The 71478-nt window shown below is 45.9% G+C and overlaps 2 protein-coding genes across 4 annotated transcripts; both read right to left on the bottom strand.

Moving 5' to 3' along the window:
- Positions 1–410: 410 nt before the first annotated feature.
- On the bottom strand, positions 411–24791 carry LOC131510604 (zinc finger protein 709-like). Its single transcript, XM_058727934.1, has 4 exons — positions 24613–24791; positions 6346–6472; positions 6066–6123; positions 411–5361 (listed from the first exon to the last, which is right to left on the bottom strand). Exons 1-4 carry the CDS (start codon positions 24613–24615, stop codon positions 3627–3629), a joined length of 1923 nt encoding a protein of 640 aa, XP_058583917.1. The 5' UTR covers positions 24616–24791; the 3' UTR covers positions 411–3626.
- A 31428-nt stretch (positions 24792–56219) lies between these two features.
- LOC131510602 (zinc finger protein 709-like) lies at positions 56220–69905 on the bottom strand. Of its 3 annotated transcripts, XM_058727933.1 has the most exons (5): positions 69737–69905; positions 65082–65657; positions 59006–59132; positions 58742–58814; positions 56220–58225 (listed from the first exon to the last, which is right to left on the bottom strand). In XM_058727933.1, the coding sequence occupies exons 3-5, from the start codon at positions 59091–59093 to the stop codon at positions 56662–56664; spliced, it is 1725 nt and encodes a 574-aa protein (XP_058583916.1). In that variant the 5' UTR covers positions 59094–59132; positions 65082–65657; positions 69737–69905; the 3' UTR covers positions 56220–56661. The 3 variants fall into 3 exon arrangements, with proteins under 3 accessions (XP_058583916.1, XP_058583915.1, XP_058583914.1); XM_058727932.1 differs by lacking the exon at positions 65082–65657 and having other exon boundaries at positions 56220–58222; XM_058727931.1 differs by lacking the exon at positions 65082–65657 and having other exon boundaries at positions 69737–69904.
- Positions 69906–71478: the final 1573 nt, after the last annotated feature.

Genomic DNA, 71478 nt, shown 5'->3' with positions numbered 1-71478 from the left:
CCCCTAGGGACAGGCCAATGCTTTCACTGTCACTGAAATTCTGTGACAGATGATCCTACCCGAGGAAGCCCTCTTGAACTTCACAGCAATCAGGGAACCAATTTTAACAGTCAGGTGCTCCCACAAGCGACAACTGTTGCGACGTTTACCATCCGCCATCTGGAGGGTTAGTGGAACGCGCTAAGGACACTATTAAGGCTCAACAGGCAGATCTGCAGACACCCTTCCAAATACCAGGGCTGAAAACACTGCCAACAATAGTTGACAGGCTGATAGTCCTGCCACAAGTCAGATCCACTCTCTCTGGAACTCACAGACTCTCACCCTTTGAATCGGTCACAGGACGTCCAATGCACTTGGCCCCTGCCTCCTCGGGCCCACAGCTGATAAAAAGAGATATACTTCCATGGTGAGAAGGCCTAATCGCTTTTATTAAAAAATAACCACGCCTTGGTAAGTACAACCTTTTTACGCCGCACTTCTGAGAGATGACAACCTTAAGCATTAAACCTTGCAACGCGGAGGTTCCGTGTGTTGGAGAAGATTAACTCCAGGCTCTTCAACCTCGTTGGAAAGGTCCTTTTCAGGAACTGCTAACCAACCCTTGGGTTGCCCAACTTCAGGAACAGACTCTCGGATTCGCAGGATACCTGTCGAGAAAGCACCACACCCTGGCTGGACCTGCTCGCTCCGTGGCGAACGGAAGGTAAGGATTTCCCAGAATTGAAGGGGCCAACATCTGACCACACAGGCTTTCCCAAGAGATCCAGACTAGGCCAACACACCTTTTTCTCATTGTTGCTTCTTCTCCCCCTCTTGCGGAAACACAAAGCCCTTGCCTGCATTTCCCAAACCCTTGCACAAAGGGGGCAATCGCTTCTTTTGATTATGACCTTTCAGAAATAGCCTGACCGTGACCCTGTGAGAAATTAATTTTTCAGTCCCTTTTTGTGAAGCGTTAGAAGGTTCAAAATTCAGGGGTGCCTGGGTGGCTCAGCCGGTTGAGCGTCTGGCTTCAGCTCAGGTCATGGCCTCACAGTTCCCAAGTTTGAGCCCCATGTCGGGCATGCTGCTGTCAGCACAGAGCCCGCTTTGGATCCTCTGTCTCCCTCTCCCTCTCCCTCTCTGCCCTTCCCCTGCTTGCGCTTTCTCTCTCAAAAATAAACATTAAAAGAATTAAAAAAAAAAAAAAAAAAAGAAGAAGATTCGAAATTCACAAGTCTTTCTTTCATCGGAAAGGGTAACTGACTGGATTCTCCTCCAAATTCACCATCTCTGAATTAGCGACCTTACAGGATGTAATCCATTTGGTCACCAACAGCTCTTTTGAGAGAACACTCTTTAAAAAGCCTTTGAGGGGCGCCTGGGTGGCTCGGTCGGTTGAGCGACCGACTTCAGCTCAGGTCATGATCTCGCAGTTTGTGAGTTCGAGCCCCGCGTCGGGCTCTGTGCTGACAGCTCAGAGCCTGGAGCCTGTTTCGGATTTTGTGTCTCCCCCTCTCTCTGCCCCTCCCCCGCTCACGCTCTGTCTCTCTGTCTCTCCTTCAAAAATAAACATTAAGAAAAATTAAAAAAAAAAAAAAATGTACCCAATAAGGTGATGCTGCCTCAACACTCCCGAGATGATCTCCAACACCTCTGACCTTGAGAAGACACAGACCTTGGTTGGGAAATGCCTAGGAGTTCTCCCTCTAACCCAGATTAGTTACTCAGATGTGGCTAACGGGGGGTCCAACGGCTCTGCGCTTTCTTTCTAATGGAGGCCCTGAAAGAGAAAACCACTCAACGTGGAAAGCCTGACTCTTCAGCAGCAACGCGTTCAAAGAAAGATCTCGACCAAAGGAAGAAATGTAAAAGTTGACAAAAGGAAACCTGTTGAAAATGGAGTCAGGAGCTCAGCAGAAGTTCCCAGCCCTATGGCTCCTCAGGTGCCCACTCAACAGGACGGGACGTACCCTGAACTACCACTTTGGCGACTACTTATTATCTCTGCAGGAGAAGAAAGGGTTCCCCCTCACCCCACAACAGGCCAGCCAATGACACAGTCACGACTCGGCCAATGAAAAGCCGCTGTATTTTGAAGCCCCGGTGTGCTCTGATCAAACTTGTGTTCATAACAGCCCCTCCCAAGTCCCCCGCTTTCTTCTGTAGGAGGAGCACTCCTCTCCTTTGTCCTCCGGTTGCCGATGGCCATGGCCATGCATGGCTTCCTTGTCCGGAACTGCACTTCTCTATTGCTGCAAAACTCATTTTTGCTGAAGCATTGGCAGTTTGTTTTTAAGGATGACACGTCATTACTCAATAGCCCTATCCTTACAGAAAAATGAAAAAATTATGTAAAAATTAAACCTACTTGCGTGTTGGAAACAGACTTCAGTTCGTCCACGGATAAAAGTCGTCCAAATAGAAACACTAGCCTTTTACCAAGTGGAAAATTTTACCTGTTAAACTCAGAATCTGCTGCTTCGTGAGTACCTGTAATATTTTCCCACCTCAATGTTTACTTGCAAAACTAAAGTAGAAATCCAAACTACAGAGAATTACTTTAAGAATGAGCCACTGTAGGGGCGCCTGGGTGGCTCAGTCGGTTAAGCATCTGACTTCGGCTCAGGTCACGGTCTCATGGTTTGTGAGTTCGAGCCCACTGTCAGTGCAGAGCTTGCTTGAGATCTTCTCTCTCTCCCTTCACCTCACCCACTCACGCAAAATAAATAAATTTAAAAATAAAAAACAAAAGGGGGGCCCCCTGGGTGGCTCAGTTGGTTGGGCGTCCGACTTTGGCTCAGGTCATGATCTCACAGTTTGAGTTCAAGCCCCGCATCAGGCTCTGTGCAGACAGCTCGGAGCCTGGAGCCTGCTTCGGATTCTGCAGCTCCCTCTCTCTCTCTCTGAAAAATAAATAAACGTTAAACAAAACAAAAACGAGCCATTGTACCTTTTCCACAAAATATGTGAATCACACCATCAGGCTACATGCCTTAAACTTATGCAGTAATATGTTAATTTTTCCCAATAAAACTGGAGAAAAAAAAGCCGCTGATGAAGACAGTATTATGTATACTGTTAATAACGTTTCTTTCGTGTTGTGAATTTGGGGGAGTGTCATACGCTCATTAATTTGCACCAGGCTTACCCATATTACTTACAAAAATAGGATTTCCTTCCAGTGCAGTTTTCAAAGGACTTTGAAAACATTTGTTAAAATCAGAAGGTGTTCCTTTATAAAGTATCTATCCATTATACATTCTCTTGTGGTTTTGTAAGAAGGTGGGGCAAGTGAATTTTCCTACAATGTTTACATTCAAGACTACCCTCTGCAGTGTGGGTTCTTCTGTGGCTTCTCACGGAAACGCACGGATGGCCTTCCCCCGTCCCTTACATTCATACGGTTTCTCCCCCGCGTGCACCCATGCGTCCTCGAAAGACTGTGATAAAGGAAGGCTTTCGCCACTTTCCTTTCCATTCGGTTTCTCTCCAGTAGGAGTTCCGTGTATGTGAAGGTAACAGCGAGTAGGACTGGACCGTATTGTTTGTGCACATAGCGTTTCTCGCCCGTGTGAGTGATCTCGTGTATTCAGAAAGAACTGGAACGGAAGGCTTTTCCCACATTCCTTACATTCATACGGCTACGCTCCGCTATGAGTTCTCTCGTGGTTTCGTAGGGAACTGGAACGAGTAAAGGCTTTACCACAATGTTTACACTGATAGGGTTTCTCCCCGGTGTGAGTCCGTTCGTGTGTTCGCAACGAACTAGGACAATCGAAGGCCTTCCCACATTCCTTACATTTACAAGGCCCGTCTCCAGTGTGCTTTATCATGTGCCTTTGAACGTTTGAGAGAGTAATGAAGGCTTTCCCACACTGCTTACATTCATACGGCTTCTCTCCACTATGGGTCCTTTCGTGCTTTTGCATAGAACTGAGATAAATGAAGGCTTTCCCACACTGCTTACATTCATACGGCTTCTCTCCACTGTGAGTTCTTTCGTGTTTTTGCATAGAACTGAGGTAAGTGAAGGCTTTCCCACACTGTTTACATTCATAGGGTTTCTCCCCGGTGTGACTTCTTTCGTGTTTCTGGAGGGAACAAGGAAAACTGAAGGCTTTGCCACATTCCTTACATTCGTGAGGTTTTTTCCTACTATGACTTCTTTCGTGGTTTTGAAGGGACATGGAGGAACTGAAGGCTTTGCCACATTCCTTACATCCGTATGGCTTTTCTCCGCTGTGGATCTTTTCGTGACATCGAAAGTAATTGGGGCAGTCGAAGACCTTCCCGCACTCCTTACACTTGTAAGGTCCATCTCCGGTGGCCTTCATCACGTGTCTTTGAAATATCGCGAGAGGACTCACGGGGTTCTCACAGTCGTTACATTCACAGGGCTCCTCGCCCGTGTGACTTCTCTCGTGTTTTCGGAAATACTTGGGACAACTGAAGGACTTCCCACAGATCTTGCATTCATAGGACTTCTCCCCGCTGTGTCTCCTTTCGTGGTTTCGAAAGTATACGGGACAGCTGTAGGTTTTACCACATACCTTACATTCGTACGGCTTCTCGCCCCGGTGTCTCTTTTCGTGACTGCGGAAGGATCTAGGGCAGCTGAAGCCTTTACCGCACTGCTTACACTCGTAGGGTTTCTCCCCGGTGTGCGTTTTCTCATGTTTTCGAAAGTAATTTGGGCAACTGAAGGCTTTCCCGCACTTCTTGCACTCATAGGGCTTCTCTCCAGTGTGAGTTCTCTCGTGTATTCGGATGTAACTGGCGTAACTGAAGGCTTTCCCACATTGCTTACACTCGTACGGCTTCTCGCCGGTGTGAGTTCGCTCGTGAATCCGGCAGTAGCTGAGACAACTGAGGGCTTTCCCACAGTGCTTACACCTGTAGGGCTGCTCTCCGGTGTGCGTCCGCTCGTGTTTCTGGAAGTTGTGTCGATACCGGAATGTTTCTCCGCACTGTTTGCACGCGTAGGGCTTTTCGCCGGTGTGGATCCTTTCGTGCTTGCGAATGGACTGGCAGTGCTTGAAGGCTTTCCCACAGTGCTGGCACTTGTAAGGTTTCTCGCCGGTGTGAGTCCTGACGTGTACGCGGATGGACTGGCGATGTTTGAAGGCCTTCCCACACTCCTTACACTTATAAGGCTTCTCTTCGTATTCCTGGTACTCGTACAGTTTGTGGCCAGTGTGGGAGAGCATGTGCCTGCTGAAGGATGAATGATGCCTGAACACCTGTCCACAGAAACTGCATTTACGGAGTTTGATTCCAGTAGAAATCTTCTTTATCTGCTTTGGACTTGGATTCTGGTGGCGGGGGTCTCCGCGCGGACTACCTTCTTTACTTTGACAGGGACCCTCTATCACGCGCCTGCCGGAGAAAGGAGAAGCAGGTGATTAACGGTTTATTAGGAATTTCGTACTCACTGTATTATTGGAATCAGATTTTTTTTTTTCTGCCATTTTCCCAAAAACACCATGTATGGGTTTCGTGCTGGTCGTCTGGAAGTGAACGTGTGCTAGGCATTCTGCAAGAGGACTCGATCGCAGCTCTTATCAAGAGAGATGGTCATCAACGGGGTTTCTGAAGACATTTTTCCACGTGTACTATTTTTCACACGTTGAACATCTAGGTCACATTACAGCAAAAATTCTTGATGAAAATATCCGAAAAATGAACAGACTTGAAAACTGGTCTGATTTGTTTTATTTGCTTGTTTTAATTTCGTGACAAAGATGCTCTCATGGGACACTCTTTTTTTATTTTAATTTATTTATTTGCTTTTAAGTAAACATTAAAAAGGTGGGGGGGTGGGCACCTGGGTGGTTCAGTCAGTTGGGCGTCTGACTTCGGCTCAGGTCAAGGTCTCCCAGTTCATGAGCCTGCAGCTTGCTTCGGACTCTGTGTCTCCCTCTTTTTCTCTGCCCCTCCCTGCACCTCCCTCTCTCTCTCTCTCTCAAAAATAAACATTAAACAGTTTTTTTAAAAAATAACATAAAAGAGTTCCATGCTCTCTACTAACTGAGTTGGCCAGGCACCCCCAGGGACACTGCTCTTATATGAGTGGGACTCACCTTCGATTTGTCTCATGTTCATACAGACTTTTACTGTTACGATCCTCCCATTTGTCTCCTACAACGCAGACCAGGAAAAATCAATTATAAAAAAATACTAAAATTATTTTAGTTGCTACATCCCTGATGAACCATCACCATGGCTGCTTCATTTACCAACGTATTTGCTTTCCGCACATAACCTCTCGAAACAGCACCGATAAACAAGCAACACTGGCTCCCTAGTTGATTAAGTGAATAAGAATAGTGACCGAGCAAATAAGAATATCGTCATCCCTACCTACTGAGGCCAGGTTCCTGAAGGTTTCCTGCATCACATCTCTGTAGAGTTTCTTCTGGGAAGGATTCAGAAGAGCCCACTCCTCCAGGGTGAAGTTCACAGTCACATCCTCAAAGGCCACTGAGTCCTAAAACATCCCATACATGTGTACAGGGGGATGGGTAAGACGGGCAGAACTGGCGATCTATACTCAATTTGTAAGAAATTCACATACGACCCTGACTTCTCAACATTTATTCTACGACTTGGTTCTCAGACTCCTCCTCTCTGGCCACACTCACGTCCTCATGAATTTAACAGCATCACGAACACACGGAATTTACTGCCACATTTTTACGGTGATCACTTCAAATCTTCATTGCTCTCTACTGTCAGGGAACAGAACACCTTGGAGAAACGCTACAGAAACGGAAGAAATATTTCCATCTTAAGACCATCAATTCTTTGCGAGAAAAACTTTCATCTCCTTAAATAACCGCATCAGGCACTACTCCATGAAGCCTGGGGTCATAAGTGCATGATGTTTTATGAACAAAAACAGGAAAAAAAAAATGGAAGCTTTTTCTCCTATTCCCATCCCCAAACATGAGGAGCCAGGAGGATCCAAACTATCATTAAGATCCAGCTGGCCATAATGTCCTAACGTCCTGCAGGCCATTGCAGTCATATCCAGCTAGATGAACAATACTCTCATAGAAGAGTACAATTCTCATTTGTATAATATTTATCACAGAAATCAGTTTTGCCTTCCGTGCTCTGTCTCATTTCACGGACCAGGATGATATTCGGAGGACTCAACTCAGATGGCAGGAAAAGACGTGACAACTTAGACATCCCCAAAATCCATATACTAACGAGTCTCAGAGTTGCCTCCCATTAATTTTTAGGACACAAAGGCACGCAGACCAGAAGAGATTTTCTGACAGCATCATAACTAACCAGGGCCTTGTGACCTTGAGGAACATGTTAAGGCCTGGAGTTTGCAAGGGACTTCGCTGAATTCCACACCGGTACTGAAGATGTATGTGTACGGGATATGAAACAGAGTCCAAAAATCTCATCAAAGCCCCTTTTTCTGATTCCTGGTGCAACGGATACCCAACCAGCCATTTGAGAGGCTTTCCTCGCAACTTCTCTCATTTCCGAGTTCCTCTGTTGGGAAGGCAGGACAACAGTCTATCCAAGCACAGGAATCCCTCAACGGATTAATTCCCCTAAATGCTGGTCCGTGAAAGAGATCAGTAATTCAATCATGTCCATGTCTAGGGAACAGCGAAAACTTCCCACCCAGCAATTCTAATGCTAGAATGGACGGATTCAGTAGAGTGACAGCAAATGAGGAACATTTCTCAGGGAGTAATGAGGTGCCTCACGACCAGTAATGAACTGGTCAGTCGTAAGTATTCTTTCCACCATGGAACTGCAGAGCACGTTCATAAAAAGTCCTATTATCTAGTGTGCAGAAGAGAATGAACATTAGGAAGCCAGAGACTGCTTAGGAAGCCTTAGAGTGGCGCCTGTGTGGCTCAGTCAGTTAAGCACCTGACTTCAGCTCAGGTCATGATCTCCTGGTTTGTGAGTTCGAGCCCCGTGTCGGGCTCTGTGCTGACAGCTCAGAGCCCGGAGTCTGGAGCCTGCTTCGGATTCTGTGTTTTCCTCTCTCTCGAATTACAGAGATAAAAAGTAGTCATTTAAAGATATGTCCAGGGGCACCTGGGTGGCTCAGTCAGTTAACTGTCTGACTCTTGATCTCAGCTAAGGTCTTGATCTCAGGGTGGGAGTTTAAGCCCCAAGTGGGTGTAAAGCCTACTTTAAAAAAAAAAAAAAAAAAGGGAAAAAAGGTCCATAATATTCTATGCTTCTCAACAAGGCCCATCCTCAAGACAATCTATTTCACAAGAGTATAAGTGGCCGGGACTGTCCCAAGGCCTATTTGACCCAAGAGGAGGGAAACAGCCAACTTAAGTCCCTTCTAGCCTTATCACCTCCAGAAGGTGGAATGCTTCTTCTGAGGATGACAAGGTTTTTTTTTCCCCCTCATGACACCAAATATGTGATGTCTGTCCCAACACCACTTCTCCAATTCTATGTCACCAAACGGGTGTCTAACAGTTCAATTCACTTACAACACTAACACCCAGAGTCCACATCAGACTCCATAGGTGAAGAGTTCAGTCCCACACACTGCCCCTAGTTCGGACGCTGGCTGTGACACTTCTGCTCGGCCGCCCACACATTTGGATCCCCTCCATGTGCCATCATGTACGGTAACTTACATGACACAGACAAGAGGTAGTGATGCCAAGTCAGGTCTTAGTCATACGCCTAAGGGGAGTGGCGGGGGGGAGGGGGATTTTGCAGAGCTGCCCCCTCCTCTCTGGACACGCCAACCTTCCTGGACCTGGATGTAGGTGTTCACCCACCTGGACACCCCCCGAATTGGGTCTGCAAGGGTTTTCGTGGAGATTTCATTCAATGGACACAATTTATGAAATCTCTGGCCACTGGTGATTAACTCACTCTCCATAGCCTGTCTTCTCTCTCCAGATGCTGGGAACTGGGGCTCAAAGTCCCAAGCCCTTAATCAAGGCTTGGTGTTCATGGTGTGTTCAACCCTCACCCTGCTATGTAGTAGCAGTATATATTTATATTTACTGTGATATATATATATATAGATAGATAGATAGATAGATATAGATATAGATAGATATAGATATAGATAGATATAGATATATACACACACATATATATGTAATATATATAATATATAATATTATATATTAATATAATATATATGTGTGCGTATGTGTATATATATACAATATATACACGCGTATATATATACGCGTGTATATATTGTATATATATACACACATATATATATAAAGGGGCGGCGCCTGAGTGGCTCAGTCTGTTGAGCATCTGACTTCAGCTCCGGTCATGATATCACAGTTCATGAGTTCGAGGCCCGCAGGGGGCTCTCTGCTGTCAGCACGGAGCCCACTGCAGATCCTCAGTCTCCCTCTCTCTCTCTGCTCCTCCCCCGCTCGTACTCTTCTCTTTCAAAAATAAACACTAAAAAAAAATGTTTTTAAAAGACACGATCAGGGGGCACCTGGGTGGCTCAGTCGGTTGAGCGTCTGGCTTCAGCTCAGGTCATGATCTCGCAGTCCGTGAGTTCAAGCCCCGCGTCGGGCTCTGTGCTGACCGCTCAGAGCCTGGAGCCTGTTTCCGATTCTGTGTCTCCCTCTCTCTGACCCTCCCCTGTTCATGCTCTGTCTCTCTCTGTCTCAAAAATAAATAAACGTTAAAAGACACGATCGGGGACGCCTGGGTGGCTCAGCCAGTTAAGCGTCCGACTTCAGCTCGGGTCATGATCTCGCGGTCCGTGAGTTCAAGCCCCGCATCGGGCTCTGTGCTGACCGCTCAGAGCCTGGAGCCTGTTTCCGATTCTGTGTCTCCCTCTCTCTCTGACCCTCCCCCGTTCATGCTCTCTCTCTCTGTCTCAAAAATAAATAAATGTTAAAAAAAAAATTTTTTTTTAATTAAAAAAAAAAAAAACACAATCACCCCCTTATCAGTTAGGTAATTCCAAGGGCTTCAAGAGGTTTTTGCTAGGAACTAAGAGACATACCTTTCCCACTGTAGCACAGGTCAAACCCAAGTATGTAGAAAAATAAGCTCCCTAAAGACGGAGACCAAATCATTGGAGAGGAGGATGCTTCCTTCCCTGTGCCCACACCTACCTCTCTACACATCAACTGGGCTTTTATTTAATATACATGCACTACCCTGAAAGAACTAAATGCTTTCTGGTAACATTAGGAAGAAGGCCAGGATGTCCCCTCTCCCCAGTCCTGGTCAACCTTGTACTAGAATTCTTAACGAATGCAGTAAGACCAAAAAAGGAAAAAAACAAAAACAAAAACAAAAACAAAAACAAAAACAAACCAGTATGCAGGTTGGGAAGCTAGAAATAAAATGGTCTTTGCGGCAAAAGACAAGACTGTCTGTGGAGCAAATCACATAGTCCCAGATGACAAGAAAATCCCTTCCAACTCCAGCTGACCCTTGAACAACTTGGGAGTTAGGGGCACCAAACCCCTGGGCAGTCAAATATCTGGGTACATCTTTTGGCCGCCCATAACTATGGACAGCCTACTGTTGACCGGGATCCTTAAGGACAACATAAAAGTCGATTAACACGTATTTTGTATGTTACGTGCCCTAGATCCTTCCAGTAAAGTAAGCTAAAGAAAACATTAATGAAATTATAAGGAAACGTTGATTGAAAAAAATCTACCCATAGGTAGGCCCAGCCAGGCTGGATCAGGCCCGGGGCGCGGTGGATAATGGCTGCGGGCCTGGCCCCAGGATGGCCACGGTCCATCCCCTGGTAGCTTCAGCCGGGCCAGGCCTCAGGGTGGCGACAGCAGCCTGGAGGCTGGTGGAGCTGCCTCGCCCGCTGGGAGCTGCACCCCAGGCCCACGCCCCTCAGCAGCTGTGGCCACAGCTAAGCGCTCCCACCTCCAGGAGGACTGGGGTGCCGTCCCCGCTGGCCTGGGAGGGACCCGACGACCGTAGCTGTCCCAAATGCAGCGCCAGAGGCCAACCTGCTTGCATAGGACTCAGTGGGTGTGGCCTCCTTGTGCATCGCTGACGAGTTTCCCCACTTCAGCCCAGCCTCCTGAAGACCAGCGCGAGATACGCCACCCGACCACCCCGTCAGTACACGGGCGACCTGCAGCCCTGCCCCGTGCCAGCACCTCCACGGGTACTCAGGAGGCAGCAAGCACTACCTCTGGGCCCGTCACTTTTGATTCAGTCCAGGGAAGGTGGGGCCGGGGAGTGGGGGCGGGGGTAGCTGTAAATAAATGCCTTGTCGGGGCGCCTGCGTGGCTCAGTCTGTTAAGCGTCTGACTTTGGCTCAGGTCGTGATGTCATGGTCCAGGAGTTCGAACCCCGTATCAGGCTCTGTGCTGACAGCTTGGGAGCCAGGAGCCTCCTTTGGATTCTGTGTCTCTCTCTCTGTCTCTCTCTCTCTCTCTCTCTGCCCCGCCCCAGCTCACATCCTGTCTCTCTCAAAAATAAACAAACATCTTGGGGCGCCTGGGTGGCGCAGTCGGTTGAGCGTCCGACTTCAGCCAGGTCACGATCTCGCGGTCCGTGAGTTCGAGCCCCGCGTCAGGCTCTGGGCTGATGGCTCAGAGCCTGGAGCCTGTTTCCAATTCTGTGTCTCCCTCTCTCTCTGCCCCTCCCCCGTTCATGCTCTGTCTCTCTCTGTCCCAAAAATAAAAAACGTTGAAAAAAAAAAAAATTTTAAAAAAAAAATAAACAAACATCAAAAAAAAATTTTAAATAAAAAATACCTTGTGGCTTTTGCTATCATCTCCTTAAAAATTTTTTTACACTCGCGTACCCACAGAGTTCAAACCTGTGTTAAAAGGTCAACTATACCAAGAGAGTAAGGAAAGCTGAAGGACAAAATGTTAATTTACAAAAGTCAATTACTATTTTTTTTTAATTTTTTTTAACGTTTATTTATTTTTGAGACAGAGAGAGACAGAGCATGAATGGGGGAGGGTCAGAGAGAGAGAGACACAGAATCTGAAACAGGCTCCAGGCTCTGAGCTGTCAGCACAGAGCCCGACGCGGGGCTCGAACTCACGAACCGCGAGATCATGACCTGAGCCGAAGTCGGCCGCTCAACCGACTGAGCCACCCAGGCGCCCCGAATTACTATTTTTTTTTTAAGTTTATTTACTTATTTTGAGAGAGGGAGAGAGAGAGAGAGAGAGAGTGAGCGCAAGCACACGGGAGAGGCAGAGAGAGGGGATCGTAAGCAGGCTCCGCACTGTCAGCAAGGAGGTCGATGCAGGGCTTGAACCCACGAGCGGTGAGATCATGACCTGAGCTGAAATCAAGCGTCAGACACTGAATCGACTGAGCCAACCAGGCACCCTTCACTTTCTAAAGATCCACACAAGAATACAGAACCCATCTTTGAGAAAGGACTAAACACAATTCAATAGAAAATGTAGCCTTTAGAGTAAATAGGGCAGGAAGAACTAGACATCCATAAACATACACACAAAGAATCCGTGCACAGATTTTACACCTCACACAAAAATTAAACAATGGATCGTAGCCCTGCCCCCGGCTACGGAGCGTGACAGGGGGCATGGGCTTGGACTATCCCAGGGACTTGGTGAGGGGGCGGGGGGTCCAAGCACCACGACGCTGTGACCAAAGCGCAGCAAAGTGAGCACACAGGGTCAGTGGTGATGTCGACCACCCACCCGACCAGTCTGGAAACAGGGACCAAGGAGTCTAATACGTGTGAGTGGGGGGCTGGCAGGAAGGTGGGTGGGGGTGGGGGTGAAGGATCATAGATTTAGTGTAAAATGTTAAACTACAAAACTCCTAAAAGAGAACACAGGAGAAAATCTAGGCGGCCCTGGGTTTGGTGATTGCTTTGGGGACACAATGACGAAAGCGAGATCCAAGAAAGAAAAAATAAATATGTTTTCATCCAGATGAAGAACTCCTGCCCAGAGAAAGACAGTGTTAATTAAGGAGATGAAAACACAAGCCACAGACTGGCAGAAAATCTTTATAAATCACTTACCTGATAAAGGACTGGTATCTCAAATATCCAAAGAACTCTTAAAACTCGTAGAAGACGAACAACCCAATTAAAAATGGGAAATAGATCTGAACACGCAGGTCAAGGAACGGTATAAAGAAGCATACAAAAGCAATTTGAAAATGCTGGGTCTTTGGAAAATTGCAAATAAAAGAGTTATCACCAGCCTCTAGGTGTAAACCCTGACAATTGTTTTTGGGTTGGTTGGTTTGTTGTAATGCGAGGGCCTGAATTAAGCTTTGATTGCTAAGGCATTCACTTCAAAGATGGCCATTTCAAATAAACACACAGCCAGCCTGCAGGAAGAATAAGGCCCCAGCCCCTCACTGAGCCATCTTTTTTGTTAAACATCTTGATTGATTTCAATAACTATCTGGGCCGCTGGTTTTTTCTCCTCCTCCACTTGAAATGCCCGCTCTTGTGTTTTAAATTCACCAAAGAGGGGTGCCCGGCTGGCTCAGTCGCTTGGGTGGCCGACTTTGGCTCAGGTCATGATCTCACGGTCCGTGGGTTCGAGCCCCGCGTCGGGCTCTGTGCTGACAGTGCGGAGCCTGCTTGGAATTCTGTCTCCCTCTCTGCCCCTCTCCCGCTCAAGCTCTGTTTCTCTCAAAATAAATAAGCTTAATAAAAAAATTTTTTTAATTTAAATTCACCAACAAATAGAAACCCTAGACGCCCATCCACACCCCAAGAAAAGCAGATCCCAAGCCCCCTGCCTGCCCCCCGCCACCTCCCCAGCTGGAACCTCCTGTGTGAGCCCAGCTGTGCTGTGTAATTTCCAGGTCCTCTAATAAACCTTTTTTTTCCCCCCAAAGTTTCCAGATGATCATTGCTGAACAGTGTCTCTTAATTCTAAGAACCAAAAGGGCCAGTCCAACCACAACACTGGTACCGGAAGGCTGAGGTCGGCACAAAACAACCGGCGTAGCAGGAGGACCGCATGACCGGCCTTGCGGGGAACTGGGAGAAATGCCCTTTACCTGCAACTTGCTTACCAAACCACCTAACTCAGGTAGCTCCCACCATCTGGAAAGGAGTACTGTTTGTTGGGGGGATCTGTCACACTGTGGGGGGGGGTGGGGGGAGTCTGTCACACTGCGACGTGCTTGCGACGTGGGCTACCCGCGGTGTCCACCCCAAAAGGTCACAGTTGTCAGAGTAATCAAATGATCTCCCCAGAGCAGCAGGAGTCCGTCCTGGGGTTCTAATGAGACAATTCGACTGCTAATTAATTCTAAAGGCCTTAATTGACTATTAACATGCATAAGGGTCCTCCATACCTCAAGGCAAGGAGAGCTAAGGAGGGTGAAATTGCAATCACAAGGCTACTGTCATATCCCAAGGACAGGCCCTAGGCTAAAGGCATGAGGAAAACAGTCCCACATTTGAGCAGTCTGGGAGAGCTCCGCCTGTGAGCAGAGTCAGTGACCCATGTCCGGACTATAAGCCCGAACCCAGAAGAGTGAAGCAGCCTTGCAACCAGAAACCAATGGCACCACCAGAGGAAAAAAAAAATGTAACAAAGCCCAATGGTCTCTGTGTCACTCTTCACACCTGACTCGATGGGATATGGGTCCGATTCCCGGCATGATGGTGCTTAAAAAAAAAAAAAAAAAAAAAAAAAAAAAAAAAGGGGCGCCTGGGTGGCGCAGTCGGTTAAGCGGCCGACTTCAGCCAGGTCACGATCTCGCGTCTGTGAGTTCGAGCCCCGCGTCGGGCTCTGTGCTGACAGCTCGGAGCCTGGAGCCTGTTTCCAATTCTGTGTCTCCCTCTCTCTCTGCCCCTCCCCCGTTCATGCTCTGTGTCTCTCTGTCCCAAAAATAAATAAAAAACATTGAAAAAAAAAATTTAAAAAAAAAAAAATGAAAGGACAGATATAAATGTCATCAACATCCGGGGTGCCTGGGTGGCTCGGTCAATTAAGCGTCCCACTTCGGCTCAGGTCGTGATCTCACGGTGCGAAAGTTCGAGCCCCACGTCGGGCTCTGTGCTGACCGCTCAGAGCCTGGAGCCGGCTTTGGATTCTGTCTCCCTCTCTCTTTCTGCCCCTCCCCTGCTCATGCTCTGTCTCTCTCTCAAAAAATAAATGTTAAAAATTTTTTTCAATAAATAAATGTCACCGACATCCGGTGTAAGCACCCAAGATCCCAGAGGACAAACACCTGCTCCTTGATAAATGCAAAAGCCCAAGGCACGTCCTGGGTGTTCCCCAATGGTCCTGGGTGTTCCTCAATGCTATGCATACCAGCATGCCGAGACTCCAGAGTCTCCGGCTCTAGAGGGTTCGCCTAAGGGGTTCTAGAGGGTTCGCCTAAGGGGTTCTAGAGGGTTCGCCTAAGGGGTTTTGTCAAAGACCCTGTGCATATCACACTAGTGGAGGCAGACCTCAAGCCAGAAGTCTCTTGGGACTCCCTGGAAAGGAAAATTGCTAACTATGAGGGCTCACGGTGCCATCATCCAAAAGTGTCTGGTAACAGGGACACCTGGGTGGTTCAGTCGGTTAAGCGTCCGACTTCGGCTCAGGTCACGATCTCGCGGTCCGTGAGTTCGAGCCCCGCGTTGGGCTCTGTGCTGACAGCTCAGAGCCTGGAGCCTGCTTCCGATTCTGTGTCTCCCACTCTCCTTGCCCCTCCCCCACTCAGATTGTGTGTGTGTGTGTGTGTGTGTGTGTGTGTGTGTGTGTGCACGTGTCTCTCTCAAAAATAAATCAAAGTTTTTTTAATTACACACACACACACACACACACACACTATACCTTAACTAAAAAATCAAACCTTCCTTGAAGATTTTATGCAGGAAGGAGAGAGGGGAATCAATTGGCTAATTGCGGGGTTTTGGTGGTTTGGAACAGGCTCCGAATTGTCACTCACAGCTGCCAAATACATCAACCGGCTGGTATCTCTCAAGACCCTACAATCCATTAAGTTTCTTAAAGATCCATCCAGGCCTCTATGCTTGTTTCCGCCGAGATACCACAGACCCTAAGCTCCCTCAACTTCCCCCTGAACAGGGCAGAACCAAGAAATACAGCCCCTGCCACCAGTGGAATCCCCTGAGAGGATTACCAGGGCCTCTAACGAGGAGGAAGAGGGAACTGGGAAGGCAAAGGCTCCCAGAGCTACCAACTTATACTAGGACCTCCTTCCAGACTTGGAGATTTGCTGCCTGGCTCTATGCCCATCGTGACATCACAGTGATCACAGCTAAGGCTCCCGGGGAATGGAAAACATTAAGAAGAGCCCATCTCCTGCTAGGCGAAACTGGGAAGGTCCAATGGGTTTTCTAATTCCTCGACCCCAACCCTTCTTTTCCTACCCTGAAGAGGCCCCCATTTGACCCACGCCCAGAGAAGGAGTCACTACCACATCTAGATTGGAACGGTCAAAACCACCCAAAAGGCAAGAAACTCCTAGCAAAAAGCTTGTGTTTTCTTTCTCGGTCCCCGGAAGATGTAAATCTTACCAGCCTTTGAAATGTAAACACCCCAGCAGGTAACTAAAACTCCCCGCAACAGCTGGCCGACAGAAGGAACAAAGAGAGGCTACACGAATTAGGCTTTTCATGGGGTGTGTTAAATTACGTGGGAGGCACCGTCGAATCAGTGATGGTAAACTCTCAGGTCATAAGTTATGGGTGGATGCTATTAAAAGAAGCGTTCTAGAAATTGCACGAAATTCCCGAGACTCCCCTATGTCCTGGTATAACGTTATCACTTGTAATTCTAGTTATTATCTTGGAATGTTACGTGTGCCGCAGAAATAAACAAATTGTCCTGGCAACGGCATCACGATGAACTCTCATCGGATCTTTAACCATGGCCATTTTTAAGTCCTTTGTCACTCAATAGACAGGTGTTTTACTCTGATGCTCTTGCGAGTGATATTCAGAGATATTCGTGGAGATATTCTCAAAGATATCCGTGGAGAGGGCTATGACAAGCCCTCTCGAATTCAGGTTTCTGATAACTTTCAGATCATTCCACTGAACTGGGTAAGAATTTACAGTGCTCTCAGGAAAAACCGCATCCATAAAACTGCTAACCAAAGATCAAGAGCAAGGATTAATTACATAGGACTGAGTGAACTGATAAGGATAATTTTTATGACTTTTTGCTTAAAATTTTCGGACTCTTTAATCTTTTGCTTCCTAGATCTAAGAAAACCCTTTCTCTTAAGCTATGACTTACACCAATTTAGGATAAAGTATACCTTTGTGAACAAAGGTGAAACTATCACTTTTCCTCCCTACCTGATCTCTCCAGAATTCAGAAACTTTTAATGAGTATTCGCAGTCGCATAATAATACAGTTACATAAAGTCAGTAAGAATCTAGTCTCCTTGCAAAAGGACACAATTGAAAACATTAGTTGTGTTACCAAGGCTTTGACTGAAATGTTACCTTTAACAGAGACACACGTAGATTCAAGTATGAACAGACAGCTTTTTAAGGAACTAAGGCTGACTTTACGGAGCCAATAAAGCCCCGTGGGAAAGTCAAGCCTGACACCTAGTTAATAGGGCTCCCAGCAGCCTTACCAGGTGACTAGGGAAGGTCACTTTCTGTAGGTGCAGGAACCTCAGGATATTTTGAGGACCCGAGAACAGAGGAATTAAACCCAAGCCAATAGGTGTTGCAAGCAAAGTCTGATGGTTAAGTCCTTGGCTAGGCTTCCTAGCCACAAGAAATTTTTAAAAGTCCAACCTGGGGCGCCTGAGTGGCTCAGTCGGTTAGGCGTCAGCTCAGGTCATGATCTCACAGTCTGTGAGTTCAAGCCCCGTGTCAGGCTCTGTGCCGATAGCTCAGAGCTTAGAGCCTGGAGCCTGCTTCAGATTCTGTGTCTTCCCCTCTCTCTGCCCCTCTGAGCTCATGCTCTGTCTCTCTCTGTCTCAAAAATAAATTGGGGCACCTGGGTGGCTCAGTCGGTTAAGCGGCCGACTTCGGCTCAGGTCACGATCTTACGGTCCGTGAGTTCGAGCCCCGCGTCGGGCTCTGTGCTGACAGCTCAGAGCCTGGAGCCTGTTTCAGATTCTGTGTCTCCCTCTCTCTGACCCTCCCCCATTCATGCTCTGTCTCCCTCTGTCTCAAAAATAAATAAACGTTAAAAAAAAGAAATAAAATAAATAAATAAATAAATAAATAAAAACATTAAAAAAAAAAAGTCCAACCTGAGATTCCTTATGCAAAGTTCCAACAAAGCAGACTATGCGGTCAATCACTATTCTTACTGCACTTATGTAAATTACCAGGCCAAATTTATTAAAACTAGACTCAATTTGCAAACCAATTCGTTTTACTATGGTTATCTTAGATAGAAATGGGGGTGGTTATACAGAGAAAAATTAAGTCATTAATACACCTTTATAAATATTAGATTCTAGGGGCACCATGAGATCAGGACCTGAGCCCAAGTAGGATGTTTACAACCCACTGAGCCACCCAGGCGCCCCTCACGGATTTAGTTTTATTGTGGGACTCTTCAAATTGGGGACAATGGTTATGGACTGGACTTCAGACTACTGCCCGTTCAACTATCACAGAATTTGCTACCATAATCCGACCTACTTTCTGGGTTTGGACAAACCCTACTCCTGGACTTTCAGCAGATTAACTAACCAGGCAGTTAATGTCCTCACCATCGATTCTGATTCCTCCGCATCACAAGGGTGGATTGTAGTGTAAACCCTGACAGTTTCGGGTTTTTTTTTTCTTTTTTGCGATGCATGGGGCCTGACTTAAGCTTTGCTTGCTGAGGCATTCACTTCAAAGAGGCATATGCTTCAAAGACAGTATCTAGAATAAACACATTGCCGGCCACGTGACTATATAAAGAGCCAAACCACCTCCTTTGTTTTGGAGATCTTGGTTGATTCTAACTGACCACTCAGACCATTTGTTGTGTCTCTTGTGATTTAAATTTCTGCTCTTAAGTTTTAAATTCACCCATAATGAGCGTAAGCCAGTAAAATCACAGACCCCCACCCTTACCTCAATAAAATAAGAACCCAAGCCTGGGTGTTGTCTCTCTCTACCGAGGATGTGCGTGACACACGAGGACGTGTGACCCCCAGTGCGCTGTATAATTTCCAGCTCTTTTGGTTATAAACCCCCCCCCCAAGTTTCCTGGTGGTTACTGCTGAAAGGGAGTCTTACAGTCATAATAACAGCATCCACAAGGGCCAGTCCAACCATAACTGGTACTAAGACCCAGCACAAAACATAGGCGAATGGGGAGCCTGGCTGGCTCAGTGGGTAAAGCACTTAACTCGATCTTGAGATCAACTTGTGAGTTCCAGACCAACTAGTTTACTTGAACAAACACACCAAATACAGGCAAATGGAGAAGCAATCACTGGTAAATCCACAGGATGACAGAGTCTTCAGTTACAAAGAAAGAAATGAGATTCCAAAGCCCAAAACCACATGGAGAAAACTTAAAATCCTATTCCTAAGTGAAAGAAGCCATTACGACAACACTCTCTGGCTCCAAGCATATGACATTCTGGAAAAGATAAACGTAAAAGACAGTAGACGATCCTCGGTTGCTAGGGAATGAACAAGGGGAGCACGAGCACGCGAGATGTTCAGGACAATGACAATATTCTGTACGACACAGAAATGATGAAGACATGTGTTTTCATATTAGCTGAAGACCTGACATTGTGTAAGAGTCAACCCTACTGTAAACTACTCCAAAGTTGGCTCATCAAAATAACAAATGCACCAGAGTAATAGGAGATAAAAAAAATATAGGACAGGGGCGCCCGGCTGGCTCGGCTGGAGAAGTGTGCAACTCTTGATCTCAGGGTCGTGAGTTCGAGCCCCTCGTTGGGTGTAGAGATTCCTAAAAAAAAGAAACAAATCCTTAAAAAAAAAAACCTACCTCTGCTAAAAACTATATGTATATATTTATATATCATGATATATAAATATATGACAGTGTCCAGACAGAGGGGTTATGTGGGAAATCTCTGCACTTTGCGATCAAGTTTTCTGTACAATGTAAATGCTCTTTAAAAAGACAAGTCTTGGGGGGCGCCTGGGTGGCGCAGTCGGTTAAGCGTCCGACTTCAGCCAGGTCACGATCTCGCGGTCTGTGAGTTCGAGCCCCGCGTCAGGCTCTGAGCTGATGGCTCGGAGCCTGGAGCCTGTTTCCGATTCTGTGTCTCCCTCTCTCTCTGCCCCTCCCCCGTTCATGCTCTGTCTCTCTCTGTCCCAAAAATAAATAAAAAACGTTGAAAAAAAAAAATTTAAAAAAAATAATAAATAAAAAAAATAAAAAGACAAGTCTTGGGGCGCCTGGGTGGCTCAGTCGGTTAAGCGGCCGACTTCAGCTCAGGTCACGATCTCGCGGTCCGTGAGTTCGAGCCCCGCGTCGGGCTCTGGGCTGATGGCTCGGAGCCTGGAGCCTGCTTCCGATTCTGTGTCTCCCTCTCTCTCTGCCCCTCCCCCGTTCATGCTCTGTCTCTCTCTGTCTCAAAAATAAATAAAACGTTAAAAAAAAAATTAAAAAAAATAAATAAATAAAAATGAAAAGACAAGTCTAGGGGCACCTGCGTAGCTCAGTCAGCTAAGCATCTTGGTTTCCGCTTGGGTCATTATGTCATGGTTCATGAGTTCAAGTCCTGATGCTAGAAAACAGAACATCTTTAATTAATCCGAACTTATTTCAATAACCCACTATGCTGCTCCTGGAGGCCCGCAGCCTGAGACTTAGACGAGAAACTTCCACTCCATGCCTTGTTCCACAGCCCGGCTTTACAAATTCTGAGAAGGGGGGCACCTGGGTGGCTCAGTCCACTGAGCGTGGGTCTTCGGCCCAGGTCATGATCTCCCCCGGTTTGGGAGTTCAAGCCCCGCCTTGGACTCTGGGCTGACAGCTCAGAGCCTGGAGCCTGCTTTAGAGTCTGTATGTGTGTCTCACTCTCTCTCTCAAAAATAAACACTAAAAAAAAATTTTTTTCAATTCTGGGAAGGTATGAAAAGCAACGTGAGTTCCACCATGAATGGAAGTGATGTCGATCACAAATGAAGTGATGTCGTCCCTCAACTCTAGGAACTGCCAGATTTTCGCTCGGGTGCACCTCAGCAGCTCCCCAGGAAGCCTCTGGGTCTGGGGAATGTGGGGGGACTCCGCCAGCATCATGGCATCTCATCTCTTTTTACACTGTGGCCTAGCGACCCGCACGTACAAAAGCTAATCCAAACACGAAAAACGACCCGAGAAACTTAAACACGTTCATCTCACACCGTGAGGTTGCCTTGAGTAAAACGGAACACAAATCCTACTTGGGTTTCCTGCATTTTCCACCTTGCCTCACACCGTCTCTCTCCACCAGCTTACAGTTCAGGGGCCCATGTGCCGGGGGAAACCGGGGCCCAAGGGCTGCGCTGTTCCATCAATAAAGGAATCCAGGAAAGAAACTGGACTCAGCAGGGACGAGCAGCCCGCGTCCCACAGGACACGAGGAAAGCCACCTTCAGAAGGCTCCCCGGTCTAGAGGGTCCCGGTGGAGACAGAAGCCCTGGAGTGGGTCAGTCCCCGCGGAGGGAAGGGAGGGACACCCGGGCAGCCACAGGAATGTGCTCAGGGAGCCCTGCACACCCTCCCCTCCCCTCCCCTCCCCTCTCTGGGGCAAAGGGAACCTCTCCCTGCCTCAGGGTTCCAGGCTCCCAAGTGAGGACACTCAGCAGGGTTCAGTTTAAGGTTCTGACCCAGATGACCCCCCCATTCACTGACACGGTTCCAGGACACAGAACTGGACTTTCACAGACTTCTTGACAGACGTGATTTATACTGAGCGCACCTCCGCCGGGCGTGCAAGACCAGGCCTACCAACAGGCCCAAGGCAATGAAAGCTACAACTCCAGAAAGGCCTCGACTGCCTCGTCACCCCACCCACCCCGAGTGCCATCCCAGATTTCCACCAGCCTGCAGCTTCTCTCAGAATAAAGGGCTCCTGGGGCGCCTGGGTGGCTAAGTCAGTTAAGTGTCGGACTTCAGCTCAGGTCATGATCTTGTGGTTCAAGAGTTCGAGCCCCTCGTCGGGCTCTGTGCTGACAGCTTGGAGCCTGCCTGGAGCCTGCTTCCGATTCTGTGTCTCCCTCTCTCTCTGACCCTCCCCCCCATTCATGGTCTGTCTCTGTCTCAAAAATAAACGTTAAAAAAAAAAAAAAAAGAATAAAGGGCTCCTTCTACAATGGCAGTGAGCAAACAGGACACCTGCAGAGAGAGGGACCCCAAGGACAACTGGGGGCCTTCAAGTACTTGCTTTTGCAGGTTTAAGGGGGTCTTAGCTTAAGGTGCTCGTGGCTGGCTCAGTCTGGCTCAGTTGATAATCTGTGACCTTTGATCTTGGGGTCATAAGTTCGAGCCCCACGTTGGTTACAGTTTACTTACAAAAAAAAAGAAAAAAAGATTAAGAAAGGAAGGAAGGGGGGCGCCTGGGTGGCGCAGTCGGTTGAGCGTCCGACTTCAGCCGGGTCACGATCTCGCGGTCCGTGAGTTCGAGCCCCGCGTCAGGCTCTGGGCTGATGGCTCGGAGCCTGGAGCCTGTTTCCGATTCTGCGTCTCCCTCTCTCTCTGCCCCTCCCCCGTTCATGCTCTGTCTCTCTCTGTCCCAAAAATAAAAAAAAAAAAAAAAAAAAAAAACGTTGAAAAAAAAAAAAAAAAAAAGAAAGGAAGGAAGGAAGGATCTAACAAGGGGGTCTTAGCTTAGAGACCCTGACCTCAGGCTTCTGCTTCCCCTTGGAGTTGGGTTGGACACTACTGACATTTTATTTATTTTTTTAAATGTTTATTAACTTTTGAGAGACAGAGAGACAGAGCGTGAGTGGGGGAGAGGAAGAGAGAGAGAGGGAGACACAGAATCCGAAGCAGGCGCCAGGCTCTGAACTGTCCCCACAGAGCCCGACTCAGGGCTCGAACTCCCGGACTGTGAGATCATGACCTGAGCCGAAGTCGCATGCTCAACAGACTGAGCCACCCAGGCGCCCCTGACACCACCGACATTTTAAATCACACAAAAGCACGGCTCGAAGAGGCCAGCAAAAATCACTCAAACCCAGTGTTTACGCGGAAAAGAGAGAAGAAAATTGGAAGGCACTCTGCTAGGTCAGCAAGAACCCCCACAAGTAATTATTGCATTCCTGGAGGGGGGAAAAGGTGTTAATTATTATTTCCACGGCAAGTAATTGTTTTTATAAACTCTTAATCATACCTGATTAAGAATCAGGGGCGCCTGGGTGGGGCAGACCGTTAAGCATTCAGCTTCGGCTCAGGTCATGATCCTGCATTTGGGGGGTTCCAGCCCGGTGTCGGACTCTGTGCCCACAACTCAGAGCCTGGAGCCTGCTTTGGATTCTTGTGGCTCCCTCTCTCTCTGCCCCTCCCCCACTCACGCTCATTCTCTCTCTCTCTCTCTCTCTCTCTCTCTCTCTCTAAAAAACAAATAAACATTTAAAAAAGGAAAAGAATCACACTTCTGGTCTGCATATCCAAGCCCTGGAAATCCATGTGAACTCACCCCAAATAAAAGAACAAACCTCAGACTCTTACTAGCTAGCTGCGCTGGGAGGAAAAAAAGGGAAACAACAATTTTTAAGCCGTGCAACTGTAGTACTGGACTATTTTTTCTGAAATTACCTCTTTCGCGCCTCTTTGGAAATACTTCACACCGAGTTTCAAGCTCTGCTGATTACATGAATTTTCAGACACTGAAAAACTAAGACTAAAATAAAGTGAAAAAAAATCTTCTAAAAGCAACTTACTCAGAGAGGGGCAGCGCTGACCTGGAACTGTGCTCACAGCACAGAACGCTCGGGAAAGTTTCAAAGAGGAACCGCCACCCAAAGGACTTCCCATAGGATGTCTGTGCCCAGGAAAGATCCTGGGGGGAGAGGCACAAGGATTTCATACAAAGTAGTTCCAGGTGATTATTCTCGGCGTTTCTCTCAAGTCAAATATCCACACAGAAGACTAGCCTTTTAAAAAACAGCTATGCACGGACTGTGGCTAAATAATGAGCTAAAATGCTGGGTGTTTGAAATGCACCCATAGAACCAATGATTGATAATGAAGCTGTGAACTGGCAAAGGGAAGCTGGCGTTAGGGAAGGCGGGAAGGAACTAGAAATGTAGGTGTTCACTGCCTGCCCCAGGGAGAGCTAGGCTGGGGGCGTGTAGCGGGGACAGAGTCACAGACTTCAGACCGTGCTTCCCAAACATCTGGAACGCTCGGGAGAAAATGAGCCCGCCCTGGGCAAAAGGAGGGACTGGGGACCCCACAGATCACAGCTCCTCCCACGCACAAACGCGAAGGAGTCACGATTGTCCCCCTGACGACCCTCCCCGTGGTTACCACACAATCGGAGGAGACGCGGCTGCGGGTGCAAAGCTGCCCAGGGTCTCCGGGGCCGAAGTCGCCGTGCACAGGACGGGGCAGCCCGGACGCCAGGGTCCCCCGCTCCCGGCCCAGCACCCACGCCGAAGGGGACCCAGGCGCCGCCGGCCAACTCGGGTCCGCAGACTCGGGAGATGACCGCGGGGGTCCCGCCACAGCCGGTTCCGGCCGGTTCCAACCGGCCCCTCGGCGCCCGGCTCTGGACCCCAGGAGGCACGCTCACCATTTCTAGGTTTCCTGGGTCCCCCGGCGGCCGTCCTTAGAGCACTGCCCACGGTGTAGCTCACAGCGCGAAATAACGGCGGCTTGAGCAACGTGGCACCTTTAAATACAGGCGACCCGCGATCCCCCAGGGAGGCTGAAAAGCGCAGGGACGTCCGGGGTGGTTGCGGAGCGGCGCCCCACCCACCGCGCCGCCGCCGCCCCTGATTGGACAGTTCTCAAGGCCTCGCCCCCTCACGCCTGAGTGACAGCGGGCGCCGGAGGTTAGGTGTCGGCGCTTAACACCGGCCAGGAGGCGCCCTATCCTGGAACATGTGCGTGAAAGCGTAGTACTGCCTGTCCGCTCCCAGAACTCTGACACTTCTTTGCAAACACAGACACTTAAAAAAATCATGTCTCCAAGGGCGCCAGGGCGGCTCAGTTGGTTAAGCGCGCGACTTCAGCTTCGGTGGTGATCTCACGATTGGTGGGTTCCAACCCCACCTAGGACTTTGCGCCCACAGCGTGGAACCTGCTTTGAATTCTCCGTCTCCCTCTCTCTGCCCCTCTGCTGCTCGTGCTCGCTCCTTCTCTCTCAAAAATAAGTGAACAAATTAAAAAAAAAAAATTTATTTAAAGTCACCTCTCCAGACACAATAATGAATCTAGCTACATTTCGGTCTTCGGCTGTTGCAAAATGGGAGTCTGACACGGTACTTTTGCCAAAAAGGTGCACAGGCAGATAGCAGGGGTGCATTAGGCGGGCATCCTTCCAGAACTTAGGTCAGATTCAGAAAAACGTCACTGGAACCAAAAACAAACCATCGCTTCAGATGGAAACTGGCTTCTGGGTTTAGAATGGTTAAATTTAGAAAACGTTTCTGACATGAAAAATTGGGATCGCATGGAAATCGTAAGCAGGGACTCTTTCTTACTGGTGATTCAGTCACACCCGCCCACCCCCCACCCCCACACCCTCCCCCCGCCGTCATGATCCGTGCCTTTCTAGTGATCACATGATTTAATCCGTCTATAATGCATCTATAATGAAATTTATCAGAAAACTGGGTTTCTCAGAGTAGCAATCCCACTGATTGATGAATCTAGGATACCAGAGAGTAACCATCATTCTGACAATGATGGAATCACTCTGTGACAGGCATCCTCTCCAATACAGCATGCAAAACTACCATTTCTTTTCTTTATTCTTTTTTATTTTTCTTTATTTATTTTTTAATTTTACATCCAAGTTAGTTAGCATGTAGCGCAACAATGATTTCAGGGATAGATTCCTTAATGCCCCTGACCCATTCAGCCCATCCCCACTCTCACAACCCCTCCAGTAACCCTCTGTTTGTTCTCCATATTTAAAAGTCTCTTATGTTTTGTCCCCCTCCCTGTTTTTATATTATTTTTGCTTCCCTTCCCTTACGGTCATCTGTTTTGTATCTTAGATTTTACATATGAGTGAAGTCATATGATATTTGTCTTTCTCTCACTAATTTCGCTTAGCATAATACCCTCTGGTTCCATCCACGTAGTTGCAAATGGCAAGCTTTCATTCTTTTTGATTGCCAAGTAATATTCCATTGTATATATATATATCACATCTTTTTTTTTTTTTTAATTTTTTTTTCAATGTTTTTTATTTATTTTTGGGACAGAGAGAGACAGAGCATGAACGGGGGAGGGGCAGAGAGAGAGGGAGACACAGAATCGGAAACAGGCTCCAGGCTCCGAGCCATCAGCCCGGAGCCCGACGCGGGGCTCGAACTCACGGACCGCGAGATCGTGACCTGGCTGAAGTCGGACGCTTAACCGACTGCGCCACCCAGGCGCCCCATATATATCACATCTTTATCCATTCATCCATCGATGGACATTTGGGCTCTTTCCATACTTTGGCTATTGTTGAGAGTGCTGCTACAAACACTGGGGTGCACGTGCCCCTTCGAAACAGCACACCTGTATCCCTTGGATAAATGCCTAGTAGTGCAATTGCTGGGTCATAGGGTAGTTCTATTTTTAATTTTTTTGAGGAACCTCCATACTGCTTTCCAGAGTGGCTGCACCAGCTGGCATTCCCACCAGCAGTGCAAAAGAGAGCCTCTTTCTCCGCATCTTTGCCAACGTCTGTTGTGGCCTGAATGTTAGCCATTCTCACAGGCATGAGGTGCTATCTCATTGTGGTTTTGATTTGTATTTCCCTGATGATAAGTGATGTTGGGCATTTTTTCATGTGCCGGTTGGCCATCTGGATGACTTCTTTGGAGAAGCGTCTATTCATGTCTTTTGCCCATTTCTTCGCTGGATTAGTTGTTTTTTGGGTGTTGAGTCTGAGAAGTTCTTTATAGATTTTGGATACTAACCCTTGATCTGATACGCCGTTTGCAAATATCTTCTCCCATTCTGTCGGTTGCCTTTTAGTTTTGCTGATTGGTTCCTTTGCTGTGCAGAAGCTTTTTATTTTGATGAGGTCCCAATAGATCAGTTTTGCTTTTGTTTCCCTTGCCTCCGAAGACCTGTTGAGTAAGAAGTTGCTGCAGCCAAGGTCAAAGAGGTTTTTGTCTGCTTTCTCCTCTTAAGATTTTGATGGCTTCCTGTCTTACGTTTAGGTCTCAAGGGCCCTTTAATCATTGTGGTTGGCATACTATCAGACATGCTATCTTGAGGTTGTGTTTGGTAAGAGCGGGTAGTTGTTGCCGGTGTGGAATCATGGCAAACTTGAGGGCCGGAATGTACTTAGGGTGCTGGTGCATCCAGCCCCCTGCACTGAGGAAAGCCCCTGAAATCTCAAGACCCATCCTATAAGATGTCCTCTTAACCCATCAAGAGCTCTCCTTACAGGACTCAAGGATTTCTTTGTACATATGGAGATATTTTCCCCATGACCTTGAACTATATACCCCTCATGAAATGCATTACCCAAGGTTCAAGAAGCTGTTCTCAGCTCTGAATGAAAGACAAGGGAACAACTGATCCTTCTTGTGGTGGAAAACATGAACTCTCTTTAAATGGAAAAATGTCAAGATACAGGCTTGCGCTTTTTTTTTTTTATTGTTTCTTCATGGTCTGATTGGAATATTGACATGGTGTTTGAGGTAGGAGTGGGAGGGAGAATCAATTAAATGGTTCCACCTGATGGGGAAGGCATGAATTACCAAAACCAAGTAATCACAGCATTTACTTAGTGAAGGTTTCAAAGTACAAGAAAGTACCACCCGAACAAGAAATCAAAATAGTCATCACAGAATGTTATTATTTTTTAAACGTGTATCTATTTTTCAGAGAGAGAAAGCACAAACAAGCTGGGGAAGGGCAGAGAGAGAGGGGGACAGAGGATCTGAAATGTTCTCCCAGCTGAGAGGAGAGAGCCCGATGCAGGGCTCGAATGCACAAACATCGAACATCGACATCATGACCTGAGTTAAAGTCAGACACTTAACTGACTGAGCCACCCACGCGCTCCCAAAGAATCTTATTAAAAGCATCACTTCGGGGCACCTGGGTAGCTCAGTGAGTTAAGTGCCCGACTTTGGCTCAGGTCGTGATCTTGCAGTTCATGAGTTCGAGCCCCATGTCAGGCTCTCTGCTGAGGGCTCAGAGCCCGAGACTGCTTCAGATTCTCTCTCTGCCTCTCTCTGCTCCTCCCCTGCACATGTGCTTGCGCTGTCTGTCAAAATAAATAAATAAACGTCCAAAAAAAATAAATAAAACCATGACCTCTCAGTAGTTTTATAGGCCAGGTGCAATCTTACATTTCCAGGGACATCGATTCATCTGCAGTGTAAAATGTCATAGATTCCACTGAGAGACGTTTTGCTTCTTAAGTCTTCATAGAGATGATGAAGACAATCACAATGAGAATAGTAACAGGAATGTTAACACTAATAAAAAAAATTTTTTTTAATTTTTTTTAATGTTTATTTTTGAGAGAGAGAGTACGAGCAGGGGAGGGGCAGAGAGAGAGGGAGACACAGAATCCAAAGCAGGCTCCAGGCTCCGAGCTGTCAGCACAGAGCCCAACGCAGGGCTTGAACTGACCGACCGCAAGATCATGACCTGAGCCAAAGTCAGACACTCAACCGACTGAGCCACGCAGGCGCCCCAATAAAAAAATTTTTTAATGTTTATTTATTTTTGAGACAGAGAGAGAGAGAGAGCGTGAGCCTGAGCAGGGGAGGGGCAGAGAGAGAGGGAGACACAGAATCGGAAGCAGGCTCCAGGCTCCGAGCTGTCAGCACAGAGCCCGACGCGGGGCTCGAACTCACGGACCGTGAGATCATGCCCTGAGCCGAAGTTGGCCACTTACCCTCCTGAGCCACCCAGGCCCCCCAGGAATGTTAGCACTAATAATAGACACTGTCAGGAGGCTTGCTAAGGGGGAGGCACCCCGCTCAGCACCGTAGGTGGATCGGCTCGTTACTCTTCACCTTCACAGATTTCCTGACGTGGAAGTAATAACGTGATCCCATTTCCTAAGAGGAAACTGAGAGGCAGCAGAGCAAAGAGCCCCGTCTCATGTCACACAGGCTGTCAGTTAAGGGCGCTCGGATTCGGCACCAGGCTGTCCGACTCAGACCAAGCTTTGCCACTGAACACACGTCACCTGTTGTTACAAACTTGGGACGGATAGTTGAACACCAAGGGCGGACTCCTTTGTGCCACTCGGACACATCTTTGTTCTTCCCCTCTACCCTTATTATGATCCCCGGGGTTGGAATCCGTCCCTCTTGCCCCCCGGTTGACATCTGAAGAGGGTGCCGAGTAGTGTTCGTCACCTTTGGTCCAGCTCCGATGGACACTTGCAGACACACTGGGTGCCAGGCAGGCCTAGGACTCATTCAAGATGGTTGGGAGCAGAGCTCGATGAACCGTTCCTCCCACTGAAAGGAGGAACGGAACCAAACCAAATCCAGAGATGTTGATCCACACCCCAGTTACTTATCATTGCTTTCGTCTCTAACCTCATGTCAGAAATCACAACGACCAATATGGAGAATACAGGACGGAAGAAGCAAGTGTCGTCAGTTGAGATGATGGTATTGTTTACTTAGCAAACTAAAGGGGAAGTGACTGGAAAACTACCACCACTGATGAAGGCGCCGATTTGCTGCACGTTGTGTGAATCCATACCGAAAAAAACAACAGAAATGATTGGACTAAAATCACGTCTTGCAAAATATATCTGAGATTTGCAGGGGCGCCTGGCCGGCGGGCGGCTCAGTGGGGTTAAGCATCCGACTTTCAGCTCAGGTCACGATCTCACGGTTCGCGGGTTCCAGCCCCGCATCGGGCTCCCTGCCGACAGCTCAGAGCCCAGAGCCTCCTTTGGATTCTGTGTCTCCCTCCTTCTGTCCCTCCCCCCCATCACGTTCTGTCTCCCTCTCAAAAATAAATAAACATTAAAAAAAAATTTCTTTTTAATTTTTTTGGAGGTCACAGTCTAACACCATGTGGGGGATCTATGTGGACAGAAGTCTAGTGTCTCCTGATGAAGTGACAGAAGCATGGCCTCCGTCGTAATATCATCGACTTTGGTGCATGGAGGACGCCTGAACTCAGTGATGCAGTTCTCTCTACCTACAGCCACACAAAAGTTAAAGAAGTTTCCAGTTGAATTAGCCTCAGGATCTTCTTTCCTGTCCTGTAATAAAATAATTCTAAATTATATGTCTGCGAATAAAGCCAAGGGTAATCAGGAAATTAGCGCAAGTAAAGAAGGAAATTCAACTTCCAACAGATGCACCAATGACAAAACTAACAAGAAATGACCATCTAATGGGCTGTGACCACCCTAGGCTCTGATCAGCTGTTTGTCATGGGACAGGGAGATGATTCTGCCGCTCGGGGATATTTGGCAATATCCGGAGACATTTTTGGTTGTCGTGACTCAAGCAGGCGGTAGCCCTGCGGCAGACATCTAGGGATCCTCTAAGACACAACATCGTGTGCCCTCTGACAAAGAACATCACCTGATCAAAAATATCAGTCGTGTCAATGTTGAGAAACTGTGGAATAGTTAGATGGTCCCTTGGAAGTCTATAAACAGACAGAAGGATGTAACAAAATAGGTGATAAGCTGTGCTAGGCTATAACTCTCCTATCTGCTCTATCCAAATACATTCTGTATGGATTAAAGAGTTAAAGGTTTAAAAAAGATAAAACAAAAAACTAAAAAGAAAAATCATAAAGTATTTTTGTATGGTTAGGCAGTGGAAGTCTTGGCATACAAAGGAAAAAATGTAAATCAAAAATAAATACATTTAAAAAAAATTTTTTTAATGTTTATTCAGTTTTGAGAGACAGAGAGCAAGCAGGGGAGGGGCAGAGAGAGAGGGAGACACAGAATCCGAAGCAGGCTCCAGGCTCCGAGCTGTCAGCCGAGAGCCCGACGCGGGGCCCGAACTCATGGACTGCGAGATCATGACCTGAGCTGAAGTCGGACATCCAACTGACTGAGCCACCCAGGCGCCCCTAAAAAATAAATACATTTTTTATTGTTTATTTTTGAGAGAGAGAGAGAGCGAGCACATGCCAGTTGGAGCTGGGGTGGTGCAGAGAGGAAGAAGGATAGAGGATCCAAATCGGGATCAGAAGCAGGCTCTGAGCTGACAGCAGAGAGCCCATTATGGGGCTTAAACTCATGAACCGTGAGGTGATGACCTGTGCCGAAGTCGGATGCTCAACAAACAGAGCCACCCAGGTGCCTCAAAGATAAATACATGGAGGGGCAACTGAGTGGCTCAGTTGGTTGAGCGGCCCACTTTGGCACAGGTCATGATCTTGCAGTTCATGAGTTCGAGCCCCACGTCGGGCTCTGTGCTGACAGCTTGGAGCCTGGAGCCTGCTTTGGATTCTGTGCCTCCCTCTCTCTCTCTCTGTCCCTCCCCCTCTCATGCTCTGTCTCACTCTTTCTCTCAAAAAATAAATAAACATTAAAATTTGGGGGGAGAAAAAGATAAATCCATTTGAAGAAAAGATAAATCCATTTGAAAACTGAAAAATGTAAATGCATCATTGATAATAATAAAAGATATAGAAATACCAATAATATAGGGTAAAAGGTAATATTATTAAGAGTTTAAATTGTTTTTAAAAATTTTTTTTTTCAACGTTTTTTATTTATTTTTGGGACAGAGAGAGACAAAGCATGAACGGGGCAGGGGCAGAGAGAGAGGGAGACACAGAATCTGAAACAGGCTCCAGGCTCCGAGCCATCAGCCCAGAGCCTGACGCGGGGCTCGAACTCACGGACCGCGAGATCGTGACCTGGCTGAAGTCGGACGCTTAACCGACTGCGCCACCCAGGCGCCCCAAGAGTTTAAATTGTTTTTATACATCAAAAACAAAATACAAATGTTTCAATAAAGGGTCATTCACAAATCTTACAAAATTATAAACTATACATGCCTAATAAAGTTATGAAAATAGATTAGCTCATTAAGCCCAAGGTATGTAGTGGAAATAGAGGTACTTTTTAATGAGTAAAATATTTATCAAGGCATATTCTGATGGGAAAATCAAGTGGGTGCTTCTTGATCTGTTCCCCACCAAAAGCGTCACCCCGAAAGTAACACTTTATCCACAGAGGAACTGCGGAGATAAGTTTTATCATCAAAGACCTGAGAGATACAGGGGTGCTTTTTTAATTACCCTCCTCTTTTTTTCTTTAACGTTTATTTATTTTTGAGAGAGAGATAGAGAGAGCATGCAACATTGGGGGGGGCAGAGAAAGGGGGGGACAGAGGACCCAAAGCAGGCTCTGCACTGACAGCGGTGAGCCCAACGCAGGGCTCGAACCCACAGACTGCAAGATCGTGACCTGAGCGGAAGTTGGATGCTTAACCCACTGAGCCACCCAGGCGCTCAACTTCCTTCTTTAAAAAAAATTTTTTTTTCAACGTTTTTTATTTATTTTTGGGACAGAGAGAGACAGAGCATGAACGGGGGAGGGGCAGAGAGAGAGGGAGACACAGAATCGGAAACAGGCTCCAGGCTCCGAGCCATCGGCCCAGAGCCTGACGCGGGGCTCGAACTCACTGACCGCGAGATCGTGACCTGGCTGTAGTCGGACGCTTAACCGACTGCGCCACCCAGGCGCCCCGTCAACTTCCTTCTTTAATCTGTATTTTCGTTACAAGACTATGGAGAGTGAGTTTAGAATATCACAAACTTCAATAGGTAGGAATGTCAATCATAGCTGGTTTCCAAATGCAGTATCATTCCTAGGAACAAGCTTTGTGGGATCAGGTATGCAACTTCTGCTCTCTGACCTTCTGCCTGTGTTGTGCATCACATTTGATTTTCCATTTCTTGGCAGTCACAACAGCAGATGTTCATTGTCTCGTCCACCATGCTTATCAATGCTGGGTCAACAACGCTTATCTTCGTCAAAAAGAGAGTACAGGCACATGCAAATCAGGTGTTGGGGTACAATGCTGTGAATGTGCACAGCCCGCGCATGTTTGTGCATTTTCTAGGGTTTCAGTCGCCTGAGAACAGGATGAAATACCACCTGTAATGTGGAATCAAGTTACTGCCTTCCATAAGGTTGTTATTAAAATCAATGGAGGGGCGCCTGGGTGGTTCAGTCGGTTGAGCGTCCGACTGCAGCTCACGTTATGATCTCATGGTCCGTCAGTTCGAGCCCTACGTCGGGCTCTGTGCTGACGGCTTGGAGCCTGGAGCCTCCTTCGGAGTCTGTGTCTCCCTCTCTCTCTGCCCCTCCCCCACTCACACTCTGTCTCTCTCTCCTTCAAAAATAAATAAACATTAAAAAAATTTTTTTGGGGGCGCCTGGGTGGCGCAGTCGGTTAAGTGTCCGACTTCAGCCAGGTCACGATCTCGCGGTCCGTGAGTTCGAGCCCCGCGTCAGGCTCTGGGCCGATGGCTCGGAGCCTGGAGCCTGTTTCCGATTCTGTGTCTCCCTCTCTCTCTGCCCCTCCCCCGTTCATGCTCTGTCTCTCTCTGTCCCAAAAATAAATAAAAAATGTTGAAAAAAAAAAAAATTAAAAAAAAAATTTTTTTTAAATCAATGGAAATGTTTAGATTTGGAGCCATTTGAGCCCGCTACTCAGAGTCATTTACTCGGTGACACATAACATTACCAGTTTTAAGTGGTGTTCTGCCCAGAACAGAAAAAGTCCTGCCTCATGTCCACATAGAGGTGCAACTGCCTTTCTACTTGGATCTTATTGCCCAGAACTGATGATGTATTACACGGAACTGATGCTTATGGAAACCTCAAAGGGAAGAATCACAATGCCGAACCCCTAAAACTTTACTGTGTGGTCATACCTTCTCTGGAAAACTTCTCTCCATTTGAAAAACAGCCTTGACTTTCCTCTGAATCCTGGTAGAGACTGTGACCACCATCAATCATATTAAAAAAAAACAAAAAACAAAAACCCTTTAACATCCAGCATTTACTGGGCGTCATCTAAGCCACCGAACCATAAAACTGCATAAGAATAGCAGCATGACATTTAAAACGGGGGAAAATATATATGACGGGGCCTGAGCATGTTTGGGAACACAAGTCCTTTTTAAAAAGAATTTTTTTATAAGGTATAATTTATAAGGTATGATTGACATACAACATTATACTAGTGTTGAGGAGGAAAAATGTCCTTCCATCTTTCAAGGTTCTTGCAGCTGGTCTAAGAATGAAATTGATCTGAAACAGATTAACAGGAGAAAAAAAAAAAAGAGTCTTGTTAGGTTTTGCAAGAAAATCGAGACCTAAAAAAATGACCAAGGCAGCAAGTTTTTACACGTTTTAGACAAAGACAGTAAGTCTGTGAGGAATTGACAAGACAAAGAACTCTTTGTGCAAGAGCTTCAATTAGTGAGGAATTCTAAACAGAATTTGGCTGGGGTAGTAAATTAGTAAGAAGTAACAAGGTTTGTTTAGACAGCCTTCTTGGCTCCAAATTCCCTATTTCTGGTGTTAAGGATGTCTCTTTACCTCTTAGTGCAGGGAGGGTACCTTTCACATGGAGGATTTTCTTCCTGCTTTCTGGAGACAAAGGTGGGGGGGGGGGGGTCAGACTGTGCTTTCTGCACTCACTTCCTGCCCTTAGCCTCTACATTAGTTATAATTATTTGTTATCAGTATATATTGTGAAATGATCGCCAGAGTTGGCATAGTTAACATCCCTCACCACATAGTCACAAAATATTTTTTCTTGTGATGAGTACTTTGAAGATTTACTTTTAGCAACTTTAAAATGTTCCGGGGCGCCTGGGTGGCGCAGTCGGTTAAGCGTCCGACTTCAGCCAGGTCACGATCTCGCGGTCCGTGAGTTCGAGCCCCGCGTCAGGCTCTGGGCTGATGGCTCGGAGCCTGGAGCCTGTTTCCGATTCTGTGTCTCCCTCTCTCTCTGCCCCTCCCCCGTTCATGCTCTGTCTCTCTCTGTCCCAAAAATAAATTAAAAACGTTGAAAAAAAATTAAAAAAAAAATAAATAAAATGTTCCGTACTGGGGTGCCTGGGTGGCTCAGTCGGTTAAGAGTCTGACTTTGCTCTCAGGTCATGATCTCACGGTTTGTGGGTTCGAGCCCTCAGTCGGGCTCTGGGCTGACAGCTCGGAGCCGGGAGCCTGCTTTGGATTCTGTGTCTCTCCCTCTCTGCCCCCCGTCCCCGCTTGTGCTCTGTCTCTCTCTCTCTCTCAAAAATAAATAAACATTAAAATATGCAGTACAAAAACAAAATAAGATATGCAGTACAGTATTATTAACTATAGTCACTATGTTGTACATTATATCCTCATGACTTATTTACTTTATAACTAGAAGTTTGTACCTTTTTACCCCCTTTACCCATTTCTCCTGCCCCCCACCCCCAGCCCCTTGCCACCACCAATGTTTATTCCGTAGCTTTGAGCTCAATTTTTGTTGTTGGTTTATTTTCGGGGTTTTTGGATTCCATATATAAGTGCAATCATATGGTATTTGACTTCCTTTGTCTTATTTCATTTATATTTGTGCCAGTCTCAGCTTATTAATAGTAATGCTTTGGGCTATAAATGCCTGGGGCACTCACTTAGGCTCCCGTGAGCTTCCCACATGCCCCTTTCCGAACCAAGATTATGACTGGACCAAATCTTGTGGTTCTCATTGTAACCGCACGATGCCCTTCAGCAACATTCATTTGGAAACTTTGAAAAAATAAAGGTTTATTATTATTTTTTAATGTTTATTTATTTTTGAGAGAGAGACCATGAGCAGGGGAGGGGCAGAGAGAGAGGGAGACAGAATCCGAAGCAGGCTCCAGTCTCTGAGCTGTCAGCCCAGAGCTCGACACAGGGCTCGAACTCACAAACTGCAAGATCGTGACCTGAGCCAACCTACTGACCTACTGAACCACCCAGGTGCCTCAGAAGTTTATTACTTATAAGACCTGGAACTTAACACAGCACACCAGGGACCACAGAGCAAGATCACCAGTAGAGAGAGACAGAGACAGAGACAGAGAGAGAACACAAGGCAAGGGTTCTGCTTTTATCAGAGTGAGGGTGGGGACCTAGGGTTTCTCTGGCTCACTCATTGTTGTTGAATCGAAAACAAAAGGGCAAGAATTTAAAGTTCGGGAAAACAAAAGACAAGTGCCCCAAATAGTCGGGTTACTGAAATCAACCAAGATCTCTAAAACAAAGGCATGCTGGTGGGGGGAGGTGGCCTGGTTCTTGACCTAGTCCTGTGGCCGGCAATGTGTATTATCTGAGATACCGTCTTTGAAGTGGATGCCTCTTTGAAGTGAATGCCTTGTCAATCAAAACCTAAATCAGGCACTTGCATTACAAAAAAGAAAAAGAAAAGAAAAACGAAAAACTGTCAGGGATTACACTACAATCCACCCTGTGACACACAGGTATCAGATTCAATGGTGAGGACATCAACTGCTGGTATAGCTGACGGGCTAAAAAATCAGGGTTAGGGCATGTTGTAACCCAGACAGTACACATCTAAATAGGATTATAGTAGCAGATCCTATGATAGTTATACAGACAATAGTCTGAAGTCCAGTCCATAGTCATCGTCCCAAACTTGAAGGGTCCGACAGTAAAACTAAGTCTGAGATCTTGGGGGTCCCAGGAATCTATGCAAAGACTTCCATAATATTAGGGAATATTTTAACATCTTGGGCCACCTGGAGTATTGTAGGTTTGAACCTATCCCGAGTTGGTAGATAGCTCATAACTCATTATCCAGCCTCTTAGTCCTAAGCATGGATCGGTTCAGTTGAATTTGTGTCTCATTTCAGGAGGGGGTGATGCAGGTGGGCCCCCAAAGTTAGACCTATATGGTGCAGGTATTTACATTGGGTTATTGAGAGGTACTTTATGGAACCAAAAGAAAAACAATGGTTCATGATTAATCTGCTAACGTGTCTCACAGAACTCTGAGAAATGTTGTCTAAAGAACCTAACTCCGGAATAGCCAGATGGAACATGCAAAGGGCAAGGTATGGAGAAAGGGATGTGAAATTTACATGCCTTACTTTCTCCTCCAATCTCCACACGTTCACCCACTGAAAAGCTCTCCCAAACCCTGTCCTTTTGAGTTTTTATGAAGCCCTCATTACACAGGCAGCACTGATTAAATCACTGGCCTTGGGCTATGGATTCAACCTCCCCTGGAGGTCAGGGGCTGGGACTGAAAATTACAACTTTTTCAACGTTTTATTTATTTTTGGGACAGAGAGAGACAGAGCATGAACGGGGGAAGGGCAGAGAGAGAGGGAGACACAGAATCGGAAACAGGCTCCAGGCTCCGAGCCATCAGCCCAGAGCCCGACGCGGGGCTCGAACTCACGGACCGCGAGATCGTGACCTGGCTGAAGTCGGACGCTTAACCGACTGCGCCACCCAGGCGCCCCGAAAATTACAACTTTTTAATCAGGGGATTGGTTCCCCTGGCAACCAGACCCCATTCTTAGGTAACCTGAGGGCTTCTCCAAAGTCACCTCATTAACATCACAAGAGGCACCTTTATTGCTTTTATCGAAGGAAATTCCAAGGGATTTTAGGAGCTCCGGTGCTCGGAACCAAAGACCAAATATATATTTCTTTTCATAAGTCACAATATCACAAGTGTGTATTCTTTTTTTTTTTTTTTAAATTTTTTTTTTTAATGTTTTTTATTTATTTTTGGGACAGAGAGAGACAGAGCATGAACGGGGGAGGGGCAGAGAGAGAGGGAGACACAGAATCGGAAACAGGCTCCAGGCTCCGAGCCATCAGCCCAGAGCCCGACGCGGGGCTCGAACTCACGGACCGCGAGATCGTGACCTGGCTGAAGTCGGACGCTTAACCGACTGCGCCACCCAGGTGCCCCACAAGTGTGTATTCTTAAGAGCGCTCATCCCGGCTTAGTGACCTTTAACACCAGGGCAAGGTGTTTCTCGAATTTCTCCATTATAAACTTCACTCTCGTTCCCACTTCCTACTGTATTCTTTGCAAGGTATCCATTATACAGAGACCCTACATTTCAGGAGTAGGAGTTATACCTCATCTCCTTCAGGAAGAATATGTCCGTACAATATTTGGAATTTTTCTGCATGGAATATTTACTCATCTCCTGCATTTATGATTTTACCCACTCATTCAATAAACCGTATGGGTCACGGGTATTTATTTTATACTTTGCGTTATAACCCAACATGACATTCTTTCTTTCTTTTTTTTTTTTTTAACATTTATTCATTTTTGAGAGACAGAGAGAGACCGAGCACGAATGGGGGAAGGGCAGAGAGAGGGAGGCACAGAATCTGAATCAGGTTCCAGGCTCTGAGCTGTCAGCACAGAGCCCCATGGAGAGGGGGTGCAGGGTGGGGAGCTCGAACTCAGGAACTGCGACATCGTGACCTGAGCCGAAGTGGGCCACTTAACCAGCTGAGCCACCCAGCTGCCCCTGGCAGTTGCTCTTTGAAACTTTCCCTGGTGTTCTGTCCAGTCAGCGATGCCCTAACCTGAGTTATAAGCTTTATTAACTTCAGGGGCGACTGGGTAGCTCAGCCGGTTGAGCCTTGGACTCTTGAATTCGGCCCGGTCATGATCCCGGGGTGGGGGATGGAGCCCCACCATGGGCTCCTCGCTGATCATGGAGCCTGCTTTAAGATTCTTTCTTTCTCCCTCTGCCCCCTCCCACGCTTGCATGCTCTCTCTAAAATAAAAAATGTTTGAATTATGTTTTAAAAAGATTTATTAGCTTTTGACTCAGCTTTTTAATAAATATTTTTTTTTTAATTTTTTTTTCAACCTTTTTAATTTATTTTTGGGACAGAGAGAGACAGAGCATGAACGGGGGAGGGGCAGAGAGAGAGGGAGACACAGAATCGGAAACAGGCTCCAGGCTCCGAGCCGTCAGCCCAGAGCCGTCAGCCCAGAGCCGTCAGCCCAGAGCCGTCAGCCCAGAGCCTGACGCGGGGCTCAAACTCACGGACCGCAAGATCGTGACCTGGCTGAAGTCGGATGCTTAACCAATTGCGCCACCCAGGCGCCCCATAAATATCTATTTAATCACGGCTTGAAACACAACGTAAAATATTTCCAAAGAGGCAAGGAGGTGAATTTCAGGAAAAAAAAAAAATCCAAAATTACATCGCATGTATGTTATTTGTTTCCCTTTAGTCTTCCTTTGATCGTGTTAGTAATATTCTGAGGTCTGGTTTTTTTTTTTTTTTTTAAGTTTATTTATTTTGAGAGCGAGAGAGAGAGAGCAGGGGAATGGAAGAGAGAGAGAGAGAGAGAGAGAGAGAGAGAGAGAGAGAGAGAGAATCCCAAGCAGGCTACGAGATATCAGAGCATAGCCCAATGCAGGGCTGGATCTCACGAACTGCAAGATCATGACCAGAGCTGAAATCAAGAGTTGGACGCTTAACTGACCTAACCACCCAGGTGCCCCCTGAGGTCTGTTCTTTTATTTTGGGTGAGTTCAAAAGGGTTTACACGGTTCAGACGTACAGACCTAAGTGTTCAAGTATGATTAACAGTCTATAGAAATTTCCCCCAATGGGAATAATAATGTAACTTTTTCTTCCTTCAGGATACAATAGATACTTGGGGGTTTTCTTGTTGAGCTAGCAAAGGGCCTTACAATTTTCTTCCCTTCTTTCACCTTAAATTTTGCTGGATTGTTCAAACACTGGGTTTGTGTCATTTAAAATAACATGCATCATGGGACTCTTGACCTCGGAGATGTGAGTTCCAGCCCCATGTTGGTTGCAGAGTACTTAAAATCTCAGGGCATCTGGGTCGTTCAGTTGGTTAGGCATTCAACTCTTGATTTTGGCTCAGGTCATGATCTCACAGTTGTGAGCTGGAGCCCTGTGTCTGGGCTTAAGATTCTCTCTTTCTCTCTCTCTCTCTCCCCCTCTGCCCCTCCTCAACTTGCACACATGCTCTGTCTCTAAAAAAATAATAATAATAATTAATTAAAATAAAGTCTCAAAAAATACAATAAAATGAAATAAGACTCATGGTTCAAAGCAACTCTAGTAGGGGGGTGGAGGCAGAGGTCTCAGGGCTCTAAGCTAAGGCCTTCCTTGAGCCTGCAGAGGTAAGTATTTTGTTCCTGGGGAGCCTCCCCCTGCAGGTGTCTTAACCTGCTCACACCCACCTGAGAAGGACCCCTTTATGCTGAGAAGCTATTGAGCCCAGGGGGGCTGGGGATACACCTGTAGGGGTAGGGTGGAGGTGGGTGGACCCCTATGCCTTTTCTAAAGTTGCAACTGAGGTTCCCTTAAGTCTTTTTTTTTTTTTTTTTTTTTAATGTTTATTTTTGAAGGAGAGACTGAGCGTCAGCGGGGGAGGGGCAGAGAGAGAGAGAAACACAGAATCCGAGGCAGGCTCCAGGCTCCCAGCTGTCAGCACACAGCCCGACACGGGCTCCAACCCATGAACCATGAGATCATGACCTGAGCTGAAGTCAGACACCCAACCAACTGAGCCACCCAGGCGCCCCTGAGGTTCCTTAAGTCTTAAAACTCCCACAGGTTGGTTTTCCGTCCACAGTGTAGGGGAACTCAGAGTACAATTTGTTTACATGGAGAAGTCTGAAAGTCAAGAGCTCTGTGTCCTGGAACCGTGTCACTGAATGGGGACCGTGTCAGTGAATGGGGAGGTCATCTGGGTCAGAACCTTAAACTGAACCCTGCTGAGTGTCCTCACTTGGGAGCCTGGAACCCTGAGGCAGGGAGAGGTTCCCTTTGCCCCGGGGAGGGGAGGGGAGGGGAGGGGAGGGGAGGGGAAGGGAGGGGAGGGTGTGCAGGGCTCCCTGAGCACATTCCTGTGGCTGCTCGGGTGTCCCTCCCTTCCCTCCGCGGGGACTGACCCACTCCAGGGCTTCTGTCTCCACCGGGACAGTCTAGACCGGGGAACCTTCTGAAGGTGGCTTTCCTCATGTCCTGTGGGACGCGGGCTGCTCGTCCCTGCTGAGTCCAGTTTCTTTCCTGGATTCCTTTATTGATGGAACAGCGCAGCCCTTGGGCCCCGGTTTCCTTCAGCACTTGGGCTTCTAAACTGTAAGCTGGTGGAGAGATACGGTGTGAGGCAAGCTAGAAAATTATGGAACCAAATAGATTTTGTGTTCTGTTTAGCCAAGAGAACCTTGAGATGTGAGATGAATGTGTTTAAGTTCTCGAGTACACTATTCCATTCTTGGGTCAGTTTTTGTTTCTACGTGTCCCTAGTCCTTAGAGAACACTGACATTCAACAGGAGAAAAGCAACTGAATTCCTATTTTAATTGATGTGAGGAAAACTACCCAAGGCTTATGCAAATTTATTAAAATCCAATACATTTAAGGAGCTAAACTCAACCCCCTAACACACTGCAATAGGCTACTTATTCCCAGAAAATACCCTGAGTGTGATAGAGGGGAAGGACAAACTGTGATGCCCCCATGTCATCTGTCCGAAAGAGATTTTTTTATGGTTTACATTTTTGTGACATTTGGTGTTTAAAGGAATTAAATCTGAGAATGGCTTCCTGAAGACAGAGTTAAATTAAAGAATAGTAAATAGCAAAATACGGCATAAGCTTATTTATTTTTATTTATTTATTTATTTATTTTAAAACGTTTTTAATTTATATTTTGGGGACAGAGAGAGACAGAGCATGAACGGGGGAGGCGCAGAGAGAGAGGGAGACACAGAATCGGAAACAGGCTCCAGGCTCCCGAGCCATCAGCCCAGAGCCCGACGCGGGGCTCGAACTCACGGACCGCGAGATCGTGACCTGGCCGAAGTCGGACGCCCAACCGACTGCGCCACCCAGGCGCCCCAAGCTTATTTATTTTTTAATATAATTTATTGTCAAATTGGCTAACATACAGTGTGGTTTTGTGTTTTTTTTTAATATAATTTATTGGGTATCTTTATTTTAAATAAATCCATAAGATAGAACAGTCTAAACTTAAGAAAATCACTGTGGAGATTTAGGAGTTAAGACGGCAAAGTAGTAGGGGGACCCTGGGCCTGCCCGGTCCCTCGAACACAGCTAGATAAACATCAAATCATTTTGAACACGTAGGAAATCAATCTGAGGATTAAGGGGGAAATCTGCACAATTAGAGGGAGAGAACTTGGCAGGTGTCGAGATGTGACCTGGGGGGAGAGCAAAGCCCCATTGCTGAGGAGAGGAGGGAGCCCTTTTTGCAGGGAAAGGACAGAAAGAGAGGGAGAGAGCAGCGCATTTGGTTTGCAGGAGACAAATACTCAAAGGAACGGACTGTCGCCAAGTTTTTACACACAGTGGCGCTCCGATTCTGAAGTTTTTGCAAGTCTGTGCCATTGGCCAGAGTCGACCTGGGAGGGCAGCAGTGCTCCTGGGGAGAAAGAGGGTGGAGACCCAGGAGTGGACAGCATGGTGTGGGGATCCCCTGGGGCGCCCGGGGAGAGAATGTTCCCCTTCCTGGAGTGCATGCGCAAGAGGGTATGTTGCCTCTCCGAGGACAAAAGACCCAGCGGGCACCACCGAGTGGCCATTCAACAGCGGGGGACAGGGACCTGCGGAAGCTTGGGACACAAGACGGGAGACTGTTCTTTTCTGGGAGGGCTTCCTGAACAGCATAGGGGGCAAGCTCCCCTCTCCAGGGGAGGAGAGAGCCCGTGGCGCCATCTCCCCCCAGCCCAGCAGCACGGTGGGACCTCAGTGAGTAACACAGCGCCCCCAGTGGCGGCTGGAGCTACTTACACCAACCCCTGCCTGGGCCCCGCTGCTTTATCTTCGCTAAGGCAGGTCTCGCTGCGACCCAGCACAGCGGGGGCCTCTCCAGAAGAGGACCGACACAGGGCCCCCCCCACCACGCCCCATGTTTTTTGTTTGTTTGTTTTTTCCTTTCCTTTTCTCGTTTTTTGGGTCAGGCCTTTTTTTTTTTTTCTTCCTTTCTTCTACTTTCGAAACGGGCTTATAGTTTTTTCCCTGTTTAAAAAAACATTTTTTTTTAATGTTTATTTATTTTTGAGGCAGAGACCGCACGCGAGCGGGGGAGGGGCAGCGAGAGAGGGAGACACAGAATCTGAAACAAGCTCCAGGCTCTGAGCCATCAGCCCAGAGCCCGACGCGGGGCTCGAACTCACGGACCGCGAGATCGTGACCTGAGCTGAAGTCAGACGCTTAACCGACTGAGCCACCCAGGCGCCCCTGACCCCTTCTTAATATAGCATTACTCTCAGGAGCAGGAAACATAACAAGGTCTCATAGCACACAAAAGATAGAAACCCAGACAAAATGACAAGGTGGAGGAATTCTCCCCAAAGAAGGATCGAGGAGAAATCACAGCCAGGAATTTCCTCAAAACGTAAGTGATTTAGCTGAACAAGAATTTAGAACAAAAGTCTTAAGAATACTACCTGGGCTTTAAAAAAAAACACACATAGAAGACACAAGAGAACCCCTAGCTGCAGGGATAAAAGACCTAAAATCTAGTCAGGCCAGAATAAAAAATGCTATAACTGAGATGCAAAACCAAGTGGATGTAATCACGAGGATGGAAGCAGAGGAGCAATAGTGATATAGAAGATAAAATATGGAAAATAATGAAGCTGCAAAGAAAAAGGAAAGAAAACTATTAGCTCATGAATCTGGACCTAGGGAAGTAGCTACTCCATAAAGTGCAATAATACCCATATCATAGGCATCCCAGAAAAAGAAGAGCGGGAAAAGGGGGCAGAAGGTTTATTTGAACACATTATAGCTTAGAACGTCCCTAATCTGGAGAAGGAAACAGGCATTCAAGTCCAAGAGGCCCAGAGAACTCCCCTCAAAATCAACAAAAACAGATCAACACCAAGACATCTCATAGTGCAACTTGCAACATACAAACACGAAGAGAGAATTCTGAAAGTAGCTAGGAACAAAAGATCCACTACAAGGCTAGACACATAGGGTTAGCAACATACCTGTCCACAGAAACTTGGTAGGCCAGAAGGGAGTGGAATGATACATTCAACGTGCTGAATGGGAAAAATATGCAGCCAAGAACACATCATCCAGCAAGGCCGTCATTCAGAATAGAGGGAGAGGAACGCCTGGGTGGCTCAGTCCGTGAAGCGTCTGACTCTTGATTTCAGCTCAGATCAAGATCTCACGGTTTGTGGGATTGAGTCCCGTGTGAGGCTCTGCGCTGACAGCATGGAGCCTGCTTAGGATTCTCTCTCTCCTTTCTCCCCTCCTTCCCTGCTTATGTGCTCTCTCTCTCTCTCTCTCAAAATAAACATTAAAAAAAAAAAAAGAATTAGAAGGAGAGATAAAGAGTTTCCAAGTCAAGGAAAAACTAAAGAAATTCATGCACACTAAACCCACTCTGCAAAAAATATTAAAGGGTACCCTTTTGAGCAGGAAAGAGAGACCAAAAGCAACAAAGACAAGAGAGGAACAAAGACTATCGGCAACTTAACAGGTAATACAATGGCACTAAATTCATATCTATCAGTAATTACTCTGAATGCGAATGGACGAAATGCTCAGTAAAAAGACATATGGTATCAGAATGGATCAAAAACAAAAACAAGACCTCTTGCTATGCTGCTTACAAGAGACTCATTTTAGACACAGACTGAAAGTCAGGGGGTGGAGAACCATCTATCATGCTAATGGACATCAAAAGAAAACTGGAATAGCCATACTTGTATCAGACAAACTAGATTTTACACTGAAGACTGTAGCAAGAGATGAAGAAGGGCACTATATCATAATAAAAGGGCCCTATTCACCAAGAACTAACAACTGTAAATATTAATGCCCCCAACTTGGAGGCAGCCAAGTATATAAATCAATTAATAACAAACATAAATTCATTGATAATAATATAATAATAATAGGGGATTTTAACACCCCACTTACAGCAATGGACAGATCATCTAAGCAGAATTTCAATAAGGAAACAATGCCTTTGAATGTCACTGGACCAGATGGAGTTAACAGATATATTCAGAACATTTCATCCTAAAACAGCAGAATACACATTCTTTTCAAGTGCACATGGAACATTCTCCAGAATAGATCATATACTGGGCCACAAATCAGCCCTCAACCAGTACAAAAAGAGTGAGATCATACCATGTATATTTTCAGACCACAACGTGATGAAACTTGAAATCAACCACAAGAAATAATTTGGAAAGACCACAAATACATGGAGATCAAAGAACATCGTACTAAAGAATGAATGGGTTAACAAGGAAATTAAAGAAGAAATTTATTATTTTTTCTTTTTTTATATGAGTCATTTTTTTAATATTTATTTTTGAGAGAGACAGAGAGTGAGTGGGGGAGGGGTAGAGAGAGAGGGAGACACAGAATCTAAAGCAGACTCCAGGCTCTGAGCTGTCAGCACAGAGCCCGATGTGGGGCTCAAACTCACGAACCATGAGATCATGACCTGAGGCAAAGTCAGACACTTGACTGAGCCACCCAGGCACCCCTTGAAGAAGAAATTTTAAAAATACATGGAAGCAAACAAAAATGAAAACACAACAGTCCAAAACCTTTGGGATGCAACAAAGACAGTCGTAAGAGGGAAGTATATTGCAATAAAGGCCTCCTTCAAGAAGCGAGAAAAGTCTCAAATACATCTTAAAAAGCTAGAAAAAGAACAGCAAATAAAGCCTAAAGCCAGCAAAAAAGGGGACATAATAAAGATTAGAGCAGAAATAAACAGTATAGAAACAAAACAAAACAAAAAACAGTCAAAAAGGGGCACCTGGGTGGCTCAGTCAATTAAACATCTGACTGTTGACTTTGGCTCAAGTCGTGATCTTATGATTCGTGAGACTGAGCCCTGTGTCCAGCTCTGCGTAGTGTGGAGCCTGCTTAGGATTCTCTCCCTCCCCCTCTCTCTCTCCCTCTCTCCTCTCCTCTTTGCCCCTCCCCTCCCCCGCTTGCATGTTCTCTCAAATAAACTATAAAAAAAAAAAAAAAAGAACAAAATTTGCACCTATTTTAATATCCATGGTGGCATTCCACCAGCACTTGTGATGGAGAACATGGAAACGCCGCTGGTCTCTGTCCTTAACCAGGTCAGCCTTGACCAAAGACAGGGCCCAGTGGGCAGCAGGATTAATCATACACCAGAAAATCATGCTAGAGGAGGTCCTGGCCAAGAGTCTGCCTTATCTTCACATTTTTACAGACCTTGAGGCCATTTATTGCCGATGATCCAGCTGCCTGGCACCAAGAAGAATGCCTTAGCTGAGGTCATCCCTTGCCTCATAACGACTCAAATACAAAAGAGGACCACATTTGTCTCTGCACATAATAAAAATCAAACTGGACAGACTCGTTTCAATCCTCAGGCTAATACGTTACTTCAATTTTTGGAAACACATACTGATACTTTAGTTCTGCTCTGGAGCAAAGAAAACAAACAGGGGCTTTGGGAAGTAGCCTTTGCAATATCAAATTAGTGCGGTGCTCCTTACGTTCCCAAGGGAGTATGGGAATGGCTTATTTGAATAATTCTATGGACAGACATGGTGATGACACCCACTATGGGACTAAGACTGAAATACTAGTCTGTGAAAGTATACACCATACCACATTGGATAATTTTACACCATATACAACATCATACATCAGATGTAAACAATACTTTTTTTTTTAATGTTTATATTTATTTTTGAGACAGAGAGAGACAGCTTGAGCAAGGGAGGGGCAGAGAGAGAGACACAGAATCCGAAGCAGGCTCCAGGCTCTAAGCTGTCAGCACAGAGCCCGACGCAGGGCTCGAACTCACAAACTGCGAGATCATGACGTGAGCCAAAGTCGGACGCTCAACCAACTGGGTCACCCAGGTGCCCCGGAAATACTTTCTATTAATATACATGGAAAAAAAGCCACAACAAAATTTTCGTGAACTGAATCCAGCAATATATAAAATGACCTAAGCCTGATGACCACTTGGGATTCAAACCATGGAAGCAATACTGGTTTTGCATCTGAAAATGAATTAATGTAATAAACCACTAACAAAGTAAATGCCCCAAACTACAGAATCATCTCAATAAACACAAACAAGCATTTGACAAAGTTCAAACACACTTGAGTAAGAACAACATTCAATAAACTATGACAAACTACCTCAATAAACTACCTAAGTGTAAAATAGCTAACCATTGAAAAACCCAGAGCTAACAAATTCGTGATGGTGAAAGAATAAAGGCTTTCTAAGATCCAGAAAAAAACAAAAATAAAAACAAAGGAAAACAAAACAAAACAAAAAACCACCACCACCACCACCAACAAAGTATGCTCTCACCAGTTCTTTCAATGTGGTAACTGAGGTGTCACAAGGGCCATTAGGCAAGAATCAAAAATAAAAGCATTCCAAGTTTCAGATGCATACTTTCCCAGGCAGACATACGAAATCACAGACTTTGTTGTGGCACTTTTTTTAAATTTTTTTAACGTTTATTTCTTTTTGAGACAGAGAGAGACAGAGCATGAACAGGGGAGGGGCAGAGAGAGAGGGAGACACAGAATCTGAAACAGGCTCCAGGCTCTGAGCTGTCAGCACACAGCCGGACGCGGGGCTGGAACCCACCCACTGTGAGATCATGACCTGAGCCAAAGTCAGACGCTCAACGGACTGAGCCACCCAGGCGCCCCTGTTGTGGCACATTTTTATGGACACGCAGACACTCAAGTTCACAAACCCTCAGAGATAGTGGCCCAGGGAAGCCCTGCCCAGCGCCCCCGCGCCCCCCCCCCCCGCCCCCACACTCCCCTGTAGTTTTCTCTCCCTCCTTAGCTCTAAGAACCACCTGATCAATTGCAGCTCTTACTTCTGTCTTGTTTCTGGTCTCCTAGAATGTCAACGTCAAGAGGACAAGGCTATTTGATCCTTGTACAGTCACTGCAGCACCTGCTAGAGAGCCTGTTATGCAGGAGGAGGTCGAGAAGCATTGACTAACTGGCTTCGCAGACACACACCGACCCCCCCCCCCCCCCCCCCCAGGAACCGTGTCGGCTTGGCTTGGTCTTAAAAGAGTGACTTGCTCTCACCCCCTTCCCACGTGACAATCCCAAGCCAATCCCCAAGGGAGGATCCACGTGCCCCTCCTGATGGCCACGTGACTTCACACTCCGTGAGCAGGAACCATCCGATAAGGCCGTCTCTTAAAAAAAAACAAAACAAAAAACAAAAAACACAACTCGGGAACCTCGAGAGGGGAGTCGGGGCCCATGGCAGCTGGAGCTGTCGTGTGCCAGCCCCTCGTACAGCTATAACTGCATCCCTTTCTACCCTGCACAACGTGACACCGTTCTCGTTTTGCTCTTCTATCCTGGATTCACCGAGGGGCGCACGGGGTGGCATGTCCTCCATCAGCTGCCACGTCCTCTGCTGAGTTTTCCTGGGTCTGGTATCCATGTCCCCCTGAGGTCTCACCCCTGCACGGACGTCAGGCTGGTCGGCCACCTATTCCAGTCCTCATAGAGGCCTTGATGGCTGCCCCTCCCCGGAAAACATCTGCTGGGGGGTGGGGGGGAGTGACGGGGTTCGGGGGGGGGGGGGGAGTATGGCAGCCCGGAGACCTCAGTCCCCAGGCCTCCCGGCCGCAGAGATCACTTTGTGGACTCAGGAAAGCACTGGAAGCTGTTGAAAGAGCGCGTCGAGATGTGCCACCGCCCATCTCTGCCTCTTCCCTTCAAGAATCAGGCGGCGTGGCCTCTGGCAAAGGGCGGGGCATCGCCTCCCACGCCTGCGCACTTTGGCAAGGACGGACTCCCCGCCGCTCTCTGTGGGGTGGGGCCCGCGCGGCAGTCTGGCGGCCATCTTTGAAGAGGGCGTCCCGGGCCTGTGGGGGTCGGCGGTTCCTGCCGGAGACTTCCGTTTCCCAAAGGCCTCAGGACTGGAACTCTGCAGGGGGAATCCTGGTCCAGAAAAGGGTTGGCTGTGGCCTGGAGGGATAGGCTCCAAATTCGCCGAGGTGAGGGAACGGAGCAGACTTAGCGCGTGGGCAGCTGACACCTCAGGGCGGACTGTGCCACAGAACCCCAGGAGGGAGAACGTCTCGGGGAACAGCCCGGCGCCTGAGATTCTCCTGGGCCTGGGCTAGAACGAGGCAGGCTTTTTTTTTTCTTTGTAATGTTTATATTTTGAGAGAGAGAGAGAGAGAGAGCATGAGTTGGGGACGGGCAGAGGGAGAGGCAAACAGAATCCGGAGCAGGCTCCAGGCTCCAAGCTGTCAGCACAGGGCCCCATGCGGTGCTCGAACTCGAACTCACCAATCGGGAGATCATGACCCCAGGGGAAGTTGGAAGCTTAACTGGCTGAACCACCGGCCGACCCCAGGCTTTTTTGAGATCACTGGGGGGGGGGGGGGGGGGGTTGAGATTTGTGAAATTGTGCTGTCAGCACAGAGCCCGACGCGGGGCTCCAACTCACGGACCGTGAGATCATGACCTGAGCCGAAGTCGGACGCTTAACCGACTGAGCCACCCAGGTGCCCGGGGTAGGTATTGCATTTAAGCTTGTAGGGCGCCTGGGTGGCTCCATCGGTTAAACCTCCAACTCTTGCCTTTCGCTCGTGTCATGATCTCACGGTTTACGGGATCCAGCTGGGTAGGGCTCGGGGCGGAGACTGTGGAGCCTGTTTGGGATTCTCCTTCTCCCTCTCGCTCTCTGCCCCTCCCCCACTGGCGCTCTATCTCGAAATAAACTTTTTAAAGAAGTGATACAAAATAAAATAAGATAAATAAAATATAAAATAATAAATAAAATAAAATATAAAATAAAAAATAAAAATAAGTAAAATATAAACTAAACTAAACTAATAAAAATAAATAAAATAAAATAAATAAATAAATAAAACTTCCTCAGCAGGCAGGAACAGTGTAGGCAAGAGATGGGAAACTTCACATCTGAAAATGGCCTCAAGACCTGCTCTCAGAAGACATGATGCTGATAATCAAGCATTCGATTAGGATAAACCCAGCCAGTTCCCACCAGGATCTGTTAGAGGCATCTTTGTTGTGGATGACAGCATTCCCAGGATAGGACCTGAGATTCCTGCGGTTAAAAGTGGCACCAGGAGCCCTATCATTTTTTATGTGAATGACAGGAGGGTAAGTGAAGCCCTGAAGGTGTTGTCTAACTTCAGACCAGGTTCCAAGTCTATGGTGGCTTAGGTCCTCCCTCCTCACTTCTCAGAATTCTTCCTAGGAAGGACCCCAAGGTGGAGGAAGTATCGCGCACAGAAACGAAACTCAGGGTTTTAACATCCTCCTAGCACGCGAAAACATTTGTACTGTTTTCTGTGAATTACTTTTAGTATATACACATACAATTTGAGTAGTTGTGTATTTTCATAAATGTATAGTTGTGACACTCGCAAGATGGAGAATACTCCATCATCCCCAAAGAACAATCTGTGGTGCCTGTTTGGACTGACCGCTTACCACCGATCTGTTTTAGGTTCCCACACTTTTGCTTTTTCCGGAACATGTGGAATGCTATGTTACCTTATGAGTCCTGTTGAAAGGACTCTGAGGGCACATTTGTAAAAGTGCACAATCGTATAAACTTTGCCGTGCTCTCCCGAATTTAAAACGTGACACTGCCCAGGGCACATATTATGCCTTCAAAACGGAGAGATTCCACTATTATGAGCTATGTGAATTGGAGTAAGATCCCCTGCTTGTGTGATGGAAGGAATAATGAGGTCAGAGATCAAATGAGGTAGGACTACTAATAAAATTACATCATCTCTACAATACTAAGAAAACAAATTGCCACCGAAGAAAAAAGAAACCAGATGTGGATTTCCTTAGCTGTTTTACGAAAGAAAAGCTGCCGCTTTTTACCTTGTCTTCCATGATATCTCCTGGAAGTGTAAACAGACAGAAGTGATCCGTGACAATAACGAAAGTGGCCTTGTACACCCTTAAACAAAAACCATCAAGATACTATCTTTATAAAAAGGCACAGAAAATCCCCACTTTGAGGAGGTCAAATACTACCTCCTTTGCCACTACCTTGGGATGCTACTTAAAATGATACAGCTCAAGGCACTTGGGTGGCTGAGTCAGAAGGACAAGCGACTCTTGATCTCAGGGTTGTGAGTTTGAGCCCCGTGTTGGGTGTAGAGACTACTTTAAGTAAACTTTAAAAAATAACAATGAGGGGTGCCTAGATGGTTCAGTGGGTTAAGTGTCCGACTTCAGCTCAGGTCATGATCTCGCAGTTCGTGGGTTCCAGCCCCACGTTGGGCTCTCTGCCGACAGCTCAGAGCCTGGAGCCTGCTTCGGATTCTTTGTCTCCCTCTGTCTCTGTCTCTCCCCCCCCCCCCACCCCCCCATTCACGCTCGGTCTCTGTCTCTCAAAAATGAATAAATGTTAAAAAAATAAATAAAAACTAAACAATGAAATGATACAGCTCCCCTATCACTCTACTCACGGGAAAACTCATGATGGGCTATAGCTCCGCAGATGACAGAACCTCCTCAGACTGGAACTTGGCATGGGGCACAAAGTGTGCCACTCAGTCTGATCAGCCAGAAAATACGTGCCAAATCATTAAGGGAGTTTCAATTCCTTTCATCTGATGTCAAAGAGAAACATAAATAAACATAAACATAATGGTCAGTCTCACGTCCCAACACCCAGGAGTGTGCTCATAATCAAATAGCACATGCCCTACAACTTATAACCAGGGCCAAAACAAAGATGAAACCGGTCTAGATCTTTCCTGTGTGGGGAATCCCTGCCCTTCATGCCAGGAGTGTGGGACTTCTGGTGGTATTGGCCATTACTTCCATCCGCACACCAGCAGCTGCTCCATAGTTAGGATGTATTAGATGGTGGTAAAACGATCACATTCTCACTCATTGTGGCCCCCACCCTCCATAGAGAAGACCTACAACCCACTCCCTACCTCCTTGTCATGGACCTTCATTTCCTTTCCTTCACAACATTTATTTTCTAATTAAAAACCAAAGCTTTCTCAACTAACCATCTTCTTGTCTCACAAAAACATAAGCACCAAGAACATAGGAACTTGTTTCTTTCATGCCTATATTATCCACGGCCTAGAGTGGCTTAAATATTTGTGCTAAATTGTATTTTCAGCCTACACTTCCTGACATGGTGTTGAAAAATGAACATCAAGAGCACTGTCTCTGAGCAAGAAGGGCTTCACTGAGGGGCGCCTGGGTGGCTCGGTTAGGCATCTGACTTCGGCTCAGGTCATGATCTCACGGTTTGTGGGTTCGAGCCCCACGTCGGGCTCTGTGCTGACAGCTCAGCGCCTGGAGCCTGCTTCGGATTCTGTATCTCCCTCTCTCTCTCTGCACCTCCCTGGCTCACGCTCTCTCAAAAATGAATAAGCATTAAAAAAAAAAAAAAAAAGAAGGGCTTCACTGGAAGAGGGATCTTGACTCTGTCACTTTTGGAGTTTGTGTTCTTCGACAATATCCCTAAATTTGTAAGCATTACTCCTAAAAGAAATAGTTAAGTCTTACATATTTTGCTAAAGAATATGTGATTTGAAATATATATACTTTAAGTGAGGTAGTTTACGGAAGTGTCCAATACACTGTAGGGAATATTTCAGTATTTAAATAACAAGAAAGGTAAGGTGTTCCAGATGACTGAGAGCTGGCCTAGTACTCCATGCAAGGCCTAGACCGTTGAAAAGTATCTCATATGTCCATCATCAGACACAGATACCTTGTAACCATTTTCGATCAACATAAAAGTATTCTATAACCAAATCCCTAACATGGCAATACAGAACAGATCCCAAAGAAATAACCAAAATGACCTTCTATTCACTAATACGATTTCTGCTTCTTACAAATTAGGTTTACCATCAAGCCATTCTTTCTGCCTTCTATGTAAGAATTACTATGATTATTTATGATTGAATTAAGTTCATTCTCTCAAAGCCCCAATACAGAAAAACGTCTTCCTTTCTTAAACAGCAATCAAATAATCTACCACAAGTCAAATTCCAATGAGAATTCCTTTTAATCAAGTGTGCTGATACTGTTGTTACACAGCACGGTTATTTATGGCTTATGATCATACTTATTTCTAGATTTCATATACTCTTGTCTTTTTTTTTTTTTTTTTTAACATTTTATTTATTTTTGAGACAGAGAGAGACAGAGCATGAACGGGGGAGGGGCAGAGAGAGAGGGAGACACAGAATCGGAAGCAGGCTCCAGGCTCTGAGCCATCAGCCCAGAGCCCGACGCGGGGCTCGAACTCACGGACCGCGAGATCGTGACCTGAGCCGAAGTCGGACGCTTAACCGACTGAGCCACCCAGGCGCCCCTATACTCTTGTCTTTGACTATAGATGCGACACTAGTGGTCTTGGGCAAAATGCAACTGAAAATGACGTAAGTTTGTGGTTTTATGAACAAATGAAAAACTAGTTTTATCATAAAAATTCTAAGTATAAAAGAATTTTTAAATATTTTCCTAAGGAAAAAAATACTCAAATTTATATGCACACAATAATATTGACTTAAAAAAAAATTTTTTTTTTAATTTATTTTTGACAGAGACAGAGTGCGAGCATGAGCAGGGGAGGGGCAGACAGAGAGGGAGACACAGAATCTGAAGCAGGCTCCAGGCTCCAAGCTGTCAGCACAGAGCCCAACGCGGGGCTCGAGCTCACGAACTGTGAGATCATGACCTGGGCCGAAGTTGGACACCTAACCGACTGAGCCACCCAGACGCCTCAATAATATTGACTTATAATATATAACGATTAAGTGAAGAAAATTACAAAAGTTGATCTGAAAATCCATAATTACAAACTATTTTAGGGGCACCTGAGCCTGGGTGGCTCAGTTAGTTAAGCGTCTGACTTCGGCTCAGGTCACGATCTCGTGGTTCGTGGGTTGAGCCCGCGTGGGGCTCTGTGCTGAGAGCCAAGAGCCTGAGGCCTGTTTCAGATTCGGTGTCTCCCTCTCTCTCTGCCCCTCACCCACTCATGCTCTGTTTCTCTCTCAAAATAAATAAAAAACAAAGTTTTTTAAAATAAACAACAAGACATTTCAATATATCCTCTCAGCATCATACCACATATTAGCATGCAAGTGCTTGTTAAAATTAACCAAGTATTTTTTTTTTTTTTTTTAACGTTTATTTAGTTTTGAGACAGAGAGAGACAGAGCATGAACGGGGGAGGGCCAGAGAGAGGGAGACACAGAATCGGAAGCAGGCTCCAGGCTCCGAGCCATCAGCCCAGAGCCCGACGCGGGGCTCGAACTCACGGACCGCGAGATCGTGACCTGAGCTGAAGTCGGCCGCTTAACCGACTAAGCCACCCAGGCGCCCCTAACCAAGTATTTTTAAGAAAAAACTATAAATGAATTCATCAGAGGAAGAAATGCACACATTTTCAATCACATACCAAGATAACTAACAATATATCGAGGGATTATGCTCAACTATGAATTACGTGAAACACCCAGAAAGAATCTGCCTGATAGGAGGAAGGTGCTGATTCTCACACGGAAGGACTGGCCCTCAGCAGTCACTGCACAAGGCCATGTAGTTTTGCCGGACTGGCCCACTACAGCTGTCACAGGGGAAACACACACACACAGTCAACCGTGCTATTAACAGAAAAGGGTGTTTACTATACACATTAGACCTTATATGAGTAAAATGTAGGAAAGAAGGGGGTGGCACTTCAGAGAACATTCTAAACCACGACAGCCTAAATTTGTGGATACCTGAGAGCTTGCTGGAAATTTTAACCCCTGCCGGGTCTCTGATGTAGAACTTTGGACACAACTGTAGAAGCCTACTGCTGGGATCAAATGGAAGTCAAGCACTTGGTGGTGGTTTTGAGATTATTCTTGATTCTCAGGGAAAAAAGGAAAAAAAGAATGAGGAAAACAGGCTGGAAGCAGGTGTCCCTGAAGTCCTATGCTTCTACCTGCGTCTATACAGCTGGCTGAAAAACGTGCCTAACCCCATTTCACTTCTGTGTTCCAAGTTTCATGTAGGTTAGGCTTTAGTGAATTCTAACACGGATACATAAATGCAATAGATACTGGAAAACATACTTCACATTACTGACTTTGACATTAACAGCATCAAGGAGGGTCATCTCCAACTCTAGATTTATTATTGTTCTACCTCACACACACCTTTATTCTTTTTAAAAAAAATTTTTTTTAACATTTATTTATTTTTGAGACACAGAGAGAGAGAGAGAGAGAGAGAGAGAGAGAGAGAGAGCATAAACAGGGGAGGGTCAGAGAAAGAGGGAGACACAGAATCTGAAACAGGCTCCAGGCTCTGAGCTGTCAGCACAGAGCCCGACGCGGGGCTTGAACCCATGGACCGCGAGATCATGACCTGAGCCGAAGTCGGACGCTTAACTGACTGAGCCACCCAGGCGCCCCAAGACCTTTATTCTTAATGTAACTGTATACTCCAAATTCCAGCCACAAGCAATGACAAATTCACGAAACTGTATGATGAACTTTGCATATTGACAACTATATGCTAAGTTGGTAAGGAAAGGAAAGGAAAGTTGGTAAGGAAAACAGAAAGAGTCTCTTTAGGTCAATGAAAGGGGAACTCTGTGTTAATAAAGAAATGTAGAATATAGAAATAATGGCTAAAGCATATTGAGTACATGCCCCACAGGAGGACTCTAGGGAAAAGGAAGAAAGTGTTATTTTTCAACGTTCCTCTCCTTCCAGAACTTAAAAATCATATAAAAATTAAACCTACTTGCATATTAGAAATACACTTCAATAACCCATGGATCCAACAGACTTCAAAATAAGAACACAATAATATTACTCGGGAAAAAAATTACTTACTAAACTTAGGAACTCTTGCTTAAAGAGTACCTACTTAATTATCTCACTTCAATATCTGCTTTCAAAGGTAAGTAGAAATCCACAGTGCAGAGAATCACTTTACAAATGAATCCTTTGGGCGCCTGAGTGGCTCAGTTAGTTAAGCATCCAACTTGATTTTGACTCAGGTCATGACCTCATGGTTGTGAGATCGACCCCCACGTCCATCCACGCTGGGCATGTAGCCTCCTTAAAATTCTCTCTCCCTCTCCCTCTGCACCTCCCCCACCACATGGGCGCACGCTCTCTCTCAAGAGAATGAATCCTTGATAAAGACCATACATGTATAACGATTATAACATTTCTTTCATGTTGTGAATTTTCAGAAGTATTATACGTGAAGGTTCAAAGAGCTTACCCATATTACTTGAGTATGATTTCTTTCCCATATAACTTTCATACCACCTTGAAAATATCTGCAAAAATTACAAAGTTTTTATTTTTTAGTTATACAGGACGAATCTGGGGAATGAGATGTTCAGTGATGGCGGGCAAGTGAAGGTTTCCCACATTGTTTATTACCAATAGAATTCTCTCCACTGTGACTTTTGGTAAGTTCTGAAGGAAACAGGACAACTGAAGGCTTTCTTGCGTTCTGTACATTTCTACAATTCCTCTCCAGTGTGCATTCTTACGTGTCCGTGAAAGATTATGCAACAAATCTTTTGCTTTCTCACATTCCTTATTTTCACAGGAAAACAGGAAAAAGCTTTACCACATACATTTCTCTCATGTATGAGTTCTTTCATGATTTCGTAAGGAATTTGTAAGACTGAAGGTTTTACTACAAGTTTTACATTGATAAGGTTTCTCTCCAGTGTGAGTTCTTTCATGTGTTCGTAACGAACTGGGAGAAATAAATGCTTTTTTACATTTCTTACATTTATAAGGCCCATCTCCAGTGTGGATTACCATGTGCGATCGAACACCTGAGCGAAAAATGAAGCCTTTCCCACATTCCTTACATTCATAGGGTTTTTCTCCAGTGTGAGTTCTTTCATGTTTTTGAACATAGTAGTGACTGCTGAAGGCCTTACCGCATAGTTTACATTCATAGCGTTTATCATCAGTATGAGATCTCTCATGTTTGCGTAAGTTACTGGAGTACCTGAAGACTTTACCACATTTTGCACATTCATAGGGCTTTTCTGCGCTATGCGTCTTTTCGTGTATCCGAAAGGACTGGGGACAACTGAAAGCTCTTCCACACTGCTTACATTCATATGGTTTTACTCCAGTGTGAGTTCTTTCATGAATTCGAAAATAATTGGGACAACTAAAAGCTTTCCCACATTCCTTACACTTATAAGGTTTCTCCCCCGTATGAGTTCTTTCATGATTTCGAAGGGAACTGGGATAACGAAAAGCTTTACCACATTCCTTACATTCGTGAGGCTTCGTTGCAGTATGAATTCTTCTGTGTTTTCCAAGGGACCTGGGAGAGCTGAAAGCTTTACCACATTCCTTACATTCATACGGCTTTACTCCACTGTGTGTCATTTCATGACTACGACAGTTTTTGGGACACCTGAAGGCTTTCCCACACTCCTTACATTTATAAAGTCCGTCTTCATTGTGCTTGATCGCGGGTCTTCGAAATTTGGTGAGAGAATGCAAGGCTTTCCCACCTTCTTTACGTTCATAGAGTTTCTCTCCATTATGACTTCTCTCATGCTTATGTAAATTACTTGAGTAACTGAAGGTTTTACCACATTTTGTACATTCCTTGGGCTTTTTCGCACTGTGTATCCTTTCGTGTATTCGAAAGGACCTGACACAACTGAAAGCTTTACCACATTGCTTACATTCACTAGATTCCTCTCCAACGTGAGTCCTTTCGTGTTTACGTAAGTTACTTGAATAACTAAAGCTTTTACCACATTCTGTACATTTGTAGGGCTTTTCCCCACTGTGTGCCCTTTGATGAATTTGAAAGTAATTGCGACAAATGAAAGCTTTCCCACAGTGCTTACATTCATAGGGCCTCTGTCCAGCGTGCGACCTTTCGTGCATTCGAATAGATTGGCGATGCTTGAAGGATTTCCCACAACGCTTACATTTATAAGGCTTCTCTTCACCTTCTTGATACTCATACAGTTTGTGTCCAGCGTGAGATCTCAGGTGCTTGTTAAAAGATGAATGATGCATGAACGCCTGTCCACACAAAGGGCATTTACCTAGTTTTATTCCAGTAGGAGTTCTCTTCTTCGGATTCTGATTTGGAATCTGGCCGAAGAGTCCTTCATACTGGCTACATTCTTTACACTTAAAGAGTCTTCCTACCATTTGACTGCTGTAAAAAACGAGAAGCATATTACTAATAGCTTGGTTATTAATGAGCTTATGTTTATGAATAACTATGACAGTGACTTGTTACCATCAAGGAAAATGTAGGTTTTCTGCAGGTTTTGATTGTTTGAAAGTGAACATACCAAAAGCTCTCCAACAGGGCTCCGCCTTAGCTGTTATCAAAACAGTAATGCTCATAAGTGGTATTTCTATATGCTGTTTCCAGGCGCACCATCTTTCAAAACCTGTACATCTCGGCCACATGTGGGAAAAAACTACTGATGAAAATAGCCTATGGATCAATGGATTTAAATAAATCCAGACTAATTTATTTGTTTGGTTTTAAAATTTTACAGGGGCACCTGGCTGGCTTAGTTGGTAGAGCATCTGACTCTTGATCTCGGGGTCACGAGTTCGAGCCCCACACTGGGTGCAGTGATCACGTAAATAAATAAAACTTAAAAATAAAATTTCATTACATCTCTAGATTCTCTTGTTTTCCCACGTGAATGTTACTCACATTAGATGTGTCCCATGATTCTCATCCCGATGTTCGCTGTCACAGACTTCCCATTTTTCTTCTGAAATACATACTAGGAAAAAGCATTATAAATTATAAAAATTTATAGAATTGCTAGATTCTAGGTCCATGATAAGTTATGACCATGGCAGGTTTATTAACAAAAACATTCCCTTTCCATTTTTTCCCTTAAAATAGCACTGAGGAGCAAGTTACACTGGATCTCTAATTGACTTAGTAAGCAAGAAATGTCGTCGTCCCTACCTATTGAGGCCAGGTTCCTGAAGGTTTCCTGCATCACATCTCTGTAGAGTTTCTTCTGGGATGGATCCAGGAGGGCCCACTCCTCCATGGTGAACTTCACAGTCACATCCTCAAAGGCCACCGAGTCCTAAATAATCCCATATATGTACATAGGATGGATGAGACAGACCCCTGAAGACCTATACTCAATTTATAAAAAGTTCCATGTGACTCCCAGAGCCTAAGTGACCCGGGGGGGGGACAAAGGTATTTCTTTCCTTTCTGCTCCAAAGGTGGGACAGATGATAGGGTTCTCTCACTCCTGAAACCAAATATGTGGTACCTGTTCCAAAGCCACTTCTCCAATTCTATGTCACTAAAAAGGTGTCCAATTCTAACACAAATTACCCAGACTTTAAGTCAGACTCATAGTTTAAAAAGGCAGTCCCACACACTGTCCCTATTTGAGATACAAGCTATAAATGGGGAGCCCAGTTTACTATTTCTACAGGTAACTACAAATTCACAGATTCCCTCCACACTCTGACCTGTTTGGTAATTTACTGAAATGACTTTGAGGAGCTTAGCAAAATGCTTTATTTACCATTACCAGTTTACTATAAATCATACAAATAAGGAACAGGCAAAAGGTGCAATACATAGGACAAGTTAAGGCAATGGTAAGGGGAACGGAGATGGGGGGTGGGGCATCCAAAGCTCCCACCCCCACTATGGACATGCCAACCTTCCAGCACCTGGATTGATTCACCAACACAGAAACTGTCAGAATCCTGTCTCTAAGAATTTTGATGGAGGTTTCATTACATGGATTCAATTTATTAAATCACTGGACACTGGTAATTAACTCAGCCTCTAGCCCCTATCCTATACCCAGAAGCTGGGACCTGCAGCCCAACTTTCTAAAGTTTTAATCAAAGTTGGCTATTTCAGGTGTCCAAAACCCCACCATAAAACCTCACTAAACAAAACACATTCTGGGGCGCCTGGGTGGCTCAGTCAGTTGAGTGCCAGACTTTGGCTCAGGTCATGACCTCCCAGTTGGTGGGTTCGAGCCCCACGTAGGGCTCTGTGCTGACAGCTCAGAGCCTGGAGCCTGAGCTGGATTCTGTGTTTCCCTCTCTCTCTGTGCCCCTTTGTGGCTCACACACTGTCTGTCTGTCTGTCTGTCTGTCTGTCTGTCTCTCTCTCAAAAATAAACATTAGAAAAAAATTTTAAAAACACACACATTCTTTCACCATTAACACTCAAGTAATCTCAAGGGCTTCAAGAGCTTTTGCTAGGAACTGAAGCCACTCACAACACATCTTTCTCATTGTATCACAGTAGGTCAAGCCCAGGGACAAAGGCTCCCTGAAAGACTGAGAGCAAATCCCTGAGGTAAGAGAATGTTTCCCCACTGACCCCATGTGCCTCTACATCAACTGGGATCTTGTTTAATATAAGTGTACCACCGGGGCGCCTGGGTGGCTCAGTCGGTTGAGCGTCCGACTTCGGCTCAGGTCATGATCTCACGGTCCGTGAGTTCGAGCCCCGCATCGGGCTCTGTGCTGACAGCTCAGAGCCTGGAGCCTGTTTCAGATTCTGTGTCTCCCTCTCTCTCTGACCCTCCCCCATTCATGCTCTGTCTCTCTCTGTCTCAAAAATAAATAAACATTAAAAAAAAAAATTAAAAAAAAAACATATATAAGTGTACCACCTTAAAAGAACTACATGCTTTCCGGTAACCTCAGAACAAAGGCAAGAATGTCCTCTCTCACTACACTTAGACAATCTTGTACCGGGATTCCTAGCTCATGCATTCAGACAAGGGGAATAAAAGGTAAATAACAAAAAATAATAGGGATACATTTGGAGAAGCAAGAAATAAAACTGTCTTTGTGTCATATGACAAGATTGTCAATTGAGAAAATGTCAAAAAATTCCAAATAACAAAGAAAACCCCGTGAACTGAGAAGAGAAAAACTAAAAGATAAAAAGTTAGTATAGAAAAGGCAACTGCTTTTCTGTAGATCTACACAAATACAGTGAACTCACCTTTGACAAAGAACCAAAGTTAACTCCATGGGAAACAGTCTTTTCAACAAATAATGTCAAAAAAACTGGACATGTGCTTACAAAAAAAAAAACCAAATCTACAAACTGTACACCTTTCACAAAAATTAACTCAAATTTGATCACAGATCTTAGGGTATATTGTAGAATGTTAACACTCCTAAAAGATTAAGATAGAAAATCCTGGTGATGTAGTATTTGGTGATTAATTTTTAAGAAAACAAGAGCAGGGGCACCTGGCTGGCTTAGTCGGTGGAGTATGCAACTCTTGATTTCAGGGTAGTGAGTTTGAGCCTCATGTTGGGTGTAGAGATTATTTAAAAAAGAAAAAAAAGCAAGATTTAAGAAAGAAGAAAATACCTTGGACTTCATTACAATGAAAAGCTACTTAGTGAAACAAGTTAACAGAATGAAAACACAAGCAATAAGCTGGCAGAAAACCTTTGGAAGTCACTTATCTGATATGGGACTGGCATCAAACACTAACATTAAAAATACTTAGAACTGGGGCGCCTGGGTGGCTCAGTCGATTGAGCGTCCAACTTCGGCTCAGGTCATGATCTCACATTCTGTGAGTTCAAGCCCCGCGTCGGGCTCTGTGCTGACGGCTCAGAGCCTGGAGCCTGCTTCGGATTCTGTCTCCCTCTCTCTCTGACCCTCCCCTGTTCATGCTCTGTCTCCCTCTGTCTCAAAAATAAATAAACATTAAAAAAAAAACCACTTAGAACACCAAACAATTGGAAAAATGGAAAGCAACAGGTGACCTCATTCACTGCTGGTGGAAACAGAAAATGATATACCTACTTTGGAAGAAAGGCAATTTCTTAACACTAAGGCCACATTTACCAGACTATGTAGCAATTATACATTTCAAATATACATAAATGAGCTGAAAACTTAGGTTCATAAAAACCCTACATGTAAATGTTTACAGGAGCTTTATGCATACTTGTCATGACTTACATGGAACCAAGATAATTTCAATAGGTAAACTGATAGAAAATATCACTGGTGCATCCACAGGATGAAATATTCTTCAGTGATGAAAGAAATGAGCTCATCAAGCCAAAAGACATGAAGAAAATTTTAAATCATATTTCTTTTTTTTTTTTTTTTAAGTTTATTCAGTTTTGAGAGACAGAGACAGAGACAGAGCGTGAGCAGGGGAGGGGCAGACAGAGAGGGAGACATAGACTCTGAAGCAGGCTCCAGGCTCTGTTCTGTTAGCACAGAGCCCGACGTGAGGCTCAAACCCACGAACTGTGAGATCATGACCTGGGCTGAAGCTGGACGCTTAACCGACTGAGCCACCCAGGCGCCCCTTAAGTCATATTTCTAAGTGCAGGAAAACCATATGACAAGGCTACACACTGAATGATTCCAAGGGAATGACATTTCAGAAAAGAGAAAATTAAAAGTCATTAAAAGATCTCTGGTTACCAGGATATGGGGTAGGAGGGAGGGATGAATGACGAGGTAGGGAATAGGAGATTTTTCCAAAGAGTGAAAGTATTCTATATGATACAGAAATGATGGAGACACATCATTTCACATTAGCTAAAGACCTGAGACTATATGACACAGCGTCAACCTTAATTGTAAAACAAGGACTTTCATGCATCAAAGTTGGTTCAACAAATGGAACAAGGATATTACAACAATACAAGATATAAAATATAGGAAAAACCTTGTCAAGGCAGAGGGATTATGCGGGAAGCCTCTGTATTTTCTGATTAAATTTTCTGTTAAAATTCTCTTGAAGTTAAAAAAGTCTACTAGGAAGAGAAAAAGACAGACACATTAATATTCACACCTGATAACTGATCCATGAGAAGCACAGACCATCTTTCATTCAATAATTTCAACTTATTTCAGTAAGCCATTACGGCGCTCTATGAAGCCTGCACCGAGACTTGGAAGGGAGGAGAAACAACTTCCACTGAATGCCTTGTTAGAGCACCCAGCACAGTATACTTTGAGAAATGAAATGTCTGTCTTTGTTACTGTGAGTAACATCTTGACTCAGACCTAGATAAGTGTCCTGCCAAGGTCTTGTATTCTGGCCTTAGTATATGTAGGGACAAGTGTTGCTTTGATTTACACCGGGGATGGTGGAGGCATAAGATTCCTAGAATCTTTTCACCTCAAAGGGGCAACTCAGAGAATCACTCAAGACTAGTAAACAGACTACTGGATGTGTGGTCAGTAGTAATGACCACTGGGTCCAGTTATTAGTGAGACATCCCAATTAAGACATAAAAAGCAACAACTCTGGGGCGCCTGGGTGGCTCAGTTGGTTGAGTGTCCAGCTTCGGCCCAGGTCATGATCTCACGGTTCGTGAGTTCAAGCCCCGTGTTGGACTCTGTGCTGACAGTGCGGAGCCTACTTGGGATTCTCTCTCTCTCGCTCTCGCTCTAAATTAATTAATTAATTAAAAAAAAAAAGGAGCAATTCTGCCTATGCTCCACCATGTACAAATGTGGTGATGTCATACCCAAAGTCTACGGACTACCATTGCTTTTCACTCAGGTACTCCTATGGAGCTCCTCGGGGAGGCCAGGGGCCTGGGAAAGGGAGGGGCTTATTTCAGTACTAAGACATCTTGCAAGAGATGCAGCAGAGAATAGGTCACCCCCTCCCGCAGGCGGCTATCTCATAGGTCCAAGGTTTGCCCCATAATGTCTCAAGCTGGTAACAGAGCAGGCCTTTTCCAAGGCCATCATGGGTAATTCCAGGAGGCGTGAAAGGAGGCCAATGAATCATCTACAGTGAAGAAGTCTCTGTGGGCACGACCAGGAGTGCCAGTTCAATGGCAATTTGAAAAACCTCCAGCCTTTTGAGGTACAGGTGCCCATTTGTAAATAACAGCATAAATGGGTTCAAGTAAAATTTGTAAACAAGGAATATGTTACTTCCGGAACAACAAAAGAACATCGTTGAGGTTGGGGTATTGCTAGGGAGAACAGCTATTTCCTCATGATGTTAGAGAAGGAGCAGGTGTCAGATGATCAAACAATTTCCGGTACAATAACATGGTTGACCAGGCCTCACATTTTATGCATGACAATGTCCCATCCAAATTTTGCTAGCTCCTTTTCTCAATATTTGTCTCTCTAGTATGTTCTCAGAGGAGGAGGAGGAGTTCATTAATATAACGTGACACCTGTGTTCTTGTAGAAACAAGGATGCAGTTCAGATCTTGCCTACAATTGTGTGGGAAGGCAAAGCTGTTGAAGATCCACGAGGATAACCCAGTAAAGGTATACTATGTCCCTTCAAAGTGAAGGCAACTGCTCTTGAGATAAACACTGAACAGAACAGACCCAGCCAAATCTGTGACAGCAGATTTACCCAGTTGTTGATTGGTTGAGTCAGTAATTTCCATAAAGTTGGAGACTGGATATAGACCTCTGTTGGGCGTGACCACATTTACAAGGTTACAGTAATCCACTGTGAGGTGTCATTCATTTATTCCAGGTAAGAATAGGTCAAATTCAGCTGTTTAAAGGAGAAGCACTGGGAATAATCAGCCCCTCGCTAAATAGGTTTTATATGTGGTTTCATTCCTTCAAGGGCCTGAGCAATTTATGTTGAGCCATATTAACTACTCAATTTAGAGGGCAAGTCCGTGAGGTCCCATTTTGTCAAGATAATTTATAAGTGCCAATGGCTTTATTTAATTTTAATTTATGAATCATTGGTTCAGAGCTTCCTAGATCACTCTGGGTTCTTTTAGAACAACCAGGGCTATGTCCATGGAGGATTTCGACAAGACCATAGTTCTGACGGTCAAGAAGAAACAGCTGTGCTGTTTTTCCCCTATATCCTATTCAGTGACTGCCATGAGACCATCAGGGGTACCCTGTTTAAACAGGAGTGGGATCCTAGGTATAGGTATAATTTGAGACCTAGTATTGACTGAGACTGCTTAAAGGTTCTTGAGTTAGTACATTACATTAGATAGCAAAATTGATCCAGAACTTATGTTATAGAGGCTGAAAAGCCAAGCAGTGAATTCTTACCTGTTCTGTTGTATAAATTCTTTTTGTACATTTTGGATTTCCAATTCAGTCAAATTGTGGTCCTTTGTTTCAGTACTTTATCTATCAGTCCCTCCCTCAAGCATCCCTCTTTTGTTTTCTTTGTCCCTGGATATACTTTGGCAGAGGGGGTGCCTTTCTACCCTGGTGTTTATAAAAGGTTTCCTCCTGAGAGTCTCAAATCCGTGCCATCAGGGATAGGAGCCTTCCCCATGATAACTGGTTGCTTTCATGGGTTTAAGGACAAGGAGCTTACGTCAGCTTTGAACCAATTCCAATGCTGTGTCAAAGGGTGCCGTGGATGCTGTCCTCTCAAATCCGCAGAGTCAGGATATTTCTTGCAGAAGAGGCAGGGGCAGGAGCAGCAGAGGTACTCAAAGGTCCCATTCAACCATCTGGTATTCGGAGTGTGGACTCAGCCCACCACTTACTGGCTGCCTTTCACCCTTTCTTCTTTCTCTTTCCAAATGTCTGCTCTCCCAGGAGTAAACGCTGAATGAGGCCACCTCTTTCCACAGGGTATACAGGGGCCAACCCAGCCTCTGTCACAGCTTCACTCTAACACAGGGAGAGAAACCAGCAAAGACATGGACCCAGGACCACTTTATGGAGGGCCCCAATCCGACAGTCCTGCTCCCAAAAGCCTAGAAATTCTCACAACTGCCAACTCTGGTTGGCTCAGTCCAGAACTGAGGCTTGCTGGGTCACTGACGCAACACAGGACAGCACAGGTCACAGCACGAGCTCACCAGCCCCCGGCAGTACATGCCACCATCAGGGAGCAACTTACAGCAAGAGAAGACAGACCCATGGAATGGAGGTCACATGTGGACACGCTGCTCACGGTGCCAACTGTTACGGCTCCCTGCTGAGAAGTGGTTCAGAAATTGAGGGGAATGGCGATGTAGCCCCAACAACACTGTACACAGACACCCAGACAGTCGGAAAAGGCTTAGGACTCACATAACAGAGGTCTCAGGGCAAGGCTGCCTGTGAAGGCAGCTCTGAAATGGCTTCAGGAGAACAGAAATGAGCCTGGCTGGGTAAGGAGTCCATTGGGGTTGGGGAGCGGGCGGGGGCAAGAGTTCTGCACACAGGCGGGGGCTTTTCTGGTTGGAATCTCCTACCTGTTCTAGAGGAGAGACCACCCAGGCTTTCTCATCAGCTCATCCAGCGGGGAGCACAAGGAGCAAGGGAGGTGGGAGTGGAGAGGGCAGGGAGAGGCTTAAGCTGTCAGCACTAAAATATCCAAAATTGCAAAGTCTGACTGCTCATTACAAGGACAAACATAGGTTAAGAAAAATATGCATTCGCAATTGCTTGTTGAATATAAAGAAAACCTAACACGAGGCTCAAGAAACGATTAAAACTGTGTATTTGGGGGTGGCTGGGCTTCACAGTGCTGGAAGGAACTAGGATTTGTTCACAGTGATTTTCTTAAGTCACACTTCCCTATCTTACAAATTTACTTAAAAAATATAGAGAAATTTACATATATTACACTAACAGTCTTGATTTCATTTTAACTTTTATACACAGGAAACCATTTGACAATATAACTAAACACTAAAGTTTACAAAAGTGTAAACCATACAAAATGAAAACTTTCAAATGCCTAACTGGAAGGACACAGAGTATCAGTCTGTCCTTCCCCCCTGTATCACACTCCGGGTATTTTCCAGGAGTAAGTAGCATATTACACTATTTTAGTAATTTGAGCTTAGCTCCTTCAATGCACTGGATTTTCAAATATTTACATAAACTTTGGGTAGTTTTCCTCACATCAATTGAAATAGAAATTCACTTGCTTTAGCCTGTTAAATGCCAATGTTCTTTAGGGAAAAGTGCATTCACTAACTGATCCAAAAATGAAAGATGACCTTCAGGAGCATCTGGGTGGCTCAGTCAGTGAAGCGTCCAACTTTAGCTCAGGTCATGATCTCACGGTTCGGGAGTTCCAGCCCCTCGTCAGGCTCTTTGCTGCAAAGTGCAAAGCCCGCTTCAGATCCTCTGCCCCTCCCGTGCGTGCTTTTTCTATCCCTCAAAAATAAACATTAAAAAAAATTTTAGGGGCGCCTGGGTGGCGCAGTCGGTTAAGCGTCCGACTTCAGCCAGGTCACGATCTCGCGGTCCGTGAGTTCGAGCCCCGCGTCAGGCTCTGGGCTGATGGCTCGGAGCCTGGAGCCTGTTTCCGATTCTGTGTCTCCCTCTCTCTCTGCCCCTCCCCCGTTCATGCTCTGTCTCTCTCTGTCCCAAAAATAAATAAAAAACGTTGAAAAAAATTAAAAAAAAAAAAAATTTTAAATGACCTTAAGAAAACTTAACTGAATGCCTCTCACATGTTGAGGTTCTCTTGCCTAAACAGAGTACAGATTCTACTTAGTTCCACAATTTCCTTGCTTTCCTCACATGTTACCTCTCAATCAACTTAAGAGTTTCTGAGCCCAAGTGCCAAAGGAAACCAGAGCCAAAGGGCTGTACTGTTCAAGCAGCAAAGGAACCCAAAGGAAAGAAAGATCAGAATCAGCTCTTATGAGCAGCCTGCTTCCCATAGGATAGAAGGAAAGCCACATTCGGGAGGTTTCACATTCTAGGGGCCCCTGTTTGGCTCAGTGGGTACGGCAGGTGTCTCTTGAGCTTGGCCTCATGAGTTCAAGCCCCACTTACTTAAAAAAAAAAAAAAAAGTTTCCATTGTAGACTCCCCTGGTGGAGACAGAAGTCCCGAGGTGGGTCAGTCTGCGGAAAGGACACCTGAGCAGCCACGGGAATGAACTCCGGAAGCCCCACACACTGGCAGGGGAGGTACTGCTCCAGGAGGAAAAACTGGGCACCATGAACTTCCTTTTGCAGCCTCAAGGGGGGGCCAACGCTTGGACAGACCATCTGGAAGCCTCTGCCTGCCACTGGCATTGCTCTGCACCACCAGAGATCAGACATATTTTATTATTTTATTTTATTTTTTATTTATTCGTACCACCAGAGATATTTTAAATGACATCAACCCAGTGTTTGAACAATCCAGCAAATCACTCAAACCCAGTGTTTATGTGGAAAGGAGAGGGAAAAAAAAAAAAACAAACAAACAACTGTAAGGCCCTTAATAAACTGGCTCAACAAGAAACCTCCCAAGTATGAACCGCATTCACAAAAACTAAAAAAATAATAAGACGTTAATTATTTCCATGAGAACAAACTGTTTTACAAGCTATGAATCATAGCTGAACACCACAGGTCTGCAAGTCTAAGCCTTGGAAATTCATCCCAACTCGTCCAAATCAAAGAACAGACCTCACAATATTAGTAACACACTCAAGGGAGGGAAAAAGTAAAAAAAAAAAATAATAATAATAATAATAATAATACCTGAGGTGTAATCCCAGAAATTTTTTTTTTTCCCTGAAATTCACTCCTTTCTTGACTCTTTGGAAATACTTCACAACTGCTTTTCGCGTTGTATGGATTAAATACGTTTTTATAGGGGCGCCTGGGTGGCTCAGTCGGTTAAGCGGCCGACTTCGGCTCGGGTCATGATCTCACGGTCCGTGAGTTCGAGCCCCGCGTCGGGCCCTGTGCTGACAGCTCAGAGCCTGGAGCCCGTTTCAGATTCTGTGTCTCCCTCTCTCTCTGACCCTCTCCTGCTCATGCTCTGTCTCTCTCTGTCTCAAAAATAAAATAAACGTTAAAAAAAATTTTTTTAATACGTTTTTATTCACTAAAAAATTGAGACTAAAATTAATTGAAGAAATGTTTCAAATGTGACAAACCAAGGGAGGGAGGGGCTGTGCTGTCGGGCACATCACCCAGTAAAGTTTCAAAGAGGAACCGCCACCCAAAGGACTTCCCATAGGATGTCTGTTCCCAGGAAAGATCCTGGGGGGAGAGGCGCAAGGATTTCATACCACGTTGTACCGGGCAGTTATTCGCTACTTTTCTATTCCGTAAAATATCCAGGAACAAAAACTAAACCCTTTTAAGAGAGCCATCCACTGACAGCGGGAAAATGATCAACAAATGAAGTATCGGGTCTGTTTAAAAGGCACCATAGAGAACGAATAGTTCACAATGACGCTGTGAACTGGAGGAGGGCTGCGGGCCAGTAGGGATTTGGAAGTTAATTTAGGCAACGAACGCCAGTCCCAGGGAGGGCTGGGCGCGGCGGGTGGGGGGGGGGGGGGGCGACGGTGCCGCGACAGGCTCGTGGATTTCACGGTTTCCCCAAATTTTGGAAAACTCAGGAGAAAGCCGGTCCCCTCTGAAGAGAAAGGAGGGAATGGAGACCCCAAAGGCCACACTTAGCATCTCCCGCGCACGGACACCAGAGAGCCGGTCACGATTGCCCCCTGTCACCACGGTCACCGCACCATCTGGAGAGACGCGGAGCTGCGGGCGCGGAGCTGTCCGGAGGCTCGAAGGCCGAAGCTGCCGCGCACAGGGACCGCACAGGTCGTCGGGGTGCCGGCGGCCGGCCCAGCCCCCTGGCCACGCGCGGACTGGACTGAGGTCCGAGCGGCGCCACCAACGGGTAGCTCACACTTCAGAGTCGTCCGCGAGGAGGCCAGTTCACGCCACGGCCAGCTCCGGCCAGTTCCACCCAGCACTCCGCCCCCTCTCCGGAAGCCCGGGCCTGCCCACTCACCATTTCTAGCTTTCCTGTGTCTCCCGGCGTCCTACCTACGATTTCCGAGGAAGGTCCAGGGCTCAGCAAGACAGAACCCGAGGCACAGCGACGTGGAGGACTTCAGCGCAGGCGACCCGCGATCCAAACAATGGCGGGAGCCAGAAGCCTCCCGCGGCGCCCCTGCGGAGCGTCGCCCCACCCCCTTGCCCTGACGTCTCCCCTGATTGGACAGGTTGCAAGGCCCACCCACTCCCTCCGGAGTGACAGCAGGCCAGAGGTAAGGGGTCCGTGGAACGCCAGCTGCTGGGAGCCGCTCCTGGAACTGTGCCCCTTCTTTGCAAGTACAGACCCTTAAAAGTCACCTGGCTCCATTTTGATCGTTGACCATTGACAGCGTTGGGTCTTCCACCCGATGCTTCCCCATCCTTATTTCATAGTTTAAAAAGCCTATTGTCTTCCAAGCCTGTTGGCTGGGATGGAAAATTGGAGCCCCAGTCTCAGCTGGGGGCAGGGACTCTTCGAAAGACCAACCACAGTTGTAAGAGGCATTGACTAAATTCTCAAGTGTACGTTTTACACTGAAAGAAAATTTATTTTTAGGTCATCGTTTGAATGTATACTTAGAGAACCTTGATGTATAAAAGGCTAGAATACCCCTATAAGGTAATTCGATTACTGTTTTTTTTTTTTTAATTTTTTTTTTCAACGTTTTTTATTTATTTTTGGGACAGAGAGAGACAGAGCATGAACGGGGGAGGGGCAGAGAGAGAGGGAGAGCACAGAATCGGAAACAGGCTCCAGGCTCCGAGCCATCAGCCCAGAGCCTGACGCGGGGCTCGAACTCACGGACCGCGAGATCGTGACCTGGCTGAAGTCGGACGCTTAACCGACTGCGCCACCCAGGCGCCCCTCGATTACTGTTTTAACTGATATAACAAGGAACAAGAAAAAGTTATGTAAACATGGGACGTTCTTGGAAAGTATTAATATGCTTAAGAGATTGGATTGCAAAACTCTTTTTTTTAATTTAAAAAGTGCTTATTTTAATTTTTTTAATGTTTATTTATTTTTGAGAGAGAGAGACAGAGTGTGAGCAGGGGAGGGGCGGAGAGAGAAGGAGACACAGAATCGCAAGCAGGCTTCAGGCTCTGAGCTGTCAGCACAGAGCCAGACGTGGGGCTCGCACTCACTAACTGCCAGACCATGACCTGAGCTGAAGTGGGAAGCTTAACCGACTGAGCCACCCAGGCGCCCCTAGAAAGCAAAACTCTTAATGCATATATCTACTTATTTGAACAACCTTAGGGTGGGCATTTCTTTTTTTAAAATCATTTTATTTTTACATACACCGAATATTTAAAATGTGCATGTTTGTCATTGTCCAGACAATAAAATTGGATGTGAGAATGAAAAAAATAAAAAAAAAATCATTTTATGTTATTTTTTATCATGATAAATGTACTCTTTTATCCCTATCCCTTATTTACCCCATTCCTTCACCCATCTCACCTCTGATAATTATCAATTAATTCTTTATACTTAAGAGTCTGTTTCTTGGTTTGCTTCTCTCTCTCTCTCTCTTTCCCCTCTGCTTGTTTTGTCTGTTAAATTCCACATATGAATGAAATCATATGGTATTCGTCTTTCTCTGACTGACTTATTTCACTTAGCATTATACTCTCGAGCTCTACCCATGTTGTTGCAAATGGCAATGTTTCATTCTTTTTTAATGGCTGAGTAATACTCCATTATAGATATAG

The sequence above is a fragment of the Neofelis nebulosa genome, chromosome 4 (genome assembly GCF_028018385.1).
Source record: "Neofelis nebulosa isolate mNeoNeb1 chromosome 4, mNeoNeb1.pri, whole genome shotgun sequence".
NCBI classification, from domain to species: Eukaryota; Metazoa; Chordata; class Mammalia; order Carnivora; family Felidae; genus Neofelis; species Neofelis nebulosa.
The sequence above is the reverse complement of the archived record's forward strand: the minus strand, read 5'-3'. Positions and strand labels throughout refer to the sequence as shown.

Excerpts from the sequence above, each read along its gene's own strand:
- LOC131510604 (XM_058727934.1), bottom strand. Across the intron at positions 6,124-6,345 it reads CAGGAACCTGGCCTCAGTAG|GAGACAAATGGGAGGATCGT; the intron begins GTAGGGATGACG and ends TCTGCGTTGTAG. Across the intron at positions 5,362-6,065 it reads GAACATGAGACAAATCGAAG|GCGCGTGATAGAGGGTCCCT; the intron begins GTGAGTCCCACT and ends TTTCTCCGGCAG.
- LOC131510602 (XM_058727931.1), bottom strand. Across the intron at positions 58,815-59,005 it reads CAGGAACCTGGCCTCAATAG|TATGTATTTCAGAAGAAAAA; the intron begins GTAGGGACGACG and ends GCTTTTTCCTAG. Across the intron at positions 58,226-58,741 it reads AATCATGGGACACATCTAAT|CAGTCAAATGGTAGGAAGAC; the intron begins GTGAGTAACATT and ends CGTTTTTTACAG.